This window comes from Macrosteles quadrilineatus, unplaced genomic scaffold (genome assembly GCF_028750875.1).
Source record: "Macrosteles quadrilineatus isolate MER2022 unplaced genomic scaffold, UCM_ALF_1.0 Scaffold_2__2_contigs__length_208266976, whole genome shotgun sequence".
Lineage (NCBI taxonomy): Eukaryota > Metazoa > Arthropoda > Insecta > Hemiptera > Cicadellidae > Macrosteles > Macrosteles quadrilineatus.
In genome coordinates this window covers 158,076,260-158,148,348 of record NW_026542595.1, presented here as the reverse complement: position 1 = coordinate 158,148,348, position 72,089 = coordinate 158,076,260, and the positions used below count along the sequence as shown (strand labels likewise).

At 32.3% G+C, this 72,089-nt stretch overlaps 4 protein-coding genes across 4 annotated transcripts; all 4 read right to left on the bottom strand.

Annotated features, from left to right (window-relative positions):
- Window positions 1-13,434: 13,434 nt before the first annotated feature.
- LOC128987048 (protein takeout-like) lies at window positions 13,435-21,583 on the bottom strand. Its single transcript, XM_054407715.1, has 6 exons — window positions 21,480-21,583; window positions 19,579-19,674; window positions 16,567-16,714; window positions 15,508-15,641; window positions 14,521-14,670; window positions 13,435-13,644 (listed from the first exon to the last, which is right to left on the bottom strand). Exons 1-6 carry the CDS (start codon window positions 21,538-21,540, stop codon window positions 13,493-13,495), a joined length of 741 nt encoding a protein of 246 aa, XP_054263690.1. The 5' UTR covers window positions 21,541-21,583; the 3' UTR covers window positions 13,435-13,492.
- Window positions 21,584-35,070: 13,487 nt separating this feature from the next.
- On the bottom strand, window positions 35,071-41,456 carry LOC128986047 (endocuticle structural glycoprotein SgAbd-2-like). Its single transcript, XM_054406140.1, has 3 exons — window positions 41,308-41,456; window positions 37,298-37,416; window positions 35,071-35,572 (listed from the first exon to the last, which is right to left on the bottom strand). Exons 1-3 carry the CDS (start codon window positions 41,323-41,325, stop codon window positions 35,248-35,250), a joined length of 462 nt encoding a protein of 153 aa, XP_054262115.1. The 5' UTR covers window positions 41,326-41,456; the 3' UTR covers window positions 35,071-35,247.
- A 12,512-nt stretch (window positions 41,457-53,968) lies between these two features.
- On the bottom strand, window positions 53,969-60,502 carry LOC128985066 (endocuticle structural glycoprotein SgAbd-9-like). Its single transcript, XM_054404439.1, has 4 exons — window positions 60,468-60,502; window positions 57,054-57,163; window positions 55,139-55,270; window positions 53,969-54,107 (listed from the first exon to the last, which is right to left on the bottom strand). Exons 1-4 carry the CDS (start codon window positions 60,492-60,494, stop codon window positions 53,969-53,971), a joined length of 408 nt encoding a protein of 135 aa, XP_054260414.1. The 5' UTR covers window positions 60,495-60,502.
- Window positions 60,503-66,745: 6,243 nt separating this feature from the next.
- On the bottom strand, window positions 66,746-70,774 carry LOC128985986 (endocuticle structural glycoprotein ABD-4-like). Its single transcript, XM_054406028.1, has 3 exons — window positions 70,713-70,774; window positions 69,003-69,163; window positions 66,746-67,164 (listed from the first exon to the last, which is right to left on the bottom strand). The coding sequence occupies exons 1-3, from the start codon at window positions 70,722-70,724 to the stop codon at window positions 66,885-66,887; spliced, it is 453 nt and encodes a 150-aa protein (XP_054262003.1). The 5' UTR covers window positions 70,725-70,774; the 3' UTR covers window positions 66,746-66,884.
- Between the last annotated feature and the right edge of the window lie 1,315 nt (window positions 70,775-72,089).

Below are 72,089 nucleotides of genomic sequence, written 5' to 3'. Positions count from 1 at the left end.
AATTCTACGAGGCTACGGGTCAAAACCAGCTTAAACCTGTTTGAACGGGTCAGGTTTTGCATGTGTAATGGTAAAGATGGCTAAGTACAATCTTGCACACCATACTGTGATTCGTAAATTGTATATTAATAACACACACATTTATGTGGTAATTATTCAATCCAAACTATTGTGTCGTTTCGTTTAGGTATTGACATATTTTTGAAGGATGTCCAAAAGTAAACTTTGAAAAATATGTATTAAACACATCTGGATATTAGAAGAAAACTTTTGTACATCACATTTGTAGTGTATTTATTCAGTACTAGTTAGCTCTGCCAGTGCTTTGTAATGGGATTAGAATGCAGAGGATAATAACGTGGTTATTCAAATCTACTGTAAAAACCGTTTAAATACATCCCTCATTGATTATAAGTAAGCAAAAAAAATTAATTGTATCATAATTTTATTGTTTATGAATTTTAACCCCACTCTGTAAATTGATTGTAAATTATAAATTATGATTGGAATATCTACCGTTTGTTTTGATTTACTGTTAATATTTTGTTTTTGTTGTAATTCCGTCACCAGCATGGCAACACAAAAGGCCCATGTTAGTTTTTTTAAAATTTCAAATTAATGTTTGTGCTTATTTTTAGCCTATTTTAATTTATAAAGCGATTTTACACATCTACAGGAAAAAAAATGTGTGTAGATTTTCCCTGCAATGCACACATGCTGAGAAAAAAAGTCTAAAATAAACATGCTTGCCCGTTAATATATCGATTGTTAAATATTACTAATTGACTAATGTGCACGCTAATATTGAGGTATAACAGAACGAAATGGAAAAACTAGTAGAGTCGTTATTATATGCTATGTTGATAATCTAAGACTTGCTTGTTACTTTCAGGGATAATAACATTTTAATCTTGTACAAATAACATACAAATAATATACGACTCGTAGTAAATTACAATGGACAATAAACTTAATAGGTCCGTGTAAGTACGAGCATCTTTTTACGAGAGAACAGAAACTAAACATGACTGTCTTAGCTTAGAAAGTCACTAACAGTTAGAGGTCGTCCGGTTTATGGAAATAATAGAAGCAATACGCAAACCTTCGTCCCTCATCAGTATTACAGCCACATCTCAAATGTCACCAATTACAGACTAAGTTTGATGTTAATAAAGGTCAGTGGTTTGATTGTATTTCCGTGTTGTTTGGCAACAAATGGGATTTTAATTTCTAATTTCAATTATTTAATATGTTTATCTAACCAATTTAATAATGTTGTTGTATTTTATCAAAGATTTTATCCAAGCCTAAATTTAAAATTGGAGACTTTTCCCGTGGTTAAAATTTGTATCAACGAAATGCTGGAGGCTCGATGGAGCGCAACATTGAAGGCACGCAACGCGTATGTTAGTGCTTTCAATGTACGTGATTTGACGTGTTTTTAAAGTCGTATACAAATATTTATCATGATATTTGGACAAGTTGCACATTTTGGTAATGCTGCATTTGAATCAAAGTAAGTGTGCAGCATTTTACTGGCTGCATAGGAACGCAACTACGAGTAAATCAACAGAAAAATAAATTATTAATGTGAGAGCGTTGAAAGGAATGTGAACATTCCTGTACCTTTGATACTTACTAAGATAAGATGTTGGCTTAGGCCAGGGCCATTAACATCGATGTATCATTAATTGATGACCCATGAACATCTAGGCACAACAAGAGCAGCTGTACCCTCTTTCGAACCATCAAAAAGCTTCGCCATTAGCTTTAATCAGGATCGCACTGGTAACCTTATGATGATCAGCTAATCAGTGTAACCACTCGGATACACATGTCTAATAGAAAAAAGATAAAAATAAGTAGGAAAGGAATTTAAAACAGATCCAGGGACGTATTTTAAAAATAATACCCAATACTACCTCGATTAAAGTGTTAAATTTCATCACCTAAATATACGATGCACATAAAATAAGAATTTACAACTAGAATAAAAACCTCGCAGACTTGTACGAATTCAAACAATTTGCATAATGTGAGTTCCCACTCCGCCGAAACTCAACGTAGCCACCTGGTGGCTATTAATTGTAAATCTAATTGAACAAATTAAGAATTCAGACATAACCTTGAGGTGGTCAAGGGCGACTCCTGATCTGGTCTTCAGGGCCAACGACTCTTCTTCCCGCGGGAATGTCGGGTTGGGAAACTCCCGCCAGATTCGGTAACTCGCGCGGCAACTTTTACCGACATGGCCGTCGGGTTTGGCAACACTATGACTCTATGACTATTGATTGCCGAACTGGTTATGAGATAATGGTTAACGCTTTCATTGAATACTGTTAATCGCCTTTCCGTTACAATTTGAATTAGTTTGGTTTTGTATGAAAGTATCGCAGTATTTAGATTGGCCGCAAGACTTATGATAATTTGTTGTATAACCTCATGGTTATAGTAATCAACCAGCAAATAAAAGGTCACCAAATTCATAAGAAAGTCAGTAGATTTTTTACGGTTCGAAACTAAACCCAGCTTCAATTGGAGTTTTAATAATATGCCTTGAATAATGAAGGTGCTAATCTCAGGCAATTTAATTCCATTATTTTTTTAGCTTGAAATGTTATCAAAATCACGGTCTTGGCAAAGTATTACTGCAGCAAAATTAATTAGTTTCACATTAATGATAATTATTATTATCCACTCTTATATTTGCTTGATAGGCCTAATAACAGATACGCAAGTTTGCACGAGGTCAATCTATCACGTCTTGTCATGGTTATTTTTATGATAGTGCGGATATATATTAAATTGAATACAAATCAAATGTTTTATCATTGCTATATTTATAGGTTCACAAAAATCTTATGACAAATAGCCGTAACAATTAATGAAATATGTTAAGACTGTATTTCTTTGTCGTTTGACAATGTTATATTTATTGAACGTCCTCTATCTCAAGTGTAGTCTAATTTGTGTTAATGACGGCGATTTTTTTTTAAATAATATCTCGTTTTTGCAACCCAGAAAGTTTAAGTTACTTCAGATTAATTCTTAGTTTTTTTATCTCATTAGGCTCTTGATGATGACGCTCAATAATTGTCATTATTGTTAATTAGACTTTTGTCATGATCTGTCATGCCAATTATTTATATTTTTTTTTTTAAATGCCTAATCATTTATGTCATGAATTCAACAATTTTAACAATATCACGGATATACATTCATAAAATATCAAAAGAATTCCTATAAAAAAGCAACTGTATGTATTGTGTACAGTAACCATAAATTTAATGTTATAATCATATTTTACTCTTTCGTCAAGAACTGTATTCTTATACGTCGTTTATGACAGACACAGCTACACAGTATTAGGAAACTATAAAAGTAATACATTTTATTAAACGTGAAAGTATGACGTTGTCTTACGACATCCAATCATGAGAAATAAAAACCTACTGTAATTGACGGGTTATTTTGAGAATTTTGCATAATATAAAGTGAAATTTACCTCCGATTAAGGAAAGTTTCATCACGGTTTAAATGGCATTATGCTAATATCCACTATTCGTCATAGTCTTGTAAAAATGCGCGAAATACACGTAATGGCTGGTATTGTAATAAGACAGGTTGTAAGACCTTTATAGTAATGGGTTTGACCTTTTATCTATATCATATCCTTAATTCACGTTTCACTTTGAAACCCTCCTTTGTCATTGTTCCAATCATGATTGTAATTTTGACAAATCAAGTAGATTAAGAAGCACAAATTTAATGTTTATATGTCAATTATTCGTAAAACGTCGTTTCAGCTCTCTTACTATTTTGTTTATGGGCATTTATTCTCCGAATTCTATCAGACTTTAAACCTCAACTAAGACACCCTTTTTAATTTTTTTATGAGTTACGGCTATTTCTGCAATATCACATACTGTAGCTAAAAGCAAACACTAAAACAGTAAAAAATAGGAATTCAAGCTTTTAGATTGAATCCTTCATTCATATGTCGGAGTGTGCCTTATCATAAGCAATAGAAAGAGTTTGAGTTAAAAACGCATGGGAGGAATAAAAACGACGGAGATTTCATTTATGATAACAGCTGATCACTCTTTACGTCTAACTATTTTATTTACTCAAGACATTTCTGTAGAGTAGTCAATTTACAAGATTTTGTGTCTACTATACCGACAATAAATAAGTATTTTATTGGATTTCGATTTCCTGTTCTCTTTAACTAAGTCTTTGCGGTTCAAAGATATATTAAACGTCAACCAAAAACAGTATCTCACACTTTTCATTATTTTGAAAAAAAGAAACACTGTTTTACGTTGAATAAAGGTAGTTTTTAACTAACTATAACAGGCTTGGTTCGTAGAATATTACTTAATGTAATATAACTCGATATTTTTTTATAATTCACTTAAGGTTCTTACGCTGTAACCCCTGGAAACTCTCATTAGTGAGTAGTATTTCTTCATAGCTTAAAAAAACAAAAACACTCTGTATTATTAAAAAAATGTCTCATAAAATAAGTCGTGCTTAGATCATAGATCTGTATTTACACATTTTACCCACTATTGCCTTACAAAACGCAAGGAGTGCCCGGCACCCACCGTTGGTCGGGAGTGCATATATGAGGAAGTACTCACACTAATCATCGACACATTGTTCGGTGCCTATTTTACATTTAGGTATTACCTAACCCCATCAACTCCGGTCTGACATTTGACAGCTGTTACGGGGCCAATTTTGCACTAACGCCATTACAGACGAATGTGTTCAATGTTCATAACTCGTCTGGTCATGGTGTGAAAGAAATGGATTTAGACAAGTTGAGGGTAAAATTAGGAGATATTGAAGCAAAGTGAAAGGTGACTGTTTAAGTGTTATCCAGTGATATATTTTATTTGACAAATCTGTCACTATTAAAACTTATGCAAATGTTTCTACTGTTAATAACATTCACAAATCCTTTATCTCATATTTAAATTCCCTCAACCTACATTAGTTTAGAATATATTGGGTTTCTGTCCAAAGGCTTATATCCTGCATTAAATAAATCTCTAATAAAAGCTAAGGTTTTGATAGATTTCAGGTATAAATAATAATTTCCCATTTTAAATTATTTTAAATATAATAACCAGTTGGCAACAAGATAGAATAAACACAGTTTGTATACGTATTTACTGCAATATGTTCAACTGAGTACCTATAAACACGTAATGCTCTATAAGGTGTTGAGATGTAGGGTAAGGTGAATGTCCTCGCTCTGAACTACATTCCTAGCAAGGTAGTCCACTCTACTCTCACACTCAAGATCACATTCTCCTGCCTGCAGTCTGGACTTTGAACTTCCTTGGTCATTAATTCGCCTCCCACTTCACCGTGGCAAGTTGCTGCAGTTCAACTTGATCTCAGTTAATTGTGATACAACCTGTTCAATATATCTTAGTTTTCAAGAATTAACAATGTAATTTAAAAGTAAACTGCTACTAATTTAAAAACGTTTTAAGAATAATTATTAATATTCGACTGTTCTTTGCTTGGTTTACTCATTAATTTAATGGATTTTAATTTTTCTCGTCTATTTGAAGAGACTTTTTTTGGATTGGTGTAAACAGTGTGTTTGGATACTTACTAACGATTGTTTGAAGTTACTCAAAAATAAAAATTTGTTTTTTAAGGATGATTAATTTTTTTCTGTTATGATTATTTACAAAGTTATTCGTGGCTGTGGCTTAAAACAGAAAGAAATATGGGTTTTAACAGTTGTTTTAATTGTTCACCAGCCTTACAGACTATTTAATCAGTCCTTGCTATACCCGGCTTAATTCGGATATTTAATTGACCCTCTATTGTATAAAGTGATTATTGTCTGTGCTTTTTAGACTTACGGTTGACTATTTTAGTTTTACGTGAAATCTTAAATAAAACATAAAATAGGATATTTTTTTTTACCGACAATGTAAAATACAAAGCACTAAGCAATCGAAGTATATGATTGATCTAACTATGCCAATTTGGCAAAACGTAAAAAAAATCGATAGAGCAACCATAGACGGTCCAACTGTCATTCAGCACTTTAAAACCTTCAATGGTTATAGCCTTATTAAAACATTAGTTAACAATCAAAATTATCGTGTATATTTTTAAAATGTCGTTGTAAAGAATAAATTCTTTGAACAATTGTTTTTTTTTTTAGTATTTATTAATATTGACTTAACCATTCTTAAAACCTTAAGGTATGTACTTTCTTTCAAAGTTTAAATAAACAATCATGTGATCAAATAATTATTTCCATAATCCATTAAATGGCCAACTTCAGACACATTACCTAGTCAGTGACCTATTTTGTCATTAACCTTAAGAGAAAAATCTCCTCGTACTAATCCATCTGCAAAGTGAAGCCTCGTCTACTGACATTCAAACTCGGCGACTGTAAATAATCTTCCCTCGGATGATCTGCGATTATATAACAGAGAACTGACCTTCCTCGACTGTAACAAACAGTCTTTGATCTTCACGACTCGTTCTCCCATTTTCAGCTCCAGGATTACCATTCATTTCAATAACATTGTTCCAACCACAATCGAGTACTCTATGTAATAGGTCGTCTGTGATTTGTGTTTTAATTAAACTCCGGATAAGACTTATGCAATTTTCACCTGCATACACGTCTCCATGTTTTCTTTACATATGTGTTCATGTCATGTTTACATTTGTTATAATTATTGAATAGTAAAAACAGCTTATTTCCATAATCGAAGTAAATTTTAAAAAACACTAGTGCGCGTTGTAGGCAAATAGAGAACTGATTGAGAATAAGGGAAGTAAATTTGGAGCAAGGGGAATCAGCTGATTGTTTTCCCTTGCTTTAAATTAGAGCCTGGGCAAAAATAAATTTCTTTGATATCCCCTAATATCAAAAATAGCTTCTACGAGGACTGATGATATTCACATTTGTGTATTAGGAAAACACAAAAAAATTCCCTACCACTGCAAGAAAATGATCAATATGTAATACCTGTAAATAGTACGCAAAACTGCTCATTGCCACTCTAGGGTAGGAATGTATCATTCCGCTCGCTAAATAAGCTGATTTCACAGTTAGTTGTCGTTTCTACACCAATCAATGCCGAGGATCCGGTTAGTTAGTTGTTAACAACCGGTAAGCAAATAACATAACCTTAAAAATATGTGTTAATCCGTGTGTGTTTATAAGTTAATTATGCTTTTAGGACAAAACTTTTGTGGGCCTAACAGCGTATAACTTTAGAGAAAAATCGAAGACGAGACTGTAAACCTTTTAACACAGATAGAACAAGTCCATAAATATTCCTAAATATCGGATAATCGGGTTGGATATTGAATGCAAGAATAAATTGGGGTTTTTAATTATTCAGTAATTACAGATCAATATTACATAAAATCAGTTCATGTTTTATCATAATATCAACGTCAGAAGAATCCTTTGAAGTTATTTACCCAGTGGCGTAATATTGTTTTAAACTGTATTTTGCCACTTTATTACATACACTTGTTCTTTTGTGTATGGTTCTGCATGAACGACATACAAACAAAATACTTTTTTTTTAAATATTGATACGTAATCATAATTTACAGTTATATCTTCAAGTCACTCAAGAAAAAGATTTCTTTCACCCAAAAACTATTCCACCTATAACTCAAATTTGTCATCTGAAAGAAAGTGCAGTGAAATCTGAGCAAAATACGAAATCGTGTCTTCGTTTATCTTCCGTTTCTCAGTCAGTGACCGGATAAACCAAACCGTAACAGACTGAAATGGAAAGTATTCACAGGGAAACCAACAAATTACTAATCAATATCCAGGCAAAGTTAGTGGTTATTTTGAGACTAACGACTTAATCGCAATGAAAGGTCCTCACGATCCCATCTGCGGTCGAAAGGTCACTTAAGGATTTGCAGCATGACAAAGGTCCGAAGATCTCAAGGTGGAACGACAGGTCTGCTACGAAGACGGTGAGAGGAAACAAGCAATGCTAGAATGTTCAAGGTTAGGAAATCCAATATATCCCGGTAAATACATTGGATTTATGAGTTGCTTGTAACGGGGATAGAAAGATGTGTGGTAGACAAGTTGGTAGTTGGATTTTTAAAAAAATGGAAGGGTGATTCTGTTCCTTTGAATACGTGTCGTGTCCAAGTGTTTACTTTGGTTTGAGTACATTTAACCGTTTATAAAAGTCTACTTTAACTTTAAAAGCCTACATGTTAAAAATATAAAATAAACGCCACAAAAGTGGCTAAGCTGACTCGAAATTTAAATACTGTAAAGTATGTATGTAAAATTTAATGATACGTGTAAATATTTTTTTTCATAAATTTTAAATTTTTGCTCTAAGTTGATCTATATGGCTAATGATTTCTTTACGTAAACTACAATACGGAAAGTAAATAAAGATACGTCTTATAACACTTAAAACATATATTTACGCTTATACTGGTACTCACAAGACGGTAAATATACAAAAGATGGTAAGTGGTGATCTATTTCGATTGGACACTCCAATCATCATCAGACCCAATAGGCGAATGACAAGAATCTTGAATGGCGTCCCTACTTCAAGATTCTTGTCATTCGCCTATTGGGTCTGATGATGATTGGAGTGTCCAATCGAAATAGATCACCACTTACCATCTTTTGTATATTTACCGTCTTGTGAGTAACAGTATAAGCGTAAATATATGTTTTAAGTGTTATAAGACATATATCTTTATTTACTTTCCGTAAATTTAATAACACATACAATGCTGATCAATAAGTTATTTAGTAAACTACATGTCTTGGAAATACTTTGGATACGTATGGGCCTACATAAAGTTGCTATATCAAAACAAATATATATATGTATTATACTATGTCCCCAACGTACCGTGGAGTTAAATGTTTTTCAGTGCGATGTGCTTGATTCAGCATATTGAACGAAAATGTAGTCGAATGAAAAAGAATAAAATGAATAACACTAAAATTATGTCCGTAATCCAAATATCTTATTAATAATTATGAGTGAAAGTAAAAAGTTCTTTTAATTGGATTTGCTTGCTCTACATAACAACATAGCCTAATCAAATTAACATGTTTTACAGGGTCAATTTAATACAATCTGATTACATAAATATATTACTACACGATAAAATAATATTTAAGTAAATATTTCCTTTATAATATTTAAAAGAATGTAATATTGATCGAAATTAATTCTGCTGAACTGTATTTTTCAGATAATCTTCTACATTATTAAAACTCCTGCAGTTAGCAGTAGGCAAGTTTCAGTATGGGTCTGTTTTGAGAACGCTTTATAGGAAATGAAGGCGTTAAAAGATTTAGATTTTAGTGAACGTTGCATTTTACGTGCACTAACATCTGCATCTTTTAACGCCTTAATTTCTCTAAAGAAAATTTAGTGCACCCATTTCAGTAAAAGATTTAATGAATATTTTTATGTTATAAAATTCCTCCTATAAAGATTTGTTAAGAATTAAAAAGTTTGTTCGTTATTCCTTTTATCGAGTTTTTTTTCCATTATTTGTTTCTAAAAATCGAGTATAATTTGTGCATGAAGTGAAATATTAATAATAGTATATGGTTGAGAGACATTTACAAACATTGATAAAAATATAACTATATGATGCTGTATTTTTGAAATGACAAAGAGATTAGTATTAAATAAATTATTTTGTGATTTTATAAAAATTTATATTACCTTATTACCTTATTACCAAAGCTGCGTTGTTGACCAGCATAGCTGGATAAACTGCGTCAATTTTTTAATATAAATATTAATTATTTACAACAAATACAACTTTTATCTTTCAAGAAAATAAATTTGAATGTTTCAAAAATAAAAATAAGAACTTGGCGGGTGACTACGGAGGTGATTTGTGCACTCTATCATTTGTCATCAAAATACTCTCTCACGGAGTAGTATGCTCCTTGAAGAAAGAAGCCTATCTCGTACAACCCTGGCAAACTTTTTTTCTGGAGACTCCTGATCTCTGGGGGGAGCTTGTTGTACAACTTCCAATAAAAAGCAGGAAAACTGCGCTGTGTTCCCGTGAGGCGGAATCTAGGGATGTCAATTTTGCTTCTGCTACGTGTATTATAGCTGTGAACATCTCTCTATATTCAGGCAGAAGTGTTACTATCCTTATCCATCCAGTTGCTTAAAACAATAATAATTGTTCTGTAAAATTATTATTTTTTTTTTTATAATGTATGTTCTGAATTCGTACACACCTTTGATAAACTGTTATCGAACAATAGACTTTTAAACATACCATTCAATGGATTTTATTATTGTTTTAGGATGATGAATAAATTTTCTTCACCAATACACTGGTAAACATTTCAATATTTTTTTTTATTTTAGTTATTTTTCTTGATTTGCATAGTGCAGGTCCCAAAATAATATACCGCTCAATTCGAATAATTTTATTTCCAACCATATGGAATCTTAGTAACTGAACAAATGCAATTTCTCCACTCAGTCATTCTTCTAATAATGCCTAACGTTTAATACAGGTAGGCGAGTATTTGACTTTTGCATCACGTATTTTTATTTGACATTATTATTATTATTATTATTATTATTTGCCCTTGGACATTGACCCACTAGTGGAAAATGGCAGTACAATATTCACGCATGAGTCTTAACGACTCTGATTTCGATTTGTTTGCTGGCCCTCACTCGGTTTTGAAGCGTAGAGGGTACAATGGGAATATAGTAGCATGTCGCAACACTGTTTATCATTAAAGTAGCTTCCAGGACTTTTATAAACTCAAAGAACTGCGAAAACTCATATTACATGTCGATTATACCATTGTTAATAATATTAGACACAGGCTTACTGTAAGTGCGGTTTAAAAGAGTAATGAGTTTAAACACTGCATTAATGCGAAGTTTTGTAATTACCTAACCTTGCTGACTCATTGGCCATGACTATTAACTATGATGATCAATCATAATAATTACTTTAGAGACAAAAAAGCTGATAGTATTTGATGAGTGTCGAAAGGAGTAAGATGATTTATAGTAGCTTTGTTACACATAAAAAAAGTTTCTTTTGTCAAGACTTGCTTGATATCGAAACTCTGTAGAAATGGTTGCTGGCCAGAGATTCCGTCATTAAAGATATAGACGTGTTTTCTTGACCGAACTGCTAAATTATTGATTGTCAGGTAAATACCATAATCAATCTGCTACCCAGAGCATATTGTTTATAATATATTATTGCAATATTACTAAATATGCTATTTTTATTCTAGTTTGAAGATAAAAAAATTATTAAATAGGCTTTACGTGATTTTTCTATTGTGTTAGGTAAACTTTAACTGTTATTTTTATGTTATACCTGTACACTTGTTTGTTAATTATTGTGGAGGAATTTTTTGTCAAATATATGTCACAAATTTATATTCCTTTCGATACAAAATCAGATTATTTGACGAGCTATAATAACTGTACCTTATGTACACAGTAACAACAGATAGGTTGCTTGGGAAACATATTTCCTACATGTTCTATTTAGGCCTAAGTGAATGTTAGAATTTTCTAGGTAATTTATAACTTCTTAACTATGTAGTTCCAATTACCATAATTAAACTACCAAAGTTGTCTGTGTAGAAATATTCTATTGTTAAATAAAACGTGGCTAATTCTAAATCCTTTACAAAAAACATTGATGTTTTTGTAAACAAATTGTTTTCATAGTTTCATTGACATAGTTCTTATACTTATATTGTAATATAATGGTGTTAGGAATTCATACACACTCTACTGTACTGGTGGTAGACACTGTATGTCGTAATTTAATATAGGTAGTAGAAACATTAGGTATTATTTATTTATTTATTTATACATGCCAACGGCTAAGCCAATTCATAAATGAAAAAACAAACAAAAATAATTCAATCTATACTATTATAAAGAAGAGGTGGTGTCTGTGTGTGTGTTTGTATGAGCTAATCTCAAAAACTACTGGTCGGATCGGGCTGAAATTTGGCATGATGATAGCTCACATTCCCGATTAACATATAGGCATATTTTTATCCCAAAAAATCCTTCGGGGCTCCGCCCCAGTGGCTCTGGAGTTTCCCATGTTAACCTTATGAGAAATGGAATTAATGAATCTTAACAGCTGTTTCAATTAAACAAGTTGGTTATGTTCTATGATGTTCAATAGCATTAAAAGTTACAAGGATTACCAACAGGGTGCAGCACTAGCACTATTATTTCTTTTACATTTATGACAACAGCAAAAGGTGAGTGAGCGTAGCGAACGAACTTCAACCTGGAGGCGAGTGAGCGTAGCGAACGAGCTAACCTGAAGGCAAGTGAGCGTAGCGAACGAGCTAACCTGAAGGAAAGTGAGCGCAGCGAACGAGCTCCAACCTAAAGGTGAGTGAGCGTAGCGAACGAACTTCAAAAAGAACCGAAATTTCTTAAACCATGTCCTCACTCATAACTGCTATAAGCATTTGATACTTATATGCCAACCCCGTACGAAGGACGGGTACTCTGCTAGTACTCAATAGAATACAAAGTACATAGAGGAAAAAAAACAAGCTGAACAGTACAATACTCAATAGCATTGACCTATAGTATATATATAGTATTGATTGGTAGTATAGTGTTGATTGGTAGTATAGTATTGATTGATGGTATTGACCTTAATTATTGTGTGATAGCATAGATATTATAGTTATATACGTACTTCAGGTAGTAGGGTAAACTGTAGCATGAAGGTGATATCATAGATGAAACATACAACCTTAGTAGATTTCTCATCCTAATGGAACAGCTGAAGACAATTTTATTGTTAGTTCTGTACGGTTTATGTAGGGGTAATGTTTTGTTTACAATTTGTTTCCCGTTAATACAGTCATTTAAAACCTCGTTTAGCCAAATAATACGATCTCATCATAAACAATAAATTGTCCCCTAGTTATTTAACCAAACAGTAAAGCACAAATCAAGAAATTAACCCTAAAATAATAGAAACAAAATTTCGTCGACACTAGCGCCCAGTGTGGCGTACATGAACTAGACATGAAAAACGAGCTTCAAAATTTACAATGGGATGAGAAGTCTACTTGTGTTGGTTAGTCTATGGTGATATGTACTTTAGATATTGTGTCCAATAGGCTAAATAGTATCAACATCAACAGCTATAGTTAAATCAGTGGGAGTTATGTAGATTAGGCTGTAGGTAAAATGTGTAATGGCTACTCTAGGTAGAAGGTAGTATCTTTGACTATTCCAATAGTCAGTGGTAGTATGAATGGTGGATGGTTCATACAATAAAGGACTTTTTCTTGAAAAACCTTACTTAGTCATTAAACAACTCCTCGTCCCTTGAAATATGGCAAATTTTATTACAAAAAAAAAGGAAATTGAGTCTTTTGACTAAAAACGTTTATTCAACAATCAACAATTATTATTAACTTAATTTGTCTCTACTCCGGAAAGAGTTCATCTCTAGGGAACATCGTGTACACCCTGTTGGCCAAGTCTTTGATCAAAGTGCCAAACGCCTCTTCAGGCAAACTTCTGTAGATCCTGAAGGCTTCTTTCCAATTCTCGTTCAGGAAATGGTTAGTGGCCTCTCCTGGAATAATTTATGTCATATTTAAGTTTTTCCTTACATGTACTCATTGCATGTTAATTTAGGTCTTCCGCTTTTACATTTTAAACAAGGCTGCTGAACTGTTTTCTTTCTGCCCTTTTCACTTACACATGGGCATCAAACTATAACTTCTGTCTGCTTAAAACCATCATTGTACACAGTTTAAAGACAGTATAGATGTTTAAAGTGGGTCTGATTGGATAGTGTGCGTTTTACTATATTTAAATTTTTAGCTAGGACTTACGATATACAGCATATAATAAAACATCTAGTTTAATTCTGTTTGAAAATTTGTAATCATAAATTTGAGACTAAAACCATAATTAGACAAACAATGTTATAGGAAGAAATACGAAAAGAAGTACTTATGACATTAGCTATAATAGTGCAGTAGCAATGGTTTGGTAATTAGTTCTTAAGTAGCCTTAAGTATTGTAACAATAAATAAGATTTCCTCTCAAAGGTTTTCCTAATAATTTAACAGAGAATCTCAAAATAAACAAACTCAACATTTGTTTACAAATTTAGATACACTTTTACATAAAACTGTGTGGTACCAAAGAGTCAAGTGCAATCTCAAACTGCATGGATTTGAGATCTTTTCCATTGAGGATTTGTTTTTGAGTACGTTGCAAAAATATTCGTCCTATTTACCCTCAGAAGAGCTATGTAACAAATTACCTATTTATTTTATATGCGTGCCAAATTACAGGTTATACGGCTTAGTTTTATTATTTTAACAATCAACATACAGCATTATTAATTTTGTAATTAATACTGGCATGTCAATACAGTCAGCCCTACAATAAATATAGGTTTTTCTACCTTGAGAATATGGCCGTGTAAGTTTATACCTACCTAATGTTTTGTCCCCATTGAAGAGGTTGGTGAAGTGGAACTTGGCGTTGGCAGGTTCAATCCTCCACCTAAGGCTTTTAACTCTGTTATAATCGACCCCATCCCTGGTCACCACCTCGTTCTCCATCCAAGCTGTAGTCGTCACATCAGCTGTAGGTATAAACAAAACTTCAAATCAAAATGTTCTTAAATATTTTAGATATCATATACTAGATATCATACACACAGGTGTATTTTATGATACAGGTGTATTTTAACTTGTTGAATAAAATCATTGCTACAGCTAAATCCTTTAATCCTTTTCCTTTTATTCCTTTTTTAAATCCTTTTGGCTTGAAAGTTTAAATATACCCTGCCCAAAGATGGATAACTGCAAAGCATTCGAAACTCTTGTCCAACTAAGCAGTGATCTCCCGAAGGCTAAATTCCATTTTGACCATTGGAAGCCCACCGTCTTATTAATGTATTGCAAATAATAGGCTGTAATGATAAGAACGCCAAAATATACATATGTAATCTAATCAGTAAAGTATGAGCAAAAGGTTAATTGAGTTTTATTACTTGTATTAAACGTTAGCAATACATAATATGTTACATAAATTATACCCTACTTAACATTGGTGTATATTTCTTGTTGATATGGTTTCTATTGTACAGTTCTTGCAGCAAGTTAGGTATATAGTTCATTGACATTCTTATTGTTTTGCTTTCAGTAGACAACCAATCCCCTGCAGAAAGAAATTTACTTGATATTTAAAAAATATAAAATTATTTAAATAACCTTTTTTGTATTTAAAATGTGTTAACAGATGGGGGGGGGCTTTAAACTTATCACTCCTGTTGTATAATCCCGTCACAAAAACCATCCATCCGATATTAGGGCTTAATTCAGATTTTTAGTGTGATAAAACTACATGTCCCCAAAATAATTCAAAGAGTGTATTTATTACAATTTAGCATAATATCCAGGTTTGACTCTTAACTCACTGAAGTTGAAGAGTGCTCGTCCTTTCCCTTTCAAATCAATCACCATCATTCTCCCAGCCATGTCGTAGTCTCCATCAAAGTCAATTGTCTTTGTGAAACACTTAATTGTGATCAGGTTTTTGTCCATGTCCACCCTGAAAATGAAAAATAAACCTGTAAATTAGTTAGATGAATGAAAAAAAAATACTGTGCCAGGGTTGAATATGTTTGAATTTGTTTTAATATATGTATATATGTATCTATGTTTGTATGATTTAATGTACTTCTTTTGACCTAGCCTTTACCCTTCCAAATGCGCTTCAGACATGTGCCTGGACGTGTTAAATATAAAGGGGTAGTACTCGAAGAAAATGTATTTGTATATTTGTGGGGGCAATGGAGTGAACTACTGACGACTCCGATTCTTTGCTTCAATAGTTCGTCGCATTACCAAATGGACCACCAACTTACCAAAACACATAACATTGAATAAATACAACTATTGTTTCTGACCATGAAACTTCAAAATATTTTAAATACTTTAAGCTGTTTTAAATGTGTGTAATGAATCACTGTTCAAAGGTTTAATTGCTTAAACTTGCTTAGGTTAAAGTTGCCTTTTGGAAGGAAATTCCTTGTAGAAATATTTTCACAGGACCGCCCTAGTACTAACTATAAAGGTAGTATTAAAGCCAGTAAACCCCCCCCCCTTATTATAGTCCATTCTAATTATATACAAATTACGGGTTCCTTTTAGTTTGTTGTTGACAATAATAAAACATTTAAAGGGGGATCAGCTATAGATGTCTATAAATAAATGAATGTATTGAAATAGGCACGTCTCTTTGAAGCGTTTGTGAACCTTCTCTATCATTACACACATTTTTGTTACATCAAAACGTTCCAATCTAGTTTAAAGCTTAATAGTTATACAGTAGAACTAACTGTTCTTACCTTTTATCAGTGTTTACCTTCAAACTAAGGTACTAATTTTTTTTCCTTATTTCATTTTATATTTTAAGAGTACGTCAAAGGCTATAAACACATTGAAGATGTTAAAAGTCAAACGTTTTTACTCACGTTAGATTCTTTATTTGGAAATTTCTCAGCCCATAAATATTTAAGTCTGTAAGGGTTTGGCGGAATTTAAAGTTTCCATGACCATCCTTCATTTCCAGTTTGGGTACAAAGAGTGGATCTAGAGGTACTAGGTGAAGCTCGGGTATTCCTGAAAATAAATGGTAAATAAAGTAATGTATAAAATATGGACTGGGATCTAAATTTTGTGAGTCTTTTTGTGGAAAAGTATCTTTATGTACACCAAATCTTTGCCATATTTCACGAGCCTGGTTTTCGTGTTAATCAAAACCATTTCGATAATTAAATTAAAATAACGTTACCCAAAAAAAAATCAATTTTAAATTAAATGTATCTCAATTGATTTGTATTAATGTCTTTTCACATGTAAATGAGAATTCACTTTTATCACGTTACTTCAACCTGAGTAATCCACCGTTTATTCATGTCGACATCTATAAACTTAAAAGAGTTGACCAAATTAAGGATTTAGGAGTTACTTTTGACTCGTATCTAAGATTTGATAAACACGTTGAATTGATTATTAATCAGTCGTATAGAATGTTAGGTTTTATAATTAGAAATACCAAGAATTTCAGAACTATTGACCCCATTATTAGATTGTTTTACTCATTTGTTAGAAGTAAGCTGGAATATTGTGTTTTAGTTTGGTTTCCTTTCAACTCATACCACAAAAATGCAATAGAAATTCTCCAAAATAAATTTCTACGATACTTGTTTTTAAAAAGGTATAATCAGAGATGTGACTGGCATATGTCAACTGATTCATTGAGAGGATTGTTTGATTTCCAAAGCCTTACATTAAGAAGGGAAGTTTTAGCATTGATTTTTCTGTATAAAATCCTAAATAACAAAGTTGATAGTTTGTTTTTGTTGAGTAAGATTGCTTTTTATGTTCCTCGTAATAATTCAAGGTCGTCAATTTTATTTTATATCCCTCGTTGTAACACTGTTCAATTTTACAGTTTTTCACTTTTTACAGGCTTACGTTTATTAAATGTCCACAATAGTAAAATAGATGTTTTTTCTGACACTATTAAGCAGTTTAAATTTAAGATAAACGCTTTGCTTACGTAATGTAATCCATCCCTTTAGATTTGCAGCCAAAATAAGTGAAATTTCCAACAACGTTGTCCATTTTTATTAACTTGTATTCACTCTTTTTACTATTATCATCACTGGTTTTGTATTGTCCATTTATGTGCACTTTTTGTAATTTTTTTGTTATTCACTTTATGTATTAATATTGTATTATTTGTCATTATAGCTGTTTTGGGTTTATACCTGTAGCTATTGTAAATTGTTTATAAATAAATAAATAAATATACTATACCCAAAGTTCTTATTGCATTTCTTTATTTTAATGAACTAAACTTTTTAAATAAGTGCTAAAATGCGTTTAATCGAGCAACACTCACAGTACGGACGAAAAAAACAGCACAATATCATAGACTAAGGTACGAATAATGTAAGATTTTCTCATTTCCCTCCTAATGGCCGTATCAAGCTTTGAAGTATAGTTAGCCTACATTTAAGTTACCAAATAACTTACAGCTAATTTATCACGTTGTTCAAAAGTTTGACAACTTTAAATATCTTGTATATAATCATTTCCACTAAACGACTGCCTGAACGCTTTAGTAACACAACCAACAGCTCATAGGAGACCAGAGTAGACGATGAAGTTATTTAATCAAAGTAAATGTAATCTTTGTTGAGGTTACTAGCGTCACGTTTCAGTCGTCTTCGAGACGTGCGTAGCGGATCATGGTAATTGTGATTACAAAATACACTTACTGAATGTTTCGAAGCAACGCAGCTTGTTGTAATGAACAAGAGTGGGTCACTGTAAGTTGTAAAGTCAAGAGAGTAGAAATACACGGTTATTTTGCATCTTAGTTCACTGTTTTTGCATGTATGTGTCTAGATATTTGCTATTTTTAAAAACGTCATTGGTATAAATGATTTTGACAACTTGTGAACTGTTGCATTGCTCACAATAAACTTCTTTAAACATGAGATTACCCAAAGAGATTATAATAAACAAAACTAGCCTATCAGTCTTGTAAAGATTCGTTATTAGTATTTAGTCATTATCTGCAACCTACATTTTCATGCATATTTTAAGACGAATATAAATGTGAAGTAACCACAGAATTGAGGGAAATGATCAGTTCAGCTTCTGTTACTGACATCCGCAGTTTCTTCAACAAGGAAATATTATAAATTAAAAACAGATGATCAATAATATCAGCTCGGCCACTATCAATTCATCGGAAAAGCTTAAGGTTTGACTCGGGGTCAAGTAGGCAATCCTATGACTGCCAGGTAAGTATTGTGACCACCACCTATTGAGGTAATATGTTTGGTGTATGCTTATAGTTTATTGTAATTTTCTAGAAGAGGCAAGGAATAGAAGATGATAGGAGACAAAAACCCTTTTAGGTTTTTAGTGGCCACCGATGTAAAATAAGATACGGTAAGTGATAGTACGAAATGGAAGGTGATATGTAGCTACTGTATTTTAAACCAGTAACCAGTGTGTGTGAATATACAGCCAATCTCACTTCTGGGCTTTTGAAATGGACAAAACCACTGTTTTATTGTAAAATTATCGGATATACCATTTCGTATGGACCTATAATCGGATGAAAGAAATTGGTGGTAACGTGATATTTGTTTACAAGATCATTTTCCCTATTAAAACTGCCAGATTTTTTCCGTTATGTGTGTAAACTAGCTGTTCTGAATTATATTCAGTTTAAATCGCCTACATGACTGTAGGACGGGCCAACAGCTCGTAGTAGTACCTGGTTCAAAGCTGCGTTACTGTCCAAGAAAAAAAAACAGATACTTTTGAAAACGTCCATTTAAAACGGAAATAATTATATCGTTTACGTCTAGTATATTCACAAAATTAGATACACTTGTCTTTTCCATGGACGTATTAAAATAGTTTAGTTAGGAAATAAACTATAATTTATGTATACAAACCTTTCACTAATTTTGGACGGAGGGTTTCAATGCTCTTTTTGATACATTGCGCCAAATCTGGGTCACTCTTGTGGCAAATGGGGAAATACTCAGAAGCTGAAACATGAGGCATTTACAGTGAAAAAAATAATAGTATGTACATTGTATACCGTACTCATTTAGAGCATTAGTGAAAAATAGCTTTGGTATAAAGTGCTAAAATGAGGTGATCTTAATATAGTTCTGATATAATAGGCATTTGAATCCACTACAGTGTAGGAAGTTTCAATGTTAGATAAGGTTGCAGCTTTCATAAAAATACTATTCTACTTTAATGTGTCTAAGAGTAGTTATTTATATTAGACATTGTACTATGAGGTTTCTATTAATCTTTTAAGGGTTGTGCAATCAATACATTTAATCATTGAAAAATAATCGTTGCATCATTATCGTTACAATTTGTTTAATCATAAATTGTTGATTCAACATGGGATTTTTTTATCTACAGTTCTAGAACAAAGAAATAAAATTGCTCTTGGTTTCAGCTTTTTTTATCTTAGTTTATTTACTAGTTTAGGCTTTTTCCAATTATTACTAGACCTATCAATTAATTGAAGTCAAAAGCGAAACGCGCTCCAAAGCTGTGTACTTCAAAACCTGTGTTCCTAAGAGCATAGACTAATGTTGTACAATAATTACTTGTTTGGTAAAGCTAGGCTGGATATCAGATTTACATAAATCTTACTAATATTATAAATTTGAAAGTTTGTGTGTTTGTTTGTTTGAAGTTCAATCACGCATAAACCACTGGACGGATTGGGCTGAAATTTGGCATGATGATAGCTTACATTCCCGATTAACAATAGGCATATTCTTATCTCAAAAATCCTTTCGGGCTCCGCCCCAGTGGCTCTGTAATTCCAATTCCCCATGTTAACCTTATGAGTATTCATATTTAAAGGGAATTAAAGAATTTAGTCAGCTGTTTCAACTAAACAAGTTGGTTCTATGATATGGAAAAGCATTAAAAAGTTATAAGATTTACCAAAAGAGTGCAGCACTATATTCTTTTGCATTTATGAAAACAGCCAATTTGATTGAACTAAGCTGCAACAAAAAACTGTGATTCGCAATGAGAACTGTCAAAGTAGGATTGTTTACAGTTATGTTTATGTTTTTTATTTCATGAATAATTTGTGATATTTTGCGAATTGTTAATAATTTATTTTTATCTATTGTTTAGGTGAAGTGGTAGAAAAAACATTATGGCTATGGTAGATGTGTAATACTATAGAATACTGTAAATTTAAAAAGCAAATTTTATCAAACTGTGTTCTCCCTTATTGCAAACGCAAAGCTTGAGTATAACTGCAACAAGCATTTTATACTTACATTCCAACCCCGTACGAAGGACGGGTACTCTGCTAGTATGTAATAAATTCATAAAGAATGAGGTGGGTTCAAAATAAATTATCAAGTTAATTAATTTATTTCAGCAATTAGAATCAGGTTTTCACAAACATTCACTTTAGGAAAATAATTAATAATAATAAAGCATAGCAATTACTTTATTTTTATTAGATAACAACTAAAATTTTAATATAAATGGCATAAAATAATTATAATGAGTAGTTAAGCCAGCTAAACAGAAGGCAGTCGTTAAATAATACCTAGCCTATTTTTGCCTTTTGTAGTTTTAAATTTATCAATTCGGCTTAGGATAATTTGTTGAGTATCCATTACAAATAACAATATTTAACGATTTAATAAATTATTTCACCTATAAGGGCGAAGTAACTAACTAGTTAGTAAATGGATTAAACTCTATGCTCAAATAAACTTTGATTCTTAAGCCCATGCAGTAAGTAAAACAAGACAAATCTAAAAGCAACTACTAAAAGAGTAAATAAGGAGATCATAACCTGGTTTGATGGTTGAGACTTCCAACGCCAGGGCCAGGATCAAGAGCACGGCCCAGGTCATGTTAGCAGTGCGGCAGTCAGAACAACACTGGCCCAAGGACACTGCCCTGAGGAACCCCACTTGATACGCCCATGATATCGCGGATTTGTCTACTTAATGTAACTTTAATTTTGACTTAAGTGCTTTGTGTTGATGTGATGTGACCATATATCATATTTATGTACTGTAGTTACGATACATATAAATAATTACTGTATTATGGAAATGATTCATCACGATGAGAAAAAGGTGGTTTCACGATGTTTCAGAATCTTGAGTATGATATTGTTCTAAAACTTGCAAGTAGCTAAAACATACCAAATGAGCAAACTTAGCCAAATGATCAAGCTGAAAATCACAAAAGAAAAACCATACAAACAACTGTATAGAAGTTAACACATGGAACAGTAAATGGGGTATTTAAAGGGGGATTAGAAAAAAAAATATTCTTAAGCGTTCTTGTTATTTTTTGTGAAAGAAGTGACCATTTTTAAGAAAGATAATCATATATGGCCGAAAATAAGGACATCAATTAATAAACCTAGGCCTCATTGTCTTGCTCGTTAAGAAGACCAGTGCATTTTAAAACAATATCTACGTTACATTAAAAATCGAAATAACCACTTTCGGGTAAACTAGTTACTTTCAAAATTGGTCTCAATGTGATACTTAATTACATGTTGAATCATGCATAACCCGCTTCAAAAAATGAATGCGGTTCTAATTTATTTCGTCTATGGGTTACGAATAGTATTTTAAACTCAAATTATGTCCATAATAAGCACATCTAAATTCCCTGTTTTTGTTATATAAGCCACATATATTAGGCCACGTAAATATCATTTCCCCATTCAACCTCAAGTTCAATGGTGTTCCAGATATACCTCGATGTTGCAACAATTTAAGTGAGCAATTATACTAACAAAGGAACAATAGCAATAGGGGGCCAGAGCTCTCGAGTATAAAGCAATACTGTAGCGCGTGTATCAGCCAACCTGTGTTTTCTGTTAAAACCAATCTGTACAATCTTACAAAAAGGTTAACGTTAGACAGAAACAAGACCAGGGTTTGGACCTTTTTTATTTTAAAAAGGAAAAAAATTGCGTATGAAACACACAACGATACGAGACAAATGGCACCACATTTACATATTTCTTTACTAAGCTTAGCCAATCAATGTCACGACATACTTGAATTGCTACTATGTAATTATCAGGAAAATATTAGGTACCAATAGATTTTTTTAGGAATAAATATTTATTGCAGTTATTTTGTACGTACCTTTATTTGGTCAATTTATATTTTCCCATCAAAGCATAGTACAATTATTGAGTTAATCTGTGGTCAAAATAGACTGTAAAATAAGTAAATGCCAATACCAATATTATTTTCAAGCTGTGCATTTACTGAAATCTAAGATCTGGCAACCTAGTTGTTAAAGGGAAAAACCTTTGACTAATAATGTATCCAATAGTCAATGGAAAAACTCTAGGTAAATTTAATAAAACAATGTAAAGCTGAAAACCATATGTTTTCAGTATATTGTTGAAAACACGACTTGCGATGACAAACATACAATGTATGTCTGTAAAGTTGATATATATTTCATTTACTTGAAAAATCGTATTTTTAGAATCATTGCAAAACGAATATAAAATAAACCATCCATAACATTTTATTGAATTGCCAAAATACAAAGCTAATAATAACAAGAAGAAAATTTGTGGTCCAAAATTTGCCAAAATAATTAAACTATCAATGCAAAATTAAAATCTCTACATTAACCAACAACGAATATATTTATTTAGTTTAAAAATATTCAAATGAAATAAATGAAAAAGAGTATTAACATTAATATAACAATTTTGTAAACGTGTTCGAATTCTGCTTCAGGACATATTATGTGGTAATAGCATTGATCATAATAATCAAAAGTTAAATTCATCTATATAAATAAAATTAGAGTTTTTTCTGTACATTGCTCAGAATCATAAACTTTTAGGTTATTTTTACGTTTTATACATTAGAGAAACCGAAACAAGTCTCATCTAAATTTCTGTCTGTCTTCATGTCTGTTACGACCCAAGAGCCATTTTACGCGGCCTACTCCTGAAAAACGAGAGTACCTATCAAGTTCCAAATCATTTTAATGTATTCACTGGATTGGCGAAATTGTCTTTAGCCATTAAAATATAGCGTCACCACTTTGTAAATAAAATAACGGACGTTTAAAAACCCAATTTTGTGCGATTTTTTGTAAAGTTTAGCACATATATTCTTCTATGAAATAACGAACAGCTGTTCAAATCAAGATTATTTCTTGTAGCTGTCACTGATATGTTTACATTTAATGTTGTTTACAAATACCGCAACCATTTTCGATCACGTTTTGAAAGCAAATCCAAACCAATTAAGATTAAAAACGTTTTTCCTTACATAACGGATTTAATTAATCGCAAGTGCAATAATATGTAGGGTAACAGTAAATGAAAATAGATATTATTTGTGTTTAAAATTGTTCTTGAGTTTTGATAACCGGGAAATAGACCTTGAATCAATGTTGTATATTGCTGGGAAACTTACATTTTTTAAATGAGCGTTTTCAGTCGAGACTCGGCACACGGCCGACGCGCGTCTAACTTGTCTATAGTAAAAATAAAAGTAGGTCTACTGTGTATTTATGTTTTATTCGTCATGTGTATAAGTGTACAGTTCGTGTATGTGTTTCAAAAACTCCAAGACGCACCTAATGGGGAAGCTAATGGGGAGCGCACCTTTGGGACTAATGATGGCGATTTAATTTCGCCGAAATGCATCTCCTGTAAAGCTGGGTTTTCCTAGACGCGGAGTCGGCCAGCGGAGAGCGGACAACGGAGAGCGGAATTGAAATTAACATGGCATTCCGCTCCGCTGCTAGGAAAACAGTAACATTAAATAGCCTAAGACAAGCTGAGTCCGCTCTCCGTTGTCCGCTCTCCGCTGGCCGACTCCGCGTCTAGGAAAACCCAGCTTTATAGGATACATTAGGATCGACCAGCGGACACAGGTAATTTAGCCTTTTATTGATTGTCATACCGATCCGGAACAACAACAAACGACATAAAATGAAGTTATGTATAATAAATAGTTTGGCCAGCATATCTGAAAATATGCAAACCAACTGCTGTTCTTATCATCTGTTCTTATTATCCAATAAGAAGGTTTCAACTGATTACTATAAGATCCCCGTGCGTAGAACGGGTACACAGCTAGTAATAAATAAATTAAAGTTGAGTATTTTTTTTAATAGTTGTTTAGCATCCGGATTACTGTATTATACTTAAAATGGTTTACAATACCTGCATATAGTAATCCTTTGTTGCTGATTTAAGCAACTAGTTTCGGTTCTTGTTTTGAACCATCTTCAGGCCTCAAGGCGTCAAGTGATCACTTCATTCGAAGGTCGTTAAGAGAGTTCAATAAATAAAACATATACAAAACACGATACACGGAACGGACACACATTACAAAAAACACGAAAAACACGAAGGGACATTGACAATCGATCGTGACCGGGCTGAGGTAAAGTCTAGACTGGAGACTTTGATACGTCTTAAGAGTCTAGACTTTACCTCAGCCCGGTCACGATCGATTGTCAATGTCCCTTCGTGTTTTTCGTGTTTTTTATAATGTGTGTCCGTTCCGTGTATCGTGTCTTGTATATGTTTTATTTATTGAACTCTGTTAACGACCTTCGAATGAAGTGATCACTTGACACCTTGAGGCCTGAAGATGGTTCAAAACAAGAACCGAAACTAGTTGCCTAAATCAGCAACAAAGGATTACTATATGCAGGTATTGTAAACCATTTTAAGTATTTATTTTTATTTTGTGTTTTAACTAGGCAACTTGTCCAACTGACGCAGATAATCAAGTAAGCTGACCTCAGTGCAAGGTAATTGGCTGTTTACCCTGACATACTGGAACTAACTTCCTTCTTTAACTGCATTTCCATATTTACGTTCTCTCCACGCTTTTTATTACACATTCTGGTGGAATGGAGCTAAACTACCAAGGCCAATTTACAAATTCTGCTTCTTAAATTTTTGTCTCGTACACTATATTTATTTACAAATTTCATATGTCTTAAACATATTGCAACATATTACCTTTGATGGCAATAAAGCAATTGAGAAGACGCTAATCTAATAACTTTTGTATATGATCTTTAACTTCAAGTCTAAATAAAATGTAACCGCTCGACATAACTAAGTTTTAACCTCCTTTTCCAATCGTCCGTTAGATAGTGTTCGTTTTGTTGCAAAAAATAGATAAAGTAGCTTATCTAGTTTTACCAACATTCAAAATGTTTCACTAGACTACTAGCGATAGTTTACCCTTAGCTAATCGTAAATATATTTCGGCAGAGATAGATAATCGGCCTTATACGATTAAAAGAGAGTTATCTTGCCATTCAAACACATTACATTAGAATATATCCAATATCTATTTTGTAAATTTATTTTTTCTTATTTATAACTTTACGAATTTTTGTTCATTTGTCTGATATGATAGACCATAAAATATGTTAGCTCTTAGTACTCCAACTTTTGGGTAAAGAGTTGGTAAAAGGATACTTTCAACATTATTTGTGTGGCATTAAAATATTGTTATACATACTGTATATTAATCTCGAGTCTTAAGAAATTAGAAAGAAACATTTGAATCTTTTATGCGGAATATAGAAGGTTTAAACCCTCCGTGCAGAGAAATTGTCTTAACAATAAATTACAATGTAAACTTTGCAAACTAATGTTCCTCAGATTTAACTTGGCTAGTCTAAATTATTATGTTACAACCGTAGATTTTGTAACATTTTTACTGTGATTTATTTTTACCTCCAAATGGTTGCTATCCATATTTATTCATCTTATAATGGAATTATGACTACCGGGGAATACAATTAAACTCATTGTCTGATAAAAAAGAATAGGTAGAATCGAGGAAATTTCTTATTTTATAATTTTTTATTTAATATAAATCTACATTTTCTTATTTCAAATTTATTTCATATTGTAGGTATTTATACTTACAAAATATGTTACGCATAACAGTTGATTGCTATCTATGATTTTTGACATACAACGCTGCGTATCGGGAACTCAGTGAACTGGTTGGGCATACTGTAGTTCAAGACTTACCCGCCAGGGCGAAGCACATACTATGTTTTTACAATGCTACAATGAATGTGTATACTCAATGGAACGAGAGGTCGTCCAGTGGTCGAAACTCGACCAAAAATATGTAATGTACTCACTTCTTTATTTTCACCCCACACTGTAAATAAAACATGTGATTTGAGTTTCTTCCATTTGTTTTGATTTTCTGTTTATATTTCGTTGTTATTTCGTCACCAGCATGGCAACGCATAAGATCCATGTTAATTTTTTCAAATTTTTAAACTCATTTTTTGTGCTTATCTTTGAGCCTATTTAAATTTATAAAGGGATTCTGCACACCTACAGGAAAATTGCTTTCTAATGGTATGCGCAGATTTACCCCACGATGCACACAAGCTGAGAAAAAAGATAGATAGATTGCGTATAATATGTATATATGTATGTATATATATGTATATATATATATGTGTATATATGTATATATATGTATATATATAGGATAAAAGCTGACAATTTAATTAAATTGCCAATAAGATCATGATAGGAAACCTTACCCTCCTAAATAGCATTACGACACTTTAACATTAATACAAAGCCTATTATTTAAAACAACAAAGCATCGATACAAATTGAAAATAATACTGCTTTATAGAAATAATATATATATTTTTTTGTTCAAGATGTATATTTTTGTCCTCAAAAGTATAATTATGACTTAAAGTTTGATAGATATAGCGTTTGATAAAGTTTTTTTTTTAGTTTATTTAAGTGTTATGACCTCTATAGTAAACAATTAATAGCTGAATTTACTCATTTACTCTAAAATTGTATAAGTATTTGAATGAAAGTATACGATGTATTAACATTGTTTGAGGATTTTTTTCTAAATTTCAGTGTTGTTTATCTGTTGGCTGAAAGGTTTCAGTGCCTGCATTATCAGGTCGATTTAAAGCTATACATATAGTGACTGAACCTGCAGTTATTCATTTGCAGGGAATAGCTGCAGCAACGAATTGTTCAATTCATTAAACACTTGAATGTTACATTCAGCTTACTATAAATAAATAGTTTTGTAATAAGATTTATAAGAAAAATCTAGATTTAGTTTAAATATATTTTATTACAGGAAATGCGTTAAAATGTTAATTCCACTGTTTCAAAAATTACCGACATTATACAATGTAGTGGCTAACTTTAAAACTTAACTTTAAAGTCTCAATATTTTATAATATTTTTAGATTATAGATTTCAGTCATAGTTATACTTGACATTTCCACGTTTAGGAGGTACATGATGCGGAATGATGACAACAAGCCACTTTTCCTTACCGTACGCAAAGTTTTCCTTACCAAAAACGATGCGTAAGGTACCAGATTACGGTCCTTGCTACCTTCATTGTTTGCAGATACACTATCATGTATCTTTAAGGGCACAGAAAACCACATAGCGTAAAATTGAACTCATTATGGAACGGCAAAAGTCCATACAGCCTGCCTCTGGTCCTTAAACATTAATGATCAATTATTTAAACAAAATTAATTTTCATTTTTAATACAGATGAAAAAAGCTTTGCACTTATAATTGCGACATTGTAAATTCGTTCAGCAGATATTCATGTGGGTTTTTATGGATTTTTCCATAGTTAGAGAGGTATGAAAAATATTGTTTTATGTGAACAGAGCTTTTAGAACTATGCTCTACTGGTCTAACTAAATAACTCGAACCTATTCTGGTCTAACAACCACAGCAATAATTCTAAAAATTATAGATTCCCTGCTACGCATTAAATATTGTACTTTTAAAACAATGTCCTACCCCATGTCTTTCCAACACCATGTTAATTTTGACTTGTTCTGAGTTGCTCGAATGGTTCTGAGTATGTCAAAATTAAAGGGTTCTTAGAACATAAAAAAATTGTTTGTAATTACTCTCTAGTGTAAATAAATCTCCATTATTTTAGTCACCATTATTTTATTACCTTTCAAAAGTGATGTGGTCTAGATGTTTCTAATACCTGTGTCTGAAAGGAACATAGATAGTGTTGATATCCTGAACCTCCAGCAAGATATAGGCCTACATGTAAGGCTGGTAACCATACTGATGGATGGTAAAAGATAACACAGCATCGAAATTAAACTCTGGGTGTAACGTACCAAAAAATAAAGCAATAGACACGATTCTCAAATTATAAAAATCTGATACTAAAACACCTATAATTCTAAGTAATCAAAACAAACATAATTATGAAAGTATACCGGTACTAAGAACTAATTGGACAATCACTAATGGGCTAAACACCTAACCACAATCATCCCGCATTTCACACCGGTGTTCCCAGAACAATTGGTCATAAATAAGAAGTGCGAGCGAGGCTAGACAGCGCATTGGACCACCGTGAACAAACAACAAACAAATGACGTCACTGTATGTATGCAAATGCAACAAACAACTACAACACTACAAGTGTCTTGTCTTTGAAATCTGAAGAGAGATGCTGGGGATCTATGTCGAGTGTTAATATCTTAAATATTTAAGGTAGTTTCAAATATAGATGAGTGATAAAACCTTTGGTACAAATCCTTTTCGTTTGTATAACATATATATTAACCCATATATTTTTAACCCATATTTTTTATATTTATTTTAATATATTTTGTATTTATAACATTGATTCGTAAAAGACAATGACATCTATGCCTCTCTACTTGAGAAGTACATCTGTTCTACTCCAAAACTTACAAACTAGAAAAAGCTTTATTAGTAATCGGTTAATAAGTTGATGTAGCTGATCAGCTAAATGACCAAAAATTCATCTGAGAATAGTGAGCCAGGGTGCTTTTTGATGGTTCAAAACTGGACCCAGCTATCCATTGCTACAAAGCTCCCTTGGCTGGAGACAAGCTGATATTGTCAATGTATGGTGTAACCTAGTGTAAAAACTTTTAATAATTAAGTTAAATTTCTTGTAAGTTGCTGTTCGAAGTATTTGGTAATTTTGATGTAGAGACAATTTTTGCTATGGGAAACAAATAAGGAAAACTTGCATAGTTAGTCTTTCAGTTTCGTTAGCATGATTATCATCATGCTTAGTAAACAAACGCATATAAAATACAATACAACTTTAAAATGTACACAATTATGTAATATTGATTTCAGATCTTCTCAAAGATAAAACACACTTCATTACGTTTTACATTTACGATAATTTACATCCTGCCGTTTGCAGGTCCTGGATTTATTCAATTGATAATCAACCGACGTTATATTTTAATACTCCAGGTAAACCCTAACTTTCTGGAAAGATTTTACTCCCAGCCTATGAACTTTGGCGATTTCTAATTATATTTTACATACTTTTTTATCATTTTCAAAGCCTGCTGAATTTCGACGGCATTTCAGAGGTACTGAACTTTAATAAAGCCTCAATAAAATCGCTTGCTGACCCTTCTGAAAACCAGATTTGGAGAGTTTCTTCTACATCGAACGTCGGCGAGTAGCAATATAAAAGTCCACCTGTGGATGACATAACACAGTGGGTGTACCAGACTTACCAGTCATCGTTGGGTAAGAGGTCACACACTGCGATGTCGCCCATCATGGGTTCCGAACCACTGGGCCCTAATTGTAGGTCGGCTGATGACTGTCAGTGTCTGGTACTCTTACTATAATGGACCGAACATGTGATCTGCATCTCCAGTGATTGATTATGTAAAACTATAAAAATGATTTCACACTGTGAAGCTTCCATCTTCTTGAGTAAGGAGACTTCTTTTTATTTGATTAGATGGATGGGAATTAGATAGATTACGGTGGATTTAATTTGATTTGATTTGTATTGGTTTGATTTTAATTTGAAATATTTGACAGCATCAATATATAAATTATAAAGTAAATGGTAGAAATAACGGATTTTCTATACGTTATGAGAATTAAGTATGAACATCAAAGTAGTGTTTAGGTATACTGTGTATAAAAAATAATAAATAATTACTCTAAAGATGCAATCTGAAAATTTTATCTTATTAATTTTTTTTTTTTACATAATACAGCCTAGTATTAATATGTTGAAGTGTTGAACGAAAGTTAAAAAAGTCCAGTCTAGTATGGTTACATTTTTAAAGTTTATATTTAAAATACTCTGATAGGTAATTGTTCGTGTAAGTAGCATGTGTTCAAATATTTGCCACTAGATTTTTCTTATTTGAGTATGTGATTGTAAACATTTTTAAATTACCACGACAACTATTGATAAGAACGTTTTGTTGATACATCTAAGAGTATATACCATTTACCCTAAAATTGACTAAAAACATCAATGCGTCTTTAGAGTACTAAAACGTTATGAAAAACGAAACACCACAACTGGAAAAAAGCTACGTGCACTGTAAACATTTTACCAACAACAGTTCAAAGTCAGCGAAAGGCCAATTAGTCAACGAAATGTTTGGTTTGATATGATTAAGTACTGAGGACGTTTCTGTAAAGGGAGTTACGTGTTAACCAATCATTAGGCTAATCATCAGACTCTGCCCTGGGAAACGTCGGCTCATTATGAGATATTTAGGCAATGATTGATGTGGGCCTCTCTAAGTCTCACACAGGCGAGTAAGGGAAACACGTTCTAACCTAAATTCGGCCCAACCTCTGAACTTTCGGTTGTGAAACGCTTTTTGGGCTACTTTGATGGATTAAAGAGGTACTTTAGAGACTGGTAATCTTCGAATTAGTAAAAATTTTCCCATACATTTTTGATTCGGCACATTATTTAACAATTTATTTTTTACTATGTACAAAAATTAATTAATTAAAAAGTTATAACCACGTGAATTGATTTTTACGATAAAAAATATCACATTTGTATATGACAACGTTATTGAATCGCTTTTGGGTGAAGGAGGGGGGGGGGGTTACAATACACAGAAAAACGCTAAATTAATACGTATACTAACTGTTTTAGATTTTAGATTCAGTTAGAACTATAGCTCTAGTTAGGGTTTCAATAACTGAGTAAAATAATCTTATGCTAAAATAGTGATCGGGACGAGGCAGGTCAATTGTTTAGAGATCGGTATTTCGGTCCGGGAGGCTCTCGGTTCTAATCATAACATTCACTAATGGCAATTAATTGCTCTATGATAATGCTAAGGTGACCCAGGAACTATGTTAAGCGGTAAGTAGGCAAACACATAAAGAAAACATAAATGACATGTCTCTGGAGTCTGGGGAGAGAAGATATTTCCCCGTATAGGAGAACTCTCTCCCCTAAAGTCACACAATTTATTTTTACATGGTTGGCAGTATCGGAACAGTAGTCTCACATTTCAAGCACTATACCAACTGTAGTGCTATACCTGGCTATAGCACAAATGTATCACAGTTTTCTCAGGTTTTCAACCTGTCAATGTCGGCACGAGGTGTAATTATCTTGATCTTTGAACACTGAACAGCGAGGAGCGTTATCCTTTCTTGAGCACAAATTAACTGCTATACTTGTCCGATATTATATTTGCATGATGCAAAAGGTCGTTGAGTACTTTCATGTAATGCACCCTTTATTATAGAAGACCGTTACATAGCCTGACACCCGCTGACTGTTAGAATAACATTCACTTTGATGAGTGTTATATGGGACCTTAATACAATCGATAAAATGTGTATTCCAAATTGTGGTGATTTCTAGAATAAAGGACTTGAAAATAACGTTCTAATTGTATATAGTTTTTCAATGCGTTAAAAGATGGAAAGCATTATCGATCATTTCTTAAAAATGGTATGCAAAAACTAAAATTAACTATGAAAAAAGGCACACACTCTGAAACTACAGTTTTTGGCCAGTGTCTAACTACCTTAAACCTAATCACGTCCACATAAAACATTCGACCACATCTGGACATTCATTAACACTTCTCACTTGGACTTGTCGAGCCAGTGACCTACTGTTAGTTTCACAACAGATGGGCTTGGTATCAACTTTGACCCCAGTCTGTCATCTGCCCCCCCATTTGCCCCCGTCCCCTGTAATTTACCCCAGTGATTGTAAACGACCATTTAGCATAGTGCATCATCGTCTAGCATGCACTTGGGGAAAGGTTAACTCAATCGATGAATGATCAAGTGTTTGAGGTGGGATTGGAATATTTTTGGTATATCGATTGTAGCGGAGTTTATCATTCGGGTGGACTGTAACGTTTGACTTTTATTAAAGACTAGATCTATATTAGGAAGTGTGTATATTTTATTAATTGATTAATTCCCGTAGTTGATAGTAGGCCTATTTCACGCCTGGAACTGGGTAGTCATTTATGGAATAGTGTAGAGACGTAGTGTACTTTTTGTAGGGAGTTGTAAAGTCAGGTAGGTACGGTAAATTAAATTTAATGCCGCCTTCAAATTAGACTTGCGTGTTATTTAGAGCACTTCTCTGTGTTTTCTTTATTTGTTTTATGAGCCAGTTTAGTTTACCCAATTTTTTATACGGTTGGTTATACGGTTACTTAATCTTCTCTTGGGCTCCGATTATCCCCATTTAAAGGTGACCTTTTTAACTCTCAACGATCCCCATCTTGCCAGATTGGAGACAACATTTTTGCATTAGTTAATGTTTAATGTGTATCAATGTATAATGTTTTATAATATTATTAAAAGGTCATGACTGGAAAACTGATGATCTTAGAAAACTGAGTGAAGAATATTACTAATAAAATGTATAACTCCTTTCTTGTACTAGAGGTTATGCTACCAAACTATTTAAATAAACTTTTGCCCAATTAGTTATTATCATGCATGAAAAACGTTTTTAAGGCATGTATATTACTACATAAGTTGAAATATAGCTTACATACAAAATAATATTACAAATGTAGAATTGATTCAAAATATCATGGTTTAGAACATCAGTTTTATGACATTAGCTACTAAACACGTCTTCTAACTGAAGTTACTTTGATGTAATTATAGATAAACTTAATATATTATGTAAAGTATAATAGTAATTACTATTATTTAGAGCAGAATTTTTGTTTTATGGAATTACTTTAATTAACTTCATTGAGAAAGTTATGAGAGACTTAAATTAACTCCGTTCTAAACAGAACCTTGTCGTGTACTACCATATTGTTAGACCACGTTGCGGTGTTTGTTTAGAGACAAATCGTCACGAACCTGCCTTCTCAAGACAATTTATTCTAATATCATTCATATAAAAAATATCAAATATTTAATAGCTTTTTTCCATAGATGGGAAGATGCATTCATTTTTGTAAAATCACTGATAAGTAAAACTGAGACGAAACTTGGCCATCAAATAAATGTCACTAGTTTAGTAACAACCTAATTAAGTATAAAATGGAAAATTGACCTTATAAGTAATACATAAATAGTGAGCTAAAAGGCTCACAAAGGGCTCTCCATACATCACAATCAAACTCCAGAGTGAAATATATAAAATATCCAAACTATCAGGAGTTTACCACATTATCAAAGACTACTGCGGTGTAAGGAAGTGTGATTAAGCCCTCCTTTTCTAGTATAATATGTTAATGAAATTGTAAAAGAGTAACGGAGGGTTCTTTTAGGAAAGTGTTACGACCATAAAATGGTAGATCGATACAAGCTATTGAATTGTCATGTATACAACATTATAGAAGTTAACAACGCTATTGAAATAGAATAGAATTCAATCTTTTATAGTTTTAAGTATACCTTAAACGTACAAACTGTAGATAAATATTCATTTTACAACTTTGCTGATGTTTCATTCGAAGTATTCATTCACAGGAATAAATCTTATTGTGTACTTAATGATGTAATAAATAAATACCAGTATTGAAACTTTCACTTTGGATTTTATAACTCCTGTTCACCTTTAGTTAAAAACATACAACTCAAGGAAGGCATATTTACTTGACATAGTTCGATGATCAAGGGGATGGGGGGGGGGGTTCAATTAGGGAAATTCTATCTTAAGTTTAACACACATGACCTCTAGAAGTCGTATGTATTTTCAGTATACTCGTAATGTATTTTGTTGTAATAGAACTAATCAACTGCGGGATTGGCCAACGTATTTCCAGCTTGATTTTCCAAACTACTTATTGATAAATTCATAATTAAATATTCACTAACACACAATAATAAATATTGATTTATCCCAGTTTCATAATAAAATCAATAAATCAATAAAATTCATAAACAATTTTGTTTTGGGTTTTTTAGCTAATTTCTTATTGTTTTAGACTACTTAAGCTAGTAGGACGGGTTAAAGCTTTAGAGTATCTACAAAATTTTAGGAACTTTGACCCCTTTCCCTTAAAGATATGTTCAACTATTCAATTCGAAACTCCTCTGTAGTATTTACTTATGGAAAATAAAACTAAAATAAATAAACGCCAAATTATAAATAACAAAATGTTTTATTACAGATAATACAAGTACAAAAATACAAAAGTAACATCCCTATCCATGACTAGTGTACCAACTAGGGTAACTGTACACCCCGCAGAATAATCGGTTAAAAGGAGCTTCCTTAAGCTCTTTTCAAGCGACTATTATTATAAGTCAGTTAGAGGAGTTACTTCTTGCCGTAGTTGGGTCGGTAGTTCTGCTGGACAGGGGCGCCGATGGGGTTGCCGTTGTCATCGTACTCTTGTTGGGGCAGAGTCCTCAGGTACTCCAGAGCCCTCTGGATCTCTGGGGGGATTGGAGGTGGGGTGGGGATGGCACTACCCTCGGCACGGAAGCCACCCTCGTCGGCGATGTAGGAGATGGAGATGGGTGTGCCGTCGTCAGCTGTGTACTGGTAGGAGCCCTCCGCTACCTGAGCCTCTAGCTGGGGCTGGCCAGCGTTCTTCAGATACCCGCGCTCCTGGGCGGAGATGCCGTTGGCTGTCTGGTAGCTGGAGACAGAGGAAAATTATAATTATCTTTACACAGAGGAAAGTATGGTTAAAGAAAATTGTTGAAATCTTTGGGTACCTATTTAGCATTTTGAGGCGTTAGTCATAGTCACCCTTTAAAGTAGTTTAATCCAAAACTTCTTAACATTAGAAGATTCCATAAGCCTTTTTGACGTAAAATTTTCATGAAATATAAATATGATCAGCCAAATAATATTATAAAATACTGTATTATAAATCTTAAGTTATTGTTTATGTTTAGAGTGAGACACAATATTACCAGTAAAATAATGACGTTTGAATCCGTATGGATCTTTCTAAGCTACACATGACACCTGGATGGCAGTACACTACTTTTTCAATAGCTAAACTATTGCCTTAGACACATAGAAGTATGTTTTATCCATGCTGTTACGTTCAAAGAATCATTCAGCTGTCACATAAAATCAAATTTCAATATAAAACCAGAAACTTAAACTCGGACATTTCTTGTCCTAAGAGAATAAAATAAAATAAAATATATAGAACAATAGTTTCACGTGGACAGTCGTTGCAAAAATATATCAATAAAATAAAATAAAATGTTTATGGTTTCACAATAATATTCATATGATGTTACTTAAACCACAATAATAGAAATACATTAATCAACGCATCAAACACCTTTCCTGCCCAATCCATTATAACAACTCGATTATGCAAAACAGCAAGATGAAGCGACGGAAACCTGTAAAAAACTGGTAGTCAAATGATAAATTAATTCGTGAATGATTCATTTGCGCAACAGTAACAAATGCCAACCTCTTCTTTGTCGTTAATGCATAAGATGTTACTCGCCGACTGAGTAATGGGCGAACCGGTTTTGTTGGGCAAGATGCTCTAACCTCTAGCCTTGGGACCGAGTGACCCACTGGGCCATCTCACTGAACTTGAGGCTTTTCCTTATTTGGAGAAGGAAGGAGTTCGACCTTTGATATATTGGTTTCCTATTTGGCATTTGTACTTTTACCTACTCAGGTTTAAATGGTTATACGAAGATAGGTGTATGTAATATAAATTGGTAAATGATATATGTTTCCTGGTTTAACGTCTGCAGACAGTTTCCAAAGGTTTTCGTCATATCAAATTTATTCCCTGCATCTGTACTGAGAAGTAACATTCAGTTGCTCGTTGAAGTCTATTTGTGTTGAGTACGTGTTTTTAATAAACGTATTGATGATGCTTTTTAATTCGAATTGTTCATTACAAACTCCAAGTGATTGATTCATTCCGATAGGTTTGTGTTTAATAATGGGTAGATATTTGAGGATAAGTTGTGAAAAAGTACAGTTCCCTAGAATTTATTTTTCAATTTTTGTCAAGAGGCTATTTTAAGGGTATCCTGTTTAAAATTTATTTAAATTGCCAATAAAATTGGAAGAGTAAAACCTTTATTCATATATTGTGAAATATTTTTACAATTATAAAACACGCAAAATACAGTTTTTTGTAAGTTTCAGAGCAACTTTATGTCTCTAAAAACATTTGAAATTTTTGTAAAAGATGCAGGATTTAATTTTTGGGAGAATAGCAATAATTTAAATTTCATCAATTTTATTTTTCAAACGTTCAACTAAGAAGTCCTAAGAGTATTCATATAATGTATGCATTGTCTTAAACGTACATATGTCTTACATCTCTATATGATTAGAAATGTATAACTCAAGTCGCTCAAATATTACATACCTGTATTGATAAGAGCCGTCAGGGTTGGGCCCATCTTGGTACTGAGCGACTATGGGGATGGGGGTTTGGTATTGGGGGAGAGCTTGGCTCAGTGAAGCTACTGCGAGCACGCAGAAAAGCTGAAACAAAACAACAATGTATAAGAGACAGCTATTTCAACGTTGAAATGTGCATCACTCCAATGGTACAATATTCACTATTGTCTGAACCGGAGAATATCTTTACTAACTCTGAACGAAATGATACGAATTATATTATTTTTCACATGCATGGCAGTCTCCTGAAGTAATGTATGGCGATACAGATGATATGTTACAAAGCTAATACATTCTACCGTGTTTTCAAAGTACTATAAAGATTATCTAAAAGATGTTTTTCCTTTTTTTTATCAATATCCAAATTTTTACGATATTCTTAGATATGAACAAAACTGTGTCATTTTTTCAAATCAAAACAATGATTAAATTGCCATAACATTTTTAAATAAGCACTTTATTTTTGGCTCTTATAAATTCAAAGACATCATTTTTATCGTATACTTTAGATAATTAAAATTAAAACATCGTATAGCAATTGATGTTACATGTTAAGTTAACCAAGGTTTAGGATGTTGAAACACCGTTTTTTTTCATATTATATTTAAAAATTAAAGTAACAAAAACGTTGGCGTAGGAAAGATTTGAAAACATATTTCCCGTGAACGAAATAACTTCAATAGTAAAACTAATAAACAATTAATTTACGTATGCAAATAAACAATTTATCGATCTACACCTAAAACTACTTTAGGAAAAAAGTGATGTAAAATAAAAAAAAATATTTGTTAATCAGACCTCATGTTTTATCACTAAGCCCTACCCAGCGTGTTACGTATGCAATATGTTTCTGTCCTGGCCATGTTTAAAGATGGTTCGGCCATAACTTTGGTTATAGCCTCCATTTACATTTTACAGCTTTCTGTCGAGACGACCTAGTTTTGTGTCATCCTTCGAACGTTAAGTGGACTGATGGGAACTAGACATGTAATCCGACATGCAATATTCCGGCTGAGAACCTAAATTACATGGTGAACTAACTATTTGAATGCTGAAAAAACTCGAATGTTATGTTTGAGTTTCTTCTCTGGCCTAAGGCCAAAACGAATTTAAAAATGATTACAAATTTAATGATGGATGACTCGAAAGGAAATTTACTTAATTGGAGACAGATTCGAGAGCTGCCCATCTCAGCGAGGATTTTATGACATTTTTACCTACCATTCATTATAATGTATCCTCAGGGGATTTTGGTTTTTAACTTAGTAGTTTGTATTAAATATATTAGGGAAGTGACAGTAATTATGTCCTCGAATGATAAAGAATATATCCTAACAATTTTGTGAAGATAAAAGATAAGTTATAATAATACCTTTTTTATTCTAAATGTATAATAGTTAGTTAAAATTTACTAATTCATTACTAACTCAATAGCAAAGCATAAATCTTCTAAGACTGTATATAAATTATATTACTATTACATATATATTGAAATATAGTTATAAATAAAGTTATAACTTCCAACTTTATTTACTCACACTTTAAAATGGAAATATAACATTTGATTGATTCGTAGTTAAATTTGATCAATCATTTATTCATTCTGGTATTTCTTTCGACCACGTTTGTGATTTCATATTTTGTTAAATATCATAATGTACCATGTTATTGGCCAACTTCGAAAAAAGCCATACATCTAAATTATAAAACCATTTTAAACTTAAGGAAACATTTATACTTTTATACCGAATCACCTCAACGTAAGCAATTCTTGGACTGGTAGTTACATTTTGAAGCTATATTCTTTTACGATACATGATGACTATCAATAACTATGACGAGGATGTATTTTTATCTTCCCTTCACTTCTAAATTCCAAGAAGCCCGCGGGGCGTAGGCGGAGGTAACTTTTGTTGCCATCAGATGCTTTCTGAGGCCAAAGATCAACCGTAAACATCAGCGTCTGGTTGACGGCAGCCGCGATTACCGACGATTATGATGAGTTGTACGAACGATGCATTTAATGTGCTTGTGCAATACATTCGGACAACATGAATAGTGAGGGTGGGTGTACTTCCTTGATTGCAGATACGCGGAAATATGTCAGAAGATTGCAATTAAAAAATTGAAAGGTATAGTAAAATAGCTCAATTAGGTCAAATTCACAGATAAATGAACTAAAAATAGTTTGAATATCGACAGAGAAAGAGAAGTAAGGTGCCAAAGAGTTTGGTATGTGAAATAGCAAACAAAAATATATGTTGAAGGACTCAAGACGTTTTGTAGCCAAAGAAGTTTAAAAAACATTTTCTCTGTGCAAATGATGTCTTAATTTGATAACTATATCTGCAAGACGTTGTGTGATATTATTTGTTGATTATGTTTTAAATGCTAATTTCATCAGCTTTTCTCATAAAAAAGGAAAGATAGGTTTCAAAGATTTCCCTAAGTTTAGCTCTGGTTTGCATCTACTAGAGTTTTGTTTGTAAAATCTTAATAAAATGGCAATATTATCTCCGAATGTTCTTGTTATGAGAACATATTTATAACTATCATAATTTAGAAGAAAACACAACATGTTCACCTTTGTAAATATTAAAGCCAATTAGATGGATTAAACTTTTTAATTTAGTACATTGACAGTAACACCTCCCTATACCTCACCCAAAAAAATCGCTTAAAAATTAGCAAAAAGAATGCTGCAATAGTTATCATTGAATTGCACAAGAAAATCAAGAAAATTAGCAACCAACAAATCTTCTGTTATTTAATCGCGCAGAGTGCCGTAGTACCTATAAGCCGAGTCTGTCTATACTACAGTACAGTATTATTTAAGTCTCCTTTTGCTCAATGTTTACTGAATGTTTATCTGCTTTCGCTTGAGTTTCTACATTTTAACACTTGGTATGTTAAAAGGAAACAAAGAAGACTGATTCCTTTGTTTGTAAGCATGGACACTTGGCAACAAACAAAATTTGAATAACAAACAAACCCTTTTAGAGATTAGCGTGCCGTATATTAAATTTTCTTAGCAACCAGGATCAGGAAAAAGTTAAACCTTTCTTGCATTACCCCCAATTATTGAATTAAAAGTTATGACAAAACTGAAATCCTCGCAATTTGAATGAATATGCGTGGAACACGACTTACTAGAGATTATAGGAAAATTACAATAATAATAGTACTACGAATACGAGAATAACTAATGTAAACTGTTATCTCGAGGTTTGTTTGGAATTTCCGTAACGACCATAGTTAGAAATAGTAATAATTCTAAGAAGATAATAATAATCTTAACTAGAAATCTATTGTTTTGACAAGGGGGAGAATAGTTATTAAGTTACACATAGGCATTTATAATTTCATAGTTAATGATACGGGACGGTACTACTAATTTTTTCTATTATCTTGTTATACTGACTATAAACCAAAATTATCCTCATTGTATTGACGCCTATGCAGAGTAAGTTTTATCAATCAGTATTTAACTTGTGAAATTTAATGATTGGCTTATAACTGTTTTAAATTGCTTAAAGTTTTAAGGTAAATAGTTTAAATAATCCTATAATATTAGGTGTCGGACATTTTCATTCAGTTTTACTAGAGAAATATTTAAAGATTATACTGAAGATTGGAGCTGGAATATTAAAACAATTAATATAAATTAAAAAAGTGAAAATAAAAAATAAAAATAAATAGTCATAAAAGTAGTAAAAGTAAGAAATTTAAAATATTAACATGTGCTGTGACGCGGAACTGATAACAATAGCAGTCAGTGAGTGAGTGAGTAACTGGATGATTCTATTCGAAAACTTTTGAGAAAACAAGTTTTTGAGAAATGAAGGGTAAAATCAATTTGAACAGAATGAAAGGGAGAATTTTTAAAATTTGAAATATTAACATATGCTGTGACGCGGAACTAATGACAATAGTGGTCAGCGAGTGAGTGAGTGAGTGAGGCAGAAGCCGACTTACTTGCAAGTGAGAGGTCATGGCAGGGGCAGAGCGGGGCACTGACTGCCGGCATCTTGGGGCTACACCTTTATATATCCTGCCTGCCAAAACTGGCGAAAGCAGACCAGTCTGTGATATATCGGACAGATCAGATTATGTAAGTAGAAGATGCAGGACTGCTACTGACCTAGAGCATCTTCCTACCATTCTAGCCTCCTATTACCCCCCGCGTTGGTTTAGGTTGTGGAAAAGACACTGAGTGTGTATTTGTTCCAACGAATTGATAGCTGTACGTTTTTATATCTAGATTTGGACGAAGACAATACTTATTCATTATTTTGTAGTATACTTAGATTCCCAAAAGGTCATAATTTCATATTTTATTTCGTGTTTAATTACGCAGTAGGCGCAATTTTAAGTTTTTCGTAATGGAACCGTTAAACATTTGATTTTTTACCGTCAAAAGTTAACCTTTTGTTGTACAGGACCATTACTTATTGATACGCTAGTGATAGATTGCATCTGGATCCAGAATCGGTCTTGATTGTAATCAAACTAGCACTCTATAGATTTAAAACCGTGCATTATAAACAATCTTACAATTATTACTACATAGTGTTGAAATACTTAGTGCTAGTTATAGTGTACTGCTAAATAAATCATTAATTTTCCAAAATAACAATATACGGAATGTCATTAGGACGGAAACGCATTATAACAAAGAAGAACTACTATGTAAAGAGATTCAACAATAAAGTAGTTGCTAATGGATTTAATAAATTAATTGCAAATTTAATAACGTAGAATATAAGAATAAACATTAAAACACTCAACGGGAATCAATAATCAACTGCTAACCAAAAAAACTAATTTGAAATTAACATAAATTAAAAGAAAAAATCAAAAAAAGAAATAAATAACAGTAAAAAACCATTACTATATCAACTGTAAGCTAACAAAATAAACAACACATAGACTGTAAGCCAACAATATTAACATCATGAAAAACCGCAGAAATGTTTGTCCTACAATGACTACAAATACAACATACAAATTTACATAGGCAAACCCCTAAAAAACTTGTTCTAAAATATTTTACAAATATTTTAGTTATTATGTAAACACGTAGTCTCCAATTGGGACTGATCAGTGATAGCGTAAAAAGACAAATGTCTCAATTCAATTTGTTTTTATTTTGTATTATTTACTGGTACTTTATCTAATTAAGAATCAAATGTCATTACGTTTAAGTTTTGTGCTTAAACAGTATATTATTATGCCGCAGAAGAATCCAAAAAAGGTAAAATATGAATTTCTTAATCTATTCCATTCAGCTATTTGTACTAATGTTTTAAACTAATGTTGTTATGTTTATCAGATTTTGAAGTAAATAATATATTTGTTACAAAATCTAAAAAGGATAATTATTTTGGTTTAGTGTCATTATGTATACAATTCTAAATGCTATTTATGCAATTGCATAAATAATGCATAATTGTATTTTTATTTAACTTTACGATTCATCGATTTCGCCCATTTTCACAACATTAGATTTATATTTAAAAAAAATTATAACAACTTCATAGTTAATGGTTGTTGTAGAACCTCCAAGTAAACCACGTGAAAACCATTTATAGAGGGGGTTCAAAAAAGGAGGGGACATCATTTACGTTGTGATTTATTGGGCTAAAATAAAGAAAAAAACAATAATACAACTTTTTACAAAATCGCTTTGTTAACCAGATATCCACCATTTTGTATTTTTACATAAATATTTTTATCTTTGGATTGTACGATTGTGTATCTTTTGATTGTGTGTATGTTAATGTAGAAGCGATCCATGTTATAAAATAATTTACCTTGGCTCAATTTATAAATTTAAAATGGCTGCCAATTTAATTCTATAAATTTTAATCACTAAATATTTCTGATTTAATGAAAAATAATTCCTAGAATAATTTTATTCAGTATTTAAAATATTGCCTATCTAACGACACCGAATTCAAAAAGATTGAATAAAAATAATAACTGAAATATCACGGTTTTAGTTGTACCTTTGACTATCACAACCCAACTAGAGATTCCATCCACATGTAAAATTTGTAGCCAGTTATTTTTCAACAAAATCGTCGTAGTTGATGTGAGCCACCTACAGATTGCGCTGAACTTATTCCTAAATTCTGCCGAATACACAATCTTTTTAACCAATAGTCAATGGTTGTACAATGAGGAAAACCTATGATCCTTTTCTACCCTTTTCTACACCATTTTAAAATTAAAAATCATGATATTTATTTTATTTGTTATTTTATATTTTTGAGCTTTAAGTCGTTTGATATGAATTTTTAAATACTAAATACAAGTGTTCTGTAAAAGTTTTCATAAAACCAGTATTTTTTTTGTAATTTAAATTTTAAACAATTGATTGGGCCCATTTAGAAAATTTTAAACTGGATCAATATATAGGTTTTTTTGTAACATGGGTCTCTTTTACCTTTAAATATTTTTAAACTTAGTTAATAAAGATTGGTTGAAACAATCCAATGATAAAAATGTTTATGTAAAAAAATGGTTGGTTTTTGGTTAACAGCACTGAACTTTTATAGCGTGAAAACTAAAAGATAAAAACACACACTCTTTGAAATCTTAACAAATAGTTTTCTCTCGAAAATAAATAACCATTACAGTGTTAATATTGATATTAAATTCGGTTTTCGAACTCAATAAACTTTAACTCCCCATACAATATTTCAAACCTTTGTCTATTTTTGAACTTGTTTTTCTTATAGAAAGTACCTTTAACAGACAATTGGCCTACTTAAAAGGCAACAAGGAAACAGTTAACATTACCGTTATGTCGAATACAAGGAACATTCTTTTATACTATTATAATATGTAATTGAAAGTTTAAAGTCTTTTACCTTTGAAATAGTTGTTTAATGTCTAACATTAATGTTTTATCACCAACTAACAACTAACAACAGTGTCGTACCTTCAGTTACGTCAGGTGTACCTAGATCTCACAGTGGGTGGTATTGTTCTTGTCTAGACAACTTTATTCATCCCAGCCCATGTTCCCTACCATTGCGTCACACTTACAATGTCTAGGGAAGCATCTTACATTTTCTCATCCTCAAATTAATATAAGGTTTGTTTGTTATTTCAGTACTTAAATAATTTATAAATGTAAAAAAAAATCCAATGGTATTATCTCTTTATTCAGCTTGTATATATTTAAATTACTTACTCGTATAAGAAAAGGAATATTAGAAAAACTGATACCTATAGTGATAGGAATGGTTAAGTGTTAAACTGATTGAATTCTAAATACGACTAAAAATATGCTGACCAATTAAATCGTAATTAAAAATCAGAGGAGCTTCTTTGTCTTACTTAAGCCTAGTCCACACATGGAGACTGAGTCGGCCGACTGTCTGCCGACTGTGCGCGGACAATAGGCAGACAGTCTGTCAACACAGTTTCAGATCCAAGTTTCCGATGTGTTTTGCGTCCACACTAGCCAGCCAGTGTTTCCATGTTTGTTGGTATGGTGACCGAGTAGTACGTAATTATATCCTGTGCGGGCTTAATTTTTCTGAGCCATGGGCCTAATGAATCTAGGAAGAGACTATGATGGACTCAACATTTTCTCGAGCAAGGTTCGTACGATGGTCGCAATCTTCTATCGGACCTTCAGATTAGGTGGAGGATTTAAGAACTTCACGAGGTTGACAAGATTTTGAAATTTTGCTGGGCTTGGTTGGTCTTAAGAGTTTAAACTTGAAGAGATGAACAATTCAATAAAATGTTATATCTATACTTATTTAATACGCAAGCAGGTTTTTTGTGACAATTACTCCTCCGAAACTACTGAACCGATTGACATGTTTTTGGTGTCATTGGAAAGAGCGTAACGTGAAGTTGTGCAGGAAACTTTCTTTTTAGGGAAATAATTAGAGAGTGAGGCCCTGGCGCCCTTTAAAGTTTCGTATTTCTCCATAAGGATAACATAGGAGATAATTTTTATTTACAGAAACATATGTTTGTTACTTGAACATAGTCAAAGTCTACTACATAATAATTGCTGTGTATTATGACTGTTAATGTATACTACATTTCAATCAAGGAGTGTATACCTTAAAGTTTACTCATAATAGATCTTACTACTTAATTTTAATTCCGGGAATAGTAAATTTAGTTGAGATTAAGTTACCACGATTTAGAAAACTTTACTATGATAATTTTTATTGAGCGGAGCGAGCGAAGCGAGCGTAGCTCTTTGGGATCAACTTCAATGCAACAAATAAAGCAACATCACTCAATAACGGCAGAACACATTTCAGCTAAACTTAACAAGATTACTTAGACTAATAGCGAGATGGTTAATAAACAAACAAATTTCAATTAGATAATGCTAATGAAATTTAAAACGAACTTAAAATTTCCAAATTTTAACATTAGGCTTATGGGACTAAAGTAGCCATATGACAGTTTTTTGTTTACAAGAAAAATGTAAACAAAAGAACCATAAGTGGAGGACCAGTGACTACTTTCTTGGGAACCTATATGTGTTGCCAGCTGATTAGAAACAGCCAATGTTAGAAATCAGGATTTAATAAGCGATATGTTGAACCGAATCGAAATCGATATTTAATCCGATAATACATCACAGGTTATATTATGTTGAATTACATCGACGGTTCAGTAAGTTATTACAATTATTAATAAAACGCAGATTGAACACTGATCTAATTAGGCATGTGGGGAAGGTAGGTCGGGGTTTATGAGTATTCGTGACTTAAGTGTTTTGAAGTAAGGTTAGATTAGGAAGGTAAAGTGTAGATTATAGGTAGGTGATCGGGTTGTTTATTTGTGTTGCACCAAATAAACTGATAATATTTTCCTGGTCAAAACTACCATAATGCACTTTTGGAAGAGGTATCTGAATAACAAGATGTAGTAAAAAGAAATATGAATTATTATAATTTTAATCAATAAAAACAGCATCTATTGACTTTTTTTACATTTAGTTACTTATACAAATATAAAATCAAGTTTGTTCCGCTCAACTGGCTTTCACCTCCCTGAAAGCAACCCTAGTATTTAAAATCACAAATCTTTGACATTATTAAATCATTTGAAACAAAACAGCTGATCGCCAAATCAAACAAATCATCTACTTCATGTGAATAATCCTGTTACACAAAAATAGGTTACACAACCAATAACTTGATTCTTTTTTATGGGAGAATTTTGAGTTTGCAGTTATGAAAGCACCAAGCCAAGTAACGCACTTTAATTAAAGATCAGCACTGTTCTTACCCAGACCGATTTCAGCCATGAACAACTATATTATATGTTGTTTTTAAGTAAGGCTACATCTTTTAATAGGTTACACATATTCATTATGGGAAATTTTGACGAGGGTAATCTTCCTGAAGGTAACTTCAAGACTAAAATCGTAGTATTCATGGAAGTGCTGTTGTGGTTAAAATATTGTTTTTTAGTGTTTATTTTTAAGTGTTTTCTTCAAGCAGCATTTTTATGACCCTCAAAATAGGCTACACAGGCCTATTATTGGTTTGATATGATAAAAAGTTTTGTTAAATGTGTTTTAAAAAATCTTAAAAAATAACAGCTCTATAATATACTTGAACACTTATTAATTTACTAAATAAAATACACATACAGCTAGAACTGCTGAAATGGCTGGACTGCTTCTCTTCTAAGGATTTATTATTACTGTATTTAATTTATTTTATTTTTTTACGTTGAACCAATATATAACACGATGAATTTGTTTTCTACATTCATATGTAATTTTGCGGGGCATTGAGCCGCACAGGTTCACTAGTAATGATATAAATCATTGAAAACTAATTCTAAAACTTTCAAGAAACTCAATCCAGCTCTTTTATTACCGCCCAAAATCGTAATATTACCGCTTTGCAGTTTAACTAAATGGGCTGAATGTTGAACACCTTCGGATTGTATCCAGTCTCCTGTCTCCAGACACGTCCACACATGCAGACTTGAGACAAAAGTCTTGTCTCTTGTCTCCGTGTTTCCCATTCGAACGGGAAACAGAAAACAATGTATTTTGTCTCCAGAAACACCAAAATTTGTCTGCCGAAAGTCGGCAGACAATGTTTCGCAGACAAATCACCATGTGTGGACGAGGCTTTATTTACTTGATACTTGATGTCTTCGTCTTTGACCCAGCTTGTGGGATTGACTGCGTCAGATGCCTTTCGTCTATTTCTTTCCCGTGAATAATTTGGTATGGTCGTGGTTTAATGATTCACACGACAAGTAAACTCTTGTGAGAAGTTGCTAAATCGAAGATTTTACTGGTCCTTTGAAGCCACTGGAGACCTATTCCTGTGTAACAAGGCTTCCAATAAATACTCCTAACATAGAACTCCTATTCTATGATTACTATAGGAGGAAGATATGGCACAAAAAGAACATTCGACCACGGGAGAGCATTTTTTAAACAAATATTGATTTAATTTTCACATATACATATGTCATACATTTATGTAAAAGTAATAGTAAAGGTTTAATATACATGATACCAGCAAGGCATGTTAAATATCTGTGTGTTTCTTCTGTATACCGTTATGAATCTCAGTATTACTCCTACTGACAGATTATGAAATGAACAGTTCACAGATGCAACCAAAGTTTGTAATTAAATAAGAGGATACTAAGTGGTTTATCAGTATCAAAATTAAGTCTTCACCCAATAATTTGACAATTCCGTAGGGAATTAGCAATTCAAATTCAGCAAAGTGGTTGTATTCAAAATGCCTTTGGTGATGCATCAAAACACCTCCTATCCAAAAGCAAGGATGCGCTCCCGATCACCTTGCCCTTAATTTGCACCTATGTTCCTAATTGGGAACAGACACCTGAATAATAATGGATAGTTATGAATAATAACGTATTCTAAATACCATGCTCCAGTGTAAGATTGCGGTTGTTTGGTCCGTTAACAGCGTATTGCAGTTATCAATTAATTTTCGGTTTCAACACAGTGACCGTTAATAAACATTTGTCAACAGTGTGGTCCGCAAAATGTTTAAACTGGACTCGACAAACTAGTTCGTTTTAAGTAAGTAGTAAAAGGTTGTTGTAGTTGGTAACAGAGTACACATTCTCAAGTCCTAGTTTTAATTGTTTTTGGATTAAAATTGTCCTTTTAATTGAAACAAGGAACTAATTATTTATATGTTAATTATTAGAAAAAACTTACAGTTTTAAATGCCCCATTCCTGACAACATAAACTTCCAATTAATATAAGTGAACATTCAATAATGCAGAAGTATTTTGTACCTAGCTATTTGTTCTTGCTCTATATTGCATTAGCCTTAGCAACTCAACCTACATTTAAAATGGTAATATTTTTAAAACTTTAAGTCATTTGAATTACTGTAAATACAATTCGAAAATTGTATTTTGAAACGAGTAGGCCACAAAAAAGCGAAAACAAAAAAACCCCAAAGGTATCTGAAACACTCCGTGAACATTTAGGTGACAGTCAATACTATGTGCTTAAGGGCTGTTACAGTGGTAATATAGTGAAACTATTGACACCAACTATAATCGTCCCTAACTAAAAGAGACAAGTAGTTAAACAAAAATAACGTCACTTAAATGTTAAAGGTACAAGTGTATTCACACTGAAATGTCTTAGAAGACGTATTTTTTGTACTCGTATCGTAGCACCTACACGTAAATTACTTATCAAAAATATATTTAAAAAATGTATATGTTAAGTCTTTTAATTATATAATAAAAGAGTATAAATCTTAAAGTATAAGTTTTTAAATGATTGATATTTTTTTTTTACTGTCTCTATGTAACTGACTAAACGTATCGGCACAATACTGTGTTTCACAGAAACTACGCTTTCCACATTTGTTTACCTATGACACATCAAAACCTATGACAACACTTGATCCTGGTTTGGCAAAATTAAAACAAGCCTGAGTGCGCAGATCAAAGCAAATCAGAAATGACATGTTGCACAAGGCTACTTCGCTATGTTATTGGAGGCAACGCAAACCAGTTGGGTCATCTTCTGGCATTTAAAGTGTCGTCCAACAGGGACACAACGACACAACAACCCAAACAGTAGTACAATGTATCATTCTCACTAACAGCTGGCCGCGAGACAATAGCTGAGGAATGTCACCATATTTGTACTGGGGTGTTTGCGAAAAACTTCGTTGAGCTATAGTTTACTTGCTCTGTAAATGTTTTGGTTGTATGTTACTGCAGTTATATTGAAAAGTACATATTCACGTTTCTTATTAGTTATTGTCCTTGTGGTATGTTTCTTAGCCAAATTGTTAGAACTTGGGTAGATGCTTTCAGTGGTAGCAATGAGTGGTCACTCTCCACTTTTGGAGGGATTATTTTGGTAAGTATCGTCATGACACATTTCATTAAAATGTGTATTCTCGGACACATCTATACTTCAAATTCATCTAATCACTATCTGTTTTCATCTAAAATTACTTACAATGACCTTTTCATCAATAGTGTTAATTAAGTAATTTACAGCAAACATTTCAGTATTAAGACGTTGATTATTTAACCAGGTCATTTTATAAAAAGGCGCATATTCGTTAGTTAGACAGTTTCAAACATGGGCTGAGGTAAAATTTAAAAACCGAAATAAATATTCCTTATACACGCTTTACAAGTATTTCTATCTTTCATTTCTTCCAAATTCCAGTTAAACTCATATACGTAATTTTCACAGTGAATGAAAATCATTCATTTATTTGCAGGTTCGTCAAAACGTCTCCAAAGAATTTTTCTTCGCGAAACTTGTGAAATATTCAGGGTCCACTCATAGGCCTTGGAAGAGTCTGGCAAGCCGTAATTTTCTTATGACTCTACTTTCTAAGCAACTCACCTTTAAAGCAGATGTTACCTATAACTTTCCGTGTTATGAGAACGGGACTCGTCATTGTTTAATGATGGGTAATACATTGCAATAAATACTGTAGTGATTCAAGGTAACGTAATGTCAGTTACTATAACAAAGGATGTAAAGTACACGTGTTCGGTTGTTAAGTTGACATTTAAGAGTAATTTAGGGAATATATGAGGAATTTGTTCAGATTTGACATATTATATCAAAATAAATTATCATTTGTTCGTTTAAAATTGGAAGTTAATTTTAAAACACAAATGGATATGTTTGCAAAATGAACGAAAAATATACAGGATGGCTGAAAAGTAACTTGCACCCCCACTTAACTTTTCAACCATTTGAGATATTTGAAATCGGTTTGCGGCAACCTTCTTAGAAATGAGGGGCTACAATAATTATGGTCAATTTAGAAAATTTTGCCCTTAGGGGTAGCGGGGGTAGAGGGTAGCTCAAAATTTTCAAATGACAAGTATAGTCGAGTTTGGTATCATTTTACAGGTCTTGACGAAACATGAACATTGACATAAAGAAAACCAAAATCGGCTCACTAATAACGAAATGCCCTAAAACGTTTCAAATCCAAATTAGCATGAGGGTGGCCAAAAAATTAAATTGCACCCTCTTTAACTTTTTAACTATTAGAGATATTTGAAATCGGTTTGCGGCAACTTCTTTAAAAATGAAGGTTTACAATAATTATTGTCAGTTTGGAAATTTTTGCCCTTAGTTGTAGCGGGGGTAGGGAGAAGCTCAGAATTTTCAAACAGCAACTATAGTCGAGTTTGGTATCATTTTGTAGGTCTTGACAAAACATAACAATTATCATAAAGGAATCGGACTATTAATATCAAAATGGCAGCTAAAAATGATTAAGATAATGGTTATTCAAAGTAATTTTGCGCTGCCATTTTGTTATTAATAGTCCGATTTCTATTTTATTTATGTTAATTGTTATGTTTCATCAAGACCTACAAAATGATACCAAACTCGACTATACTTGCTATTTGAAAATTTTGAAAACCCACTACCCCCGCTACCCCTAAGGGCAAAATTTTCAAAACTGACCATGATTATTGTAGCCTTTAATTTCCAAACAAGTTGCCGCAAACCGATTTCAAAAATCTCAAATAGTTAAAAAGTTAAAGAGGGTGCAATTTAACTTTTTTGCCACCCTCATGGTTATTTGGATTTGAAACGTTTTAGGGCGCCATTTTGTTATTAGTGAGCCGATTTTGGTTTTCTTTATGTCAATGTTCATGTTTCGTCAAGACCTGTAAAATGACACCAAACATGACTATACTTGTCATTTGAACATTTTGAGCTACCCTCTACCCCCGCTACCCCTAAGGACGAAATTTTCAAAATTGACCATAAATATTGTGGCCCCTCATATCTAAGAAGGTTGCCGCAAACCGATTTCAAATATCTCAAATGGTTGAAAAGTTACAGGGGGGTGTAAGTTACTTTTCAGCCACCCTGTATATCGACACGTTTAAAAGAAAACGGAACTGTGCCTAAGAATAAAAATGAGAATCTATTCATTGTAATTTGTCAACATTACATTGCTATAGACAACGTTAAAAACAAAGAAATACAGTAATACGCAGTTTAAAATAAAAGAACACAATGTTCTCGTCAGGCTGACAGATATAACAAATAAAACATCACAAATAACAATTAGCAACAAATCAATTAGTTGCTACTTACCCCCTAATTCATTATTGGAGCGCAAGATTATTTGAAGAACATTGTAATGTCTATGCATTACTTACACAATATAAATTCAATATTGCCTTTATAACCTTTATGAAATGAAAGTGCGAATTAAGTATTTACTTCATTTTTAGTTCTAAAGATTTTAATTTGACATATGAATGTTTTAAGTTATAACCACACCTGAATATTCTTTGACACCTCACAAAAAAAATCAAAATATATGTATAAAAAGCTTCATAAGTAATCTCCCATTTCTTTATCCACCTAAGAAAATATTTGTCATGGTGGTATTCCAAAATTCCTCTGCAAAAGTCTTAAAAGTCTAAAGAAAGACCTTAAAGTTCAAATACTTCGAGAAAAGCAGTAAGGGTTATGCATACATTTCTAATTCATAGTTAGTTATTAAGTAAGTGTGAATGCTAAATTCGTTTGTTTGTATATACGGTCCTACTATAGCATGTAACTGCGTCACTTGAAATATACAAACATCTCCTTCACAGTTACCCCCACCCCACCCCACCACATCAGTTGTGTGTGGGTGGTCAGAAGAAAGAAGACCCTGACAAGATATTAGTCGCTCTCACAACTGGTTTATGCTCTCGTAAAGAGTTTTATTAGGTCCCTTAGACTATTAATAAACACTGCTAAACTTGATACTCGGCAATTCTCACATAACACAAAACGTTGATAAAAAAACTTTTCTCATAGAATAACTTCCAACTGATTCGGAGGAGTATTATGCGATCCACAAAAATGATTTAGTTAAATTTTCAAACGTGCATTCTTCTTACATTAGTCAATCTACGAAGGTGCAACGAAATTTAATTGATTTTGATACAAGTTTACGGGAAATAAAGCTCTTCATATTTATTTTGATATAAAAAAATATTAACGTTGTATAAAAAATATAACATTTTTAAAGTAAAAAATTAAGTTCAAAGCTAAGCTGCGTTCAGTCGAGTTCATGATTTCCATCATCATAACAAGTTTTTTTTTAGCTGTAACACAATAAATATTTATTCTTTATTTTTTTCATCAAAGAGAAATTTATTTTGTAAATTAATTATCGAATAGTGGTATAATGTAATAATAGATGTTACATTTTTACAGTCAAATTACAATAATTATCAATGATAATAAATGGCTATATTATTTTTAAGTATGTTTTACGAGGTTAATTTATTTTCAGACTCATTGTTTAAAATAACTTTCACACTCACGATATTATTGTTGATAAGAGGACCGATTATTATTTTATGTAAGAAAAATAATTATCATAATAATATCATTTTATATGTATTTGATTAGGGCTGGATGTCGTATGACTTGAATACAATTACATTGTGCCTGTGTGGGTAGAGGGGGTAGTGCACTGTATTAAAAACCTAAAACAAAATTGTATTGGTCCCAAATTTAGCTCTTAGTATAAAAACTGCAGTGATTTTATACGCAATTCTTATCCATAGGTAAAATCAACATAATGAAAAAACATTATAACAAACTAAATGAAGTTCACTGACAAAGACTGCGAGTCTTGCTGTAAATTCTAAGAATACTGGACTCAGGTCCACTCCTGAACCACAGTTCGTCTTGACTGCTAGGGTTTCACATGACATAAATATAAACGTATATTACAAATTTTATTTCACAAACTAAAAAATGTAATCTACAAAAATTTAATTCAATATAAAACTATTGTTGATGAGGAGGATCATTAATCATAATTGTTTGGGTGGATTTGAATTCTAATATGAATTAACAATTATTGTTGGATAAGGAAATTGTCTGATGTATTCTGCCTAATAAAGACTGTTTCTTAAGCGAAGACCATTCTTGATGAACATCTAGACCTAAATCCGTTTCGAAAAAAACGTTGACATTTTCGAGGATCGAACCAGCGACCTTCAGATCGATAGACAAGCACAATGAAATTTGGGAAATAATCACACCACAAATGTATGAGCATGTATTTACGTGTCTGCTAAGAACGCTAGCCAAGATATTTAGTTGTTTGTTCACAGTCGAAGAGCATATTTAAGGGAGTCGTAGTTGTTGAAGTACACTCCTCCCCCTGGACTGGCTACCCTGGTGACGGCCTGGGGCCGATACAACACATTAGGTACAGCTCGGTACCCGTGTTCGTCCGCCACGTACCTGCAAATAGAATGAGGAATAGTCATTAAAATTAACATCCCAAACATATATAATTAAATTCAAGTGCAGCAAAATGTGATAACTAAAATATATGTACAACTACTAATATTTATTTAGGATCCGTTCCCTTATACCTAAACTATAAAGAGTATATTTGACTTGAAGACACTCAACAAAAAGTGCTTAAACGAGAAAAATATGTCCTGAAAATTTGAGGTTACATCTCCACAGATATTTTTAAGGTAGCTACATAAATTTGAATGTGCATTTCCGCGTACTGCAATCAAGAAGTTTGCTGAGAAGTATATTAAAGTCATGTTTTAATTTTATCTGATATGTAGGATATGTACTAACCATAACCATATGCTATGCACTAACAATAGCTTGTATGTAATAACCATTTGTACTAACCATACTAATTGTACTAACTATTTGCGGACACCTTAGAAGCCTACCATGAAACGAAAGACTTTAATATTTTTTTAATTATTAAACGATATTGAATGTAATTACATGAGCAACACCGACTGCAATAGTATTTGATTTTTAAAGTAGGTTTAAAACATAAACATTTATAATATAGTGAAAAAATAGTACAGTTTGACTGAGTAGGAAAGAAATATTGTATTTATACGACTACAACACAAACTTCAGGACAAAAAATAACTTCAAGGGGAAGGCGAGTGAAGGATGAGTGTTATTAAATAAATGTGATGAAATCTTAGTGACTAAGATCGGTAAGTGTTTTTATCCAAGCCCGACAACAAGACAGCTGTCTACAGTTAAAAATAGTTACAAATTGTATTAGTTTTCTCACTATTAACCAGGCGATCTTTTAATTACCAGGCAAGTCCTACATCCACCCATCTACCCAGCTGTATCACCACATCAATCAGCTGTACATGTACCGAAGAAATAGGTAGAACCGCAAACAAGCTACTCCCCAGCTTCAAACTATGATGGATGCATGCTTACTGACTATAATTATACGATTAAACTTATAGTACTGACAAATAAACCAAATAACTTACTTGACATGCACGAGAGTACCATCGTCATTGAGGTATGAGTAAGATCCATCCACTGTATGAGCTACATTGTCAGGTCCGAGGTATTTGACTCGTCCCTGCTCGGACACTATGATGCCGTTGGCTGTCCCATAGCTGACGACAATCATACAAAATATTTAGTTTAATTATACGTATACATCATACATATTATCATACATAATATGGTACAAAGCTTAACATTACATACAAAGGTATGTACACACGATGTTAAATTGAAATTATTTTTGTGAATGACTATTTAAGAAATGTATTTTATTGTATTTGTGCGAAAATATTTTTTTATTGTAATCGGAGAAAATAAACTAATGTTTTATAAAAACAATAGGGTTATACTTGAAGTACTGATTGATAATTTTCAATTGTGTATTAACGTACCCTATAGTTTACCTGAAGACAATGCTAGGTGCTAATTCCAGGTAATGATTTAGTTCATTGATAAATTACCAATTTAGTAGCAACATAAATAAAAACTAAAGAATCTTTTTCTATGGTACTTTTCAAAACTTGCTTGTGTAAGTCACTGAATAACTGGAAATAAAGTTATGCGTTTTAAAAGTTAACATTCGTCTACAAATTAATAATACGAAAAACACGTTTTTATAGTACTGAATCGATTCAGTTATTGTTCGATTAAAGTAGGATTTCTATGTATTTCAGTAAAAATCTAGTTAATTTCAGCTAAATTACCTGTCACATTTGAGTAGTTTGACTCTAAAATCAATTTGAACCTGATGCAAGATATATTAAACCTGTTGACCAACATTTAATTACTTTTCATCCCAGAAGTCTTCTTCTTCACACACCACGTGTTCCTTTCACTTGGCTTTTAATCACTTTCCTATTTGCATAGTTGTAATACCTAATAGGTTTTACTTTACGATGGATTCATAGATCAGTAAAGGCGTTTTTACATTATTCATTTTCTGATAACTAATTGTGAAAGATGTGCCATTTACCAACGTGCAAAAACCAGCACTAGATTTAGCACATCATTAAAAGGCTGATATTGAAAAAGAAGTAAAAATATCTTATATCTTATAGTTATTTATTTAATTTTCACATTGATATGCATCTTTTAAATTTTGTGAGACTATAAAGAGCCAAACCTATTAATTATGAAGTTAATCATACAAGTTAATGATTAGCGGCTTTGATATACTTTGTGCAGACATATTTGCATAAAATCTAGCTATAATATTTTAATGTTAGAACAATTCATTTCATTACGACGGATAATACCCCATAGACAAGGTATGGCGTCCATGAGTTTTTACTAGTAGTCTTAGTTGTTATCCATTTACAAGTGATAGTGTCACACATATTTGTGTATTTTTTTGTATTTAATTTAATTTGTTTTAGTAATATTTTTAGTTGAGACTCGGTCAATAAAAATATGATTGTCAATCAGGCTCAAAACTAAATTTAACCATGACCATATAGTAGATTGCGGCTTTGATCAAATACATTCATTATAAGCTTTGTTAGTGAACAATGTTATTTATATATTTTAAACTTAAAGGATTTTGGAAAATATTATAAAATAATATACTTTTAAGCTCCTTGGTAGTTTAACCCGGCTAATGTTATAATTTATAAGTTATTAGTAACAAGCAATACAATACCAATACAATACATGCGAATACTCAAACAATGAAAGGACTAAGCGTAACGATTAATAAATACACAATTGAACAAATAATACATTAAAAAAGTGTAAATCTAGAAGATGGTATGGGTTTTATTTCAGAGTGATTTTAAGTCTTTACTCTGAGGCTTTATTCAGTCATTCAAAATACTTGCATACAATAATCCTTAACTGAGTCATTCATTTTGTTGTCTTTTTACCCTTCAGAGCCCTATTTTTATGATTGATTACCTGTATCTGTAAGATCCATCGGCAGGGTTGATATCCTGATCCTGCTGCAAGATAGGAATGTAAGCTCCTTCTACTGATCCAAGGATAATCGTGAACAGGACTGCAACAAACTGATTAAAAATCAAATACTGGACAAATATACAAATACAACATCGGTTTAATATTCCTAAAACAATTACTACTCCAACTTTTTCAAGGAATTTGAAATTAAATGTCAAAACTTAATGAGTACAGTAATGTAGAAAAGTACAGCCTAGTTAAATAAATATCAAAAAATCACAAATAATTCGAACCCTTGCTAAAACTTTAATCGTAGTAAAATAAATTAAATTTATACTTACCAGTACTATTACGTACTTGCAAGTACTAAAAAATTTCCAATGGTTTTTTAATTCTAATAATTTAATGAGATTATGAGACGCTATTAAAATGATAAGCACACTATGGGCCGAACAACTAGATAAATATAAATGTGTTAATTATTATTTATGGTTTTTACATAAGCTTACCAGAATTTGCATAGTCCATTCCCAATAGTTAATAAAACCACTTAAGAATCATAAAAATATATATGTGAATCTTTCTCTGTTTTTTCGCATTATAATAGTATAAAGAGTGATAAGCTTGGTGCAGTGGATAAATTGCAAAAAAGTCACAGAACATTCTCATACGTCTGGGCTTAACTCTATCTTTATTTTTTAAGAATAGTTTCTTACCAAATATTAAATTATCTAAGTATTGTATTGGATCATTATGTTGTCTTACAACAAGTCAACTAAGTAAATTTTTAGACGTATAAATTGGTCAAAGTCTAATTTTTATCATCCGTCTATACGTTTGAGTTACAACTATTTACTCTGATTTAAAGGATGTTAGATCTATATTGGAATTGTTCTATTTTGTAAAATAAAATTGTATTACAAATGTTTATTCAGTAATACCAATGCAGTTCTTTGTCCCTTTAAATTTACACTGTTTTGATATATATATTCCTGTAAAGAACTGAACTGCGAATTAACTTTTACCAACAGTTACCCAAATCTCAAAATTGACAACACGAACTTGTTTCTATAACTAGAACGTTTTTGCACACTAACAAGGACCCTTGCCGACTACCCTACTGACCCCTGCTAACGAGGTGGCTGGTCCAATCACCGCATTGTGACGTAAGAATTACGCGGAGCCTCATTTGCCCAAGTGTTCAGCAATTTGTGGTCGCCGTCGGCGCATCGCGCGCTTCCCAAATCATTCATCTTTGTTGATAACATAATCGACACCGGCAAGCAACTTTACTGCAGAAGTTCAAGCGTTTGCGTCTATTGCGAAAGGGTGATTACTGTTTCGTGGAAAGGCGCACTCGGGAGGAAAGGTTGAGTGCATTCGAGATATGTTCATAGAGAAATCTACAAACTAAATTATTTGTATTGTATGTTGAACTTAAAAAGGGGAATTGACGACGAAAATTAAGTTATAAGGGCAAATTTGTTTTATTAGCCTCATTTTATTTTTTTAAATAAATAATCAAACAAATTCTAACTTGGAACCTCCATAAAATAATTGGTGGTGATAATTATACGTTTAGTGGAAAGAAACATTTTCCTCATGGGCAAACAAGAGGTGTATTTACAATTTTGTTATACAACAATTTTGAATCTAACTCCAGTTTTTAGTTAGAGCGATTCTTATTCTCAAGATTGAAAATTAGTTCACAAATTGCAATTCTTTTTAGGCACAATATATATACAGGATATGAGGAAAAGTGTAACGCTAGTTATGTGACTGTTTAAAAACCCGTCCATTGCTAGTTCTGTTCAAAGAGTGCGTTAAATGTGATGCATTTGTTATTCTTTATTTATATACCTCAGAATCATCAGATAATATAAGGAAGTGAAAGAGTACTAAATGAATAAATAATAATGATAATAATATGGTTTCGATGACAATTATTTTTTTTTATGAAACCATACAGATTTTAAAATAATATATTTACTATAATCCTTCACTGTGAAAAATACCCGTACTCACTGCAAATATTATGGTTTCATAATCAAATCTGTGTATAACACAAAAAAAGTGTTCTATACCACTCAAACACATCAACTTTAAACCTACATTTATATTTAGGATAAACTAAAAACACATCTTAAAGTAATTTTTGGCAAATAACAGAAGTGCACCGTTTCATGTGCATTATAATTTCAAATGAAATCTAAAAATGATTTGCAACTAAACACTTATTATTTTAGAAGAACCAAGAAAAACATGTGGTGTAATTTTAGCTTTTTAACAAAATATAAGTAAGAAATAAATTATATGACTAAGAGTTTGAAACCAAAACAGTAATTATCATTTTACTCGTGGCAAAACTACAAGCTACTCCAGACTACTCAAGTAGCAAAACAAGTGAAAGCATCCAAAACGCTGTGCAGCGGATTGCAGCTAACAGCAATCGGGCGTGTCTTTCTATCGGTTTATTCTGAATTTGAGAAACAATTAATTGATTAAATGTTAATTTTAAAAATCCGTGTAAGAAGTACTAACTGGTGTTAATTTACATTTATTTTTTTTTATATTCTTCATTTCTTAAGTAACGAATTGTTTTTACAACCACAACTAAACGCATTTGTTTATCTCCCCCCCCCCAAAAAAAAAATATATATCATATTCGGGTTCTACATATTCATATAGTGGTTTATACATTTAGACAGATATTGAGAGAAATGTCAATGCCAAAGATAACATACAAATATTACACCGGTTTAATTTAGGTACTCCATATTTGTCGTCACTTCTTTGGTTCATATAGAAGATATTTATTCAAATTCATTCCGTATATTCATTAGACCAATGTAGCTGTGGTATAAATTTATAGGTTATTCGCGATTCAGTTTTACAATTAATTGATATTTTACTCATATAATTTCACTAATCAGTTCAAATCTCTAAAAATAAACACGTAACTCCCTAACGTACCAAAGAATGTTTTGATGGGTAGAGGTTTAAGTAAATGGTTGAAAGGTTAAAATAAGTAGATTTTTTATGTTTGTCAGTAATCGAATTGACAAATTAAAATATCACAATCAGTGGGTGTGATTAGTTGAAGAATTATTATCCCTTCTACTGAAGTTGAGTTCAGTAAAACTGTTCTTTGCTGTATAACCTAATGTCATATTTCTTTACGTTAGGCACCTATGTAATTACCTAATTTTAAAATTCTGCACAACGAAAATTTTGTTAGTAGTCTATGAATGAAATCAAATATTGACAGATTAACTGATTTAAAGTATAGTTTAAAAAAAGAAATTGCAGTAGTCCATTATAAAATGACCAGCATCAGACTACGGAGATATACCATAGTAAACAAAACATTAGATTTTGATTTTATAAAACAAAGGAACAGAACTAGATACCTACCAGAGTGGCACGCTTCCCTAAGACCATGGTGGAGGACAGACGATCTTGAAGTATCGTTCGATCCTCTAACCTATGTTATATACGTCGGACATAAAAGCGCCCACAGGATATTGGGCAACTGATTTAGTGCAGGGTGCAGTCTTGAGTTACATTGACCTTGACCATCAGGTTATGTAATCAGCTGTTCCATTGTTGAACAGATGTTAGGTTAAACAGATGACCGGGGCTGGAATGTTAGATGAGCACCATGCGGTGGCCGGAATCTCAAGGTTCAGCCTGTGATTGAGGAAGCTGTTCGGTTGGGTTTGGTGTGGTAATTGATTGGAATGAAGGTGGTTTGGGTTGAACGTTTGACGATAATTGATTAAACGTTGAAAGGATATTTACTAGTTGGAAGGTAGATTATGAGTTTTTACTTACAAGTTAGTTAGTGTACTTTGTTTGTGAATACATGTTTGTGTGTATGCACGTTCCTACATCTACTTTAAATTTGGTCTTAAATAAAGATGTGACCAGGAAATTTTTAAAAATTTGTAGGTGCACGGAAAATGGGGGAGTTTTCCAAATATGCCGTCGACAAATGTTATATTAATCAATAGAACAACGTAGCAGTTTATAAACGACACTCTAAGGCCATAGTCTTACATATAACTGTACACAATATTGTTGATAAACAATAAATCTTTAAATGATAAATGCCATATACCTTACAATTGCATAGCCTATGTCTAATTGTGTATTTAAACTGATTTGTTATTCATTGTTTACCATGCAAAGTTGCATATTAGGGAAAGCTAAATGAATTTTTAGTATTAAAGATAAAAAATAATGTAAATTATAGTTATTTCATTGCTGAACCTAATATTTTTACAAACAGTTACAACCGCAGCCTTAGAGCAACTGAAGTGAGTATTCGTTGTACGGATTCCTAATTTCCCTTAAATTATGTTTTTGTTTTACCTAGTTTCTCATCAATTTAGATATTGCTAAAGGACTATAATATAAAGGGACCCTGTAACATTTTTTGGGTGCTATAAGAGTTAAAATAAAATGGTCAAACCATAATGTGTAATGTCAAATAACTTATGGTTGTACACGAATCGACTATTCCTGAACCCACTTACACACTTGTTTCTACTATTACATTCACTTTCAAGATCAGTACATCGTCTTCCATAGTGATTGTGTTCATCGACTAATTTTGTGAGCGTCGTTCCACTATAATTCACAGATTTGCTACATTTCGAATTCAAGGATTTCACGAATATCACAGTATCAGACAGTCTCTGTATTTTGCATCCTGCTTGTTTGGATAATTATAATGTTGAAAGCTGTTCACCTTGAACGTGAAGAGTCCGAATCATCCTCCTTCACTTCCTAGTCAACATACTACCTTCACATACTCTTAGAAGACATAATAATCTAAAAAATGTCTGCAAAGTTAATCTAGCCTATTCAATAACTGATTGGGATACAAGATTTAAACGAAACTTTGGCTTAACCAGAACAATATATGATCGATATTATACATTTGAAATACACGTTGGCTATTTAACACTGTAGAATAACACTACATTATATAAAAGGTAGTTAATGAACTAAAACACTAAAGACCAGCTAGCTCGAAATTGTACTCAAAAGTAGATCATGAAGCTGGCCATCTCAAGTCACCCCGATCACCGAGGGGATTGGGGAGCCAGCTGGTCTAGTGGTAGAGCGCGGTACTTAGGGGCCCGAGGTTCCGGGGTCAAATCCCGCCATATGACCAATGGATTTAGTTTTAATAATAATTCCGCAACCCGTAGTTCTAGCCTGAAGTGGTGTAAATAATTATCACTGACCCAAGCTCTCTAGGTACTAGACCTCCTAGGGCTCTTCCTAGAGAAAAAAAATATTCCCTAAGGCTAATTACCACTTACACCCAACATTTCCAAGTGGAGCTTTTGGGAGTAATTCCATTTGTTCTCAATGGTGAAATAACAAAAATTCACTATGATAGATTTATTCCATTTTTTTGTAATATATGTTTTAAATATTTATTTACTCCATAACGCAACCAATTGCATCGGGTAAAATTGTTTTAAATAATTCAGGGATGCAATTAATTTTTTGTCTAAAATCATAATCGGTATTTTCATGTTGACTAAAGCTCAAAGCTTAAAGAACTCCATTAACACCTTCTACGACAACACTCCTTTTACAAAGCACGAAACTAACACCTTAATAAAACGTAGGAATCAAACTACAACCGAGCGTTACTCTAAGAAAAGTGCTAAAGGAATATGACAAGTCAGTCATCACTCAGAAACGCCCAATCTTATGGGATTGCATGACTTAAAACTTCACACAAAACTAGTAATTACCTCTAGATTTTAACTAGTCTCATGAGATTTGTAGTGAATGTTTCACATTGTGACAAGCTGTTACTCATTATACTTGTGTTCACAGCCATTTGTCACAATCTCGTTACAAATTTCTCAATCTGTCATGCATAGTACATCATGTTTAAATTATTGTAGACGCGTTTTATTTATAATGTGTAGCGTTAATATTGGCTTTAAATGTTGAAGCATATCCCATTTTGAATAAGTTAGACTAAGGTTTTCGGATGAGTTGCCCAATTTAGTAGCGTTGTATCAATTTCGTTTGATACAACGCTTAAACGTTGTATAATAGATACAGATTAATTTCACTACACCTAATTTTTCTCGGGGGCTTAGTTTCATGAACTAATTTATTTTCAACAGACACTTCGTAGCTCCTCGAACATGGGACTGGAGATTTTTTCCAACTACTAAAGATGAATCAAAGCTTAAGTGTAAATGATTAACTAGTTTCCACTGTTAGTTGGTGAGATTATTATAAAATCAGACAATAATAAAAAGTGTCAGATAAATATTTGGATCAACCAGTTATTAATTAATTCTCTAACATTCCTACATTATTTTGATGAGTTTTAAAATACGATGAAAACAAAACTAATCAATTAAATACGTTATAACCTTTTTGGGGAAAAAGGAATGGGAAAAAGAGGAATTTACTTTTATATATAAATAAACATATCAACTCTATAGTATTTAGAAAAATCTTGAATATTCGAAAGTGATAATCATAACACACGTAAAATTTGTTCTTTGCCATGTTCATCTTGGATCATGTTCATAATTCATCTTGGAATACCTATTATAACTAGAATAACCCCCCCACCACCTATCACCTTTCATGCACTCACCTAACATTTTTGGTGGAAACTTAATCAAAATTGGTCCAGAAGTTTAAATTAAATCTAGTTTTTTAAATCATTCAAATATTGTGAATACTATATTGAATGAAACCATGTCAATTTCAGCTTTTCCACAGCTATTGTATAGAGAAATATATTGATTGTTAAAATAAGTCAATTTTTGTATTTATATTTTGGGATTTCTTTCGTACGAATTGTTTTTACATCATACTAAAGGACCCATGCTGCTCCGCAACGTTAAAATAAATATAATATCCAAGAAATTATAAAATTTAAGATTTTTGATTGAGTAATACAGCTTTGTTCACTTTGCGTTTGCTTGGAACTCGTCCGATTTGAATAGCTAATAGCTTAAATGAAAACTATTATCACTGAAGGGTCTTACACCAAAATATATAGGATTATACTGTATAAATATAACTGGTGAAATACGTAAATTGAAGTACGTATTTGATTTGAATCGAATTATGTTTTTTGGCCGATGCTTGATGTGAAATCTTTGTGTGCATGCCTTCAATTTGAGACCTCAGTCGTAAAAATCGGTCGGGTAGAAGATCCAATCGATTTCGGTAAAGAAAATCTAATTTTTAAATATGTAAGATGTGTCTGTATATTTGCAGCGATTCAATGAAAACTTCTAGACCAATTTTGATCAACCACCGAAAATCCACCGAAAGTGTTGAGTGCATGAAGGGGTTAATAGGTATTCCAAGATGTTAATATTAATAAGTATTTGAAATAACTACATAGCAAAGATAGTAATGAACAATATTACATATTGCATATTGCAATATTGCATTTTATATATAGGGCCGAAACTTTCCGTTTTCAATAATTTGCTTACATAAAAAAATAAATCAGACTTTGTTCGGCAGTATCCCAGTTAATATTGAGTCTACAAACTTGTTTTACCCACCAAAATTAAGCAAATTTTATGTTCTACAACTTTGTAATGCACAATGGTACACAAACTATGCTTAATTTACAACATATAAACCAAAAACCAAAAAAATACCGAACATTTTGAAGTTTGTGACCCCTCCTAAAGTTAGCACAGGGTGTTAGAGGTTGAAAACTCAGGATATACACCCCAGAGTACCCCCAGACAACATGTAAAAATTCCACCAAGTTCGGAATACTTTCTAGGTAAAAAGTGTATACTCTACTGAACTAGAATATAAAAACCCTCAAAGATTTAATTAAAGGCCTCAACAAACGCAAATAAAAACTAGCTTTGGATTGTTAAAGTGACTTACTCGATCGATGGTGGTATGATAGAGCGAGCTACTTCTCTAATGGAAATCTCAGTTAAACTCCTGGAAATTATTATGAACGTTAAGCTGTGCAGTTTTTTGGCTTGGTGGAAATTGCACTTATCAAAGTTGCACATACCTTGCATTAGGTTATAAACACATATTACATTGTGTTTATCTTGTCAACCTAACATAAAAGCTTTTCAGATTTTCTTTTGAGTAGACCTTAATTTGTCGACCTTAGCAGTAGACCCATTTGGATATACCTTAGACATTTACGGAAAATCACTGGCTGTAGACCCATTTGTTAGTTTACTTTACATGCAGTAGTTTTAACCTTTATAAAACCCCCTCAGAGGTTTAAAATATTCATCTTAAATAGACATATTGCATTTAGCTTTCACGTACTTTGATCAGACCTTGAACGAGTCACTCATGTTTATAGCCCCTAATTCATATCTTGAAGCCCCCATACTGTATAGTGAACAGTGCCAAATGGTGTGCCCCAGCCACGGGTCACCTGTTGGGGCCGTATGCGTGTTGTGTCTGCACTATTGAACTTTGGGCTGACACGATTTGTAAGAAGATACATCAGTGTATTAAACCTCTTATTGGCCTGTTACCCAACCTTCGGCCTGTGGATGACCTGAATACCATTGGTAAATATGTGGCTCGTTTGGGTATACCGATTTTTTATCAGTGTTGAAAACCAAAAGTATCAATCCAACAATAAATTTGGTTAAATAATCTCCAACTTGCCTACCGTACTCCAATAATAGTACTACAATTTGAGTAAGTTCTTCTCGATATCTTACAGTTTTTTAGGTTACCAAAAAACTAATGAGTTTGATTTGAAAATAGTAAACAATCTTTAAATACCCAAAAGCATTCGAAAGACGCGTTTTCCTACGATGATAATTTGTTAAATCATTCAGGTAGTTTCGGCGAATATACCAAGACTCATATGGGTATGAACAAAAATTACCAAAGGAAAAATTATTGAAAATATTTCATAAAAATATCTAGGGAAAATATTTTGAAGTATAAATAGTTAAGAAATAAGATATCTATTATATAAAGTCATATTATCACATTATGAATATTACCTTTTGGAAATCGTTTATACAATAGCTATGTAGACAAATATGATCAGCCTTTGCTGATTTCGTATAATAGTATTAGAAACATTCTTAGTTTTCCTATGGTGGATATTGGGCTAAGAAACTAAAACTATAATTAAATTAACTATATAACTATATAACTAACATTTATTAAATTTCAGGACTGGGTAACATATTTAACAACTGCTTTAGTTAATAATGACAGTTTAAAATGGGACCCTAATTTATATCACTGTGTTTTCACACTTGATACGATTATAAATATAATTTTAAAGAACTTGAATTCTTAATTGAACTTATGAAATAGAATGTTTTTTAAGAAACAATGCAAACAAACTTACACTAGGTTATTTTATTACAACACAGAACACAAACATACATAAATATTAGGGAGTTTTGAGAGATTGAATGAATATTTGCTCAAATGAAGTTCGTATAGTAAGTTGTTTCATCTGAATATTCATAACAATAATTGCAAATCTCCTTTCATTGTAAATACGGTGTTTTGAGATTTTTTGTTAAAGAGGCTTACTTGGCCTTCAACTTGCCTTGGAACTGTGCTTGGAACGTAATTTGGTAAGCAAAATAAAAATGAGCCGCTGACATACCACAAGTCACCTTACATAAAGTGCATAGTCTGAAAGGAAGTGAAACACTACATTAGGGTTTTCCGTTTATTTAGAAAGTACAAAACACAAACTGTGACTCCCTCTTATAAATATATCACAGGACCGGTAGTCTATACAGCTATACAACAGGCGGGGCTCGCCTAGGTAGTCATGGTGGGCGGCTGGGCGGCTCAACCTCTGAAGGGTGGCGGCGCGGGTCCGGCGGGTTGCTCAGGGTGGGCGGCGTTGTACTCCAAAGCCTTGAGGATTGCTGGGGGGATTGGCGGGGGTGTGGGGATGGCGGCGCCGACGGGCTGGAATCCGTTCTCGTCGGCGATGTATGTGATCTCTACCACTTGGCCGTCGGGGGCGGTGAATCTGTAGCTGCCCTGGGCGGCGGTGCCGGGACCCTCGGGGGCGGCCTTTTGTACTCCTTGCTCCTGGGCGGCGATGCCGTTACCGGTCTCGTAGCTGGAACATAAGTGTAGTTGAAATTAATAGTGCAATCACAGATTTAACTTAAGTTGATTTATTAACTTTATTGATCAGGTAAATAAAATTATAACTTTTGTATAGTCTAGGTTAAATAGAAGAAGGTTTGATTTTCACTACCAGTATCTAGGTTAAATAGAAGAAGGTTTGATTTTCACTACCAGGAGTCTCGTTGTATTTGAGTTATTTGAAAACAGATTCATCTTCATAACATAATTAAATAATTACAAACATAGCTTTACCTCTTATAAAACACATTTATTTCTATTGGTTAGAGTCGTTATTCATCAAAATCATTAAACCTGGATAGCAGCCTCACCACCCAGCCATACATTATATGACATATTTCAATGACGTATTCAATAAATAAATTGAAATGGACCTAGTGTCGGATTTAAACATGGCCTCCATAAAGAAAAACACACTCTAATACATCGCATTAGGAGGGTCTTATGTACGTCTTTAAAGGATTTCAATTTAATATATGTAGGGCGTATCCTATGGATATTTTGAAATGTAAAATGTCAATATTCAACTATTTTGATAATCAACGACTTTTTGATTATCATATTGCAGAGCTAAAATAAAATCTATATCCCTATAAAATGTTCTATACACGAGTTTATTATTTGATACTCATGCAAAGCAGAAGGTTGTACATAATTACACATCTAAAACTATCAGTTAATATTTTCATAAACAAGAACAATTAAGTAATCACTTAAATAATTATAGCTAACCTCCAATCCATGAGTGAATAATTAGTGCTTCCTTTACATCTGTGTGAACATCGCGCAAGAGCAACAATTATTACTTAACTCGCTTATTCATATTGTGTCAGTTCACATACAAGTCGAAACACTGTGTTGTAAACACGAGTAACTATATCATTAAACACATAAAAGATAATTTTTTAGTTTAGTAAAATATCACATTATACTATGGTAAATAGAAAATTGTTCTAAATTAAAAAGTGAGTGTAGGGGTTAGACCTTTTCTTAAATCATTTGACAAACGCTTTATCCATAGAGAACTTTTAAATGAAGTATCCTAATTTTTAATTTTATTTGGTTGTAATATTCAAACACAAAACTTTTAATTGACTAGCCTTAATGATAATTATTAGCTTATTCTTATTAGTATTATTAATAATTTATTTTCAGAATTTCATCTAAATATGGTATTTTGAAATTAATGTGAATCCTTATTTTTAACTTCTTCATTTATGTCAAATAGCGGATTAACTGTATCATTATTGTCTCCTCAACGATTTAGGATCTACTCGCCTTAAATTGGTCTTGGTGGGGGTTATAAGCGTAACATATAAGTTTTAGTTATTATATGAAACTTATAAACACTTTCTTTAAGTTTGTTAAGTAACGTCTACAAATTGTCTCAACTCTGATTTATTCACCACTTAAAACTGCTGTTGATGTATTTCTTATGTGTATTTTATTTAGGGATTTTTTTAACAATAGTCAAAATTCAATAATAGCAGCGCAAGTCAGCAACGTATATGGGCTCTCTACGAAATCAATGCCTAATGTAATGTTTTATATGTATTAGGTAATTTACGCTTTATGCTGGTTATATGACAAATAATTCTTTTACACAAATAAAGCCTAAATTTTGCTTTTAATTGCAATGCAGCAATAATTTACTTATGTTGTTTCTACAAAGCCTGCTGAACTCTTAATTGTGTGATCTAAATTTCCTGTTAGCTTTGGTGTTAATATTTACCTTGTATTACATTTCATCTTGTAAATGGAAGTTAGAAAGGATAACTAAGCCATACTATAGTGAGAGTGTAGGCCTACCTCCACTTGTAGGATCCATCGGGGTTGGGACCGTCCTGGAAGCTGCTGACGATGGGGATGACTGGTCCACCGGGGGCGGCACCTGGGGGTGGGGCGGCGTAGGGGCGGCCAAACTGAGGCTTGGCGGCTGCGAGGGCGGCTAGACAAGCCACTGAGACGATCTGGACAGGAAATTATTATGTGTAGAATACGATACTTTATATTCTGAATAGCCGAGTTGTCTCCAGAAATAAACCGATCCATTTAACTATTTTGCCTCAAAACGTTTGTTATTGTATACTACTACAGCTGACTACAATTAGAAGGCGGCAATATTTATGAGTGGTACCTCCTAAGAAAACCCCCAGTTAAGTCTGTGATACCCTTCAACTCTGGAGATGGCTAGTTAATTTATGCATTCTTGGTATCTAACGCCAATCTTTAGTTTAATCATATCACAACTTGACAGCACAAAGACTAAGGACTATTAGGTGCATAATCCGGGCTACCTACCTTTAGTTTTATTTAGACGATCACGTTATCGAAAAAATATTCGACCAGTTTGTACATTTTGGAATAGCAAACATACAATTTGGTTTAGCTCTAGAATAGAAGTTGAACTTTTCAAACTCTTTTTAATAGAAAATACAACTTGAGTCTATAATTGTTAAATACTCTAATGTAGAATTAAAATTTTATGAGATTTTAATCATCAACAAAATGTAAAATGCTGTAAAAACCCCTCACATATTTTGTATTACACTCGTGTACCACTGTTTGTACCAACATATAGTTATTTGTATCAAAATCGGCCTAAATTGTAATGCAATTTTATATTATTGACTTGTATTTTTTATATCAATATAAGATAAATAAAAATACACTGAATTAATGGAGTACATAAAATGAGTAGTTCATAATAAATAGCAAAATTAAACACAATCGTTTTCCATTTAAGATAAGAAGAATTAGTTTAAGCTATTTGTGATGTTTTATTTTTAAAACAATAATATTAAACATATATTAGTTAAGTTTCAGCATTACAAAAATATTAGTCAACAAAATTATCCATTGAAATTAGTAGGAAAAAATATATATTTTAAAACAACAAAAATGTTATGGCAAAACAAGAATACGTCCAAATGTAACAATGTCATTACCGTTTCGATCAAAAAAAAAATTAAAACTCGTTTCCATTATTGAAAACCAGAAAAGATTAATTGATAATGAGATTTCAACTTAAAATTATTATTTTTGAATGGCCATAAAGCCAGCTAACAGTTTTAATTATGATAAATTAAACTGAATAAATAATGATCATAATAAAAATTTTGCAATTGATATACGTTACAGTACCTCCAACGTTTACAGCTCATTACAGCTCGTGCTATGGTAACACGATTCGAGCAATTGAGTTTAATCACGAATTATTTTTTTTAAATTTATAAATGTATTAATTATTTGTCGTGCTTTTTATAACTTTTGGACTTGGATATTATAGCACGGTATTATTTGAAAAGATTATTAGATTTATTGATAATTTCGGAGAGAAGCGTTAATACTTTTAAGACGTGTCACTATTTAGATCTGAATGATTATGACTAATGTTAGGAGAAATTAAAGTTGTATACTTTTCCACATACTAATCCTATTTTTTAAATTATTAATAATAAACTATCACACCTGTAGTTAACTACATTTCACTGGTGAACTATGAGCCTATACACTTACCAGGGAGTGCATGGTGAATGGAGATAGAGACGGTAGGTCCCTGCAGAACTATATACTCTGACCCCCCTCCCCCTCCAGTCTTGCACATACACTATATTCATAACCCCTCGCCCCCGCTAACTACGGCCCCGGGGCTCACAGGGAGTAGATAGGAAGGGTGGTAGACGTTGGTCTCTGCATGGTTAAACTTGCTTCCACAGAATTGACCGTTATACATATATCACTCATTTCATATCAATTGATTCATCATTCACCCCCAAGTAAGATACAAGCAATTATTTTTTCACCATTTTTTTCCATCTCTGTTTAATTTCCTATATATTAATAAATTTAGGTCGTTTAAAAAGGCAGCCTGTGCGTTTGTTGGGTTGCTATAGTCTTTCTATGAGTTTTTTTATGTCTGCTAATTCCACAGACCAATTATATGTTCGTTTCTTTAATTTCATTCAACATTAAGTTCACAACTTTCTTAATTTGTTCTTTCTGTTTTCTTGATTACTTTATGTTTGTAAAATTAAATAGTTATAGTTAAAATTGTAAACATTTGTAACATGTAGCAAATTTAATGGAATAAATCATTCATTAATTTACTCATTTATTGGCATGTAACGTTTGTGGCAGTGGTATATCGGGTAACCCAGGATTTAAATATTTAATTAAAGCAAAAAATATTTCGTGAATGAGATGTTTTTTTAGATGTTATTTTTACATTTGTTGAAAAATCTTTTATTTCATTTTGTCTGTCTTAACATATTTAAAACTTTTAGTTTTTATGAATCTTGGGGATATTGCTACTGTATAAGAACATATCGCTTGATGTATGATAGTTCCATCGACTATAATTTTACTTTAATCGTGCACATACTTACTGGAATCGAAATTCATTTTTCCTCCTATTGTTGGTGATTCTGTCAAAATAGCTTAAAACGTATATATTAACCATTTCTGTCGTTTTTTACAGCAAATTCTTATGATACCAAATCTACTGTTAAGCTTTGCAAAGTAAATAAAAAAAAAAATATACTATAAATCTTGAGTGGTAAACCATAAACAACAATTAATATTCACCTTTTTTTACATTGAGATATTGATTCTATCATAACAAGCTATGTTTAGTACTTATTAAAGAAAACAGTTTTATACATATAACAATCACGATCATGATCAATTATAAATATAATAGTTGAAAAAATATTGTAATTAGTACTTAATCAAAGTAAACTCATTCACCTCAATCACTATTACATAATTAATATCTCAAACTTTGTTTTAAAATCATCTTCCTTTTTGCTAAACTTTTATTAGCGTTAGTAACAAACAATAAATTAGTTTTTATTAAAAAATATAAAACTAGTTTGTATAATTAAAACTTTTGAT

Bases quoted from the DNA above. Each gene is read 5' to 3' on its own strand.
- LOC128985986 (XM_054406028.1), bottom strand. The intron at 67,165-69,002 runs GTAGGCCTACAC...CTTATGTTCCAG, and splicing joins GATGGATCCTACAAGTGGAG to CTACGAGACCGGTAACGGCA.
- LOC128986047 (XM_054406140.1), bottom strand. The intron at 35,573-37,297 runs GTATGTAATATT...CTCTGTCTCCAG, and splicing joins GACGGCTCTTATCAATACAG to CTACCAGACAGCCAACGGCA.
- LOC128987048 (XM_054407715.1), bottom strand. From the start codon at position 21,540: ATGACCTGGGCCGTGCTCTTGATCCTGGCCCTGGCGTTGGAAGTCTCA. The intron at 14,671-15,507 runs GTGAGTTAAGAG...TTATACCTACAG, and splicing joins ACGAGCACTCTTCAACTTCA to CTGATGTGACGACTACAGCT. The intron at 13,645-14,520 runs GTAGGTATAAAC...AAATTATTCCAG, and splicing joins CAATGGGGACAAAACATTAG to GAGAGGCCACTAACCATTTC.
- LOC128985066 (XM_054404439.1), bottom strand. From the start codon at position 60,494: ATGGTCTTAGGGAAGCGTGCCACTCTG. The intron at 57,164-60,467 runs GTAGGTATCTAG...ATTTTTAATCAG, and splicing joins TAGGGAAGCGTGCCACTCTG to TTTGTTGCAGTCCTGTTCAC. The intron at 54,108-55,138 runs GTAAGTTATTTG...TTCTATTTGCAG, and splicing joins GGTACTCTCGTGCATGTCAA to GTACGTGGCGGACGAACACG.